At 35.5% G+C, this 70,955-nt stretch overlaps 8 protein-coding genes and 1 long non-coding RNA gene across 11 annotated transcripts; 5 read left to right on the top strand and 4 right to left on the bottom strand.

Moving 5' to 3' along the window:
- Positions 1-11,403: 11,403 nt before the first annotated feature.
- Positions 11,404-35,812, top strand: LOC116169542 (adenylyl cyclase 78C). The gene is made up of 23 exons (XM_031485656.1): positions 11,404-11,423; positions 12,386-12,461; positions 12,508-12,691; positions 12,747-12,916; positions 14,302-14,509; positions 14,560-14,753; positions 14,804-15,008; positions 15,058-15,210; positions 15,263-15,342; positions 15,393-15,542; positions 15,764-15,900; positions 27,208-27,378; positions 27,486-27,663; positions 27,709-27,951; positions 28,012-28,109; positions 29,148-29,909; positions 29,959-30,196; positions 30,246-30,372; positions 30,481-30,593; positions 34,403-34,669; positions 34,719-34,920; positions 34,973-35,135; positions 35,181-35,812. Exons 2-23 carry the CDS (start codon positions 12,417-12,419, stop codon positions 35,704-35,706), a joined length of 4,614 nt encoding a protein of 1,537 aa, XP_031341516.1. The 5' UTR covers positions 11,404-11,423; positions 12,386-12,416; the 3' UTR covers positions 35,707-35,812.
- Positions 35,813-38,715: 2,903 nt separating this feature from the next.
- LOC116167782 (zinc finger protein 226-like) lies at positions 38,716-45,703 on the top strand. Of its 2 annotated transcripts, XM_031483300.1 has the most exons (8): positions 38,716-38,776; positions 38,823-38,975; positions 39,029-39,989; positions 42,553-43,488; positions 44,721-44,814; positions 44,861-45,063; positions 45,112-45,372; positions 45,421-45,703. In XM_031483300.1, the coding sequence occupies exons 1-7, from the start codon at positions 38,774-38,776 to the stop codon at positions 45,369-45,371; spliced, it is 2,610 nt and encodes an 869-aa protein (XP_031339160.1). In that variant the 5' UTR covers positions 38,716-38,773; the 3' UTR covers position 45,372; positions 45,421-45,703. The 2 variants fall into 2 exon arrangements, with proteins under 2 accessions (XP_031339160.1, XP_031339161.1); XM_031483301.1 differs by having other exon boundaries at positions 38,727-38,975.
- Positions 43,320-44,149, bottom strand: LOC116167785. Its single transcript, XR_004144645.1, has 2 exons — positions 43,653-44,149; positions 43,320-43,595 (listed from the first exon to the last, which is right to left on the bottom strand). It is a non-coding gene; the product is annotated as an uncharacterized LOC116167785 (long non-coding RNA).
- Positions 45,704-47,602: 1,899 nt separating the features above from the next.
- On the bottom strand, positions 47,603-49,742 carry LOC116167783 (bifunctional peptidase and (3S)-lysyl hydroxylase Jmjd7-like). 2 transcript variants are annotated; one of them, XM_031483303.1, is made up of 5 exons: positions 49,608-49,742; positions 49,355-49,523; positions 48,539-48,691; positions 48,322-48,488; positions 47,603-48,115 (listed from the first exon to the last, which is right to left on the bottom strand). In XM_031483303.1, exons 1-5 carry the CDS (start codon positions 49,666-49,668, stop codon positions 47,622-47,624), a joined length of 1,044 nt encoding a protein of 347 aa, XP_031339163.1. In that variant the 5' UTR covers positions 49,669-49,742; the 3' UTR covers positions 47,603-47,621. The 2 variants fall into 2 exon arrangements, with proteins under 2 accessions (XP_031339163.1, XP_031339164.1); XM_031483304.1 differs by lacking the exon at positions 49,608-49,742 and having other exon boundaries at positions 49,330-49,491.
- LOC116167784 (5-demethoxyubiquinone hydroxylase, mitochondrial-like) lies at positions 49,675-50,369 on the top strand. Its single transcript, XM_031483305.1, has one exon. The coding sequence runs from the start codon at positions 49,699-49,701 to the stop codon at positions 50,278-50,280; it is 582 nt and encodes a 193-aa protein (XP_031339165.1). The 5' UTR covers positions 49,675-49,698; the 3' UTR covers positions 50,281-50,369.
- An 843-nt stretch (positions 50,370-51,212) lies between these two features.
- LOC116168981 (deubiquitinase OTUD6B-like) lies at positions 51,213-52,393 on the top strand. The gene has a single exon (XM_031485013.1). The coding sequence runs from the start codon at positions 51,312-51,314 to the stop codon at positions 52,206-52,208; it is 897 nt and encodes a 298-aa protein (XP_031340873.1). The 5' UTR covers positions 51,213-51,311; the 3' UTR covers positions 52,209-52,393.
- Positions 52,385-53,506, bottom strand: LOC116167946 (angio-associated migratory cell protein-like). The gene has a single exon (XM_031483569.1). It carries the CDS (start codon positions 53,504-53,506, stop codon positions 52,385-52,387), a length of 1,122 nt encoding a protein of 373 aa, XP_031339429.1.
- Positions 53,507-54,568: 1,062 nt separating this feature from the next.
- On the top strand, positions 54,569-58,839 carry LOC116168618 (endoplasmic reticulum-Golgi intermediate compartment protein 3-like). Its single transcript, XM_031484546.1, has 6 exons — positions 54,569-54,763; positions 54,821-54,979; positions 55,029-55,177; positions 55,225-55,280; positions 55,326-55,684; positions 58,063-58,839. Exons 1-6 carry the CDS (start codon positions 54,673-54,675, stop codon positions 58,395-58,397), a joined length of 1,149 nt encoding a protein of 382 aa, XP_031340406.1. The 5' UTR covers positions 54,569-54,672; the 3' UTR covers positions 58,398-58,839.
- A 2,596-nt stretch (positions 58,840-61,435) lies between these two features.
- LOC116168979 (sodium/potassium/calcium exchanger 3-like) lies at positions 61,436-66,997 on the bottom strand. Its single transcript, XM_031485011.1, has 9 exons — positions 66,802-66,997; positions 66,564-66,751; positions 66,313-66,511; positions 63,081-63,155; positions 62,714-62,946; positions 62,503-62,665; positions 62,354-62,455; positions 62,183-62,304; positions 61,436-62,137 (listed from the first exon to the last, which is right to left on the bottom strand). The coding sequence occupies exons 2-9, from the start codon at positions 66,741-66,743 to the stop codon at positions 61,925-61,927; spliced, it is 1,287 nt and encodes a 428-aa protein (XP_031340871.1). The 5' UTR covers positions 66,744-66,751; positions 66,802-66,997; the 3' UTR covers positions 61,436-61,924.
- Between the last annotated feature and the right edge of the window lie 3,958 nt (positions 66,998-70,955).

The following is a 70,955-nucleotide window of genomic DNA, read 5'->3' as shown; positions in this document are numbered from 1 at the left end:
TAGTTAAGCAGGTAAATAGTACAAATGAATTAGATTAGATTATTACGAAAGTTGAGAGATTGGTAAAAACAAACACTTCCTAATGAATAATGATGAAAGAGGTGCTTTAGGCCAATCAGAGCTCGTAAACATTCACTTTTACTTGTAATTACTATAAATAGATGACAGCCCTGCTGTCTTGAACTTCCAAAGGCAACTCGGCAGCAACTCATTTTTGATCGCCCGTTATATTATTGTGGTGAATTTGCGTTTTGTTTTACTTTTACCAATTACCACTGTTGACCCTTCCGATATCCCATTGAAAATTGTATTAAACGGATTCTCTTATAAGGCATTTTAGTCAGGACGGAACTTCATGGTCATACAAAAAGGAAGTTTCCAGTAAAGAATATACCAAGAATATTGCTTTTGTAAGAATGAAATAAAGGCCAAATTCATTGAAGCAATGAATAACTTTATAATTAACAAGCCAAATGGAACATCTAACTGTCTACCCTTTTCGAAACGGTAGGTATAAATGAGCTAACAATATCATTGACAACGTTTCTAAATTTTGTGTTGTCAGCGCGATAATAATAATTCGAAGAAGCTGTGCAACAAATTTACAAATGGCTTCAATTGTATAAAGGTGAGCAATAGTATTTTACATTATTAGCCAGGTAAGTGAGTTTTTACTGGCGATAGGAGAAGTTGACTAGCGAGCCGTTAGGCGAGCTTGTCATCTCCTAGAGCCAGTAAAAACTATTACCTGGCGTATAATGTACAATATTTTATTTGTTACTCAGTTGTAAACGTAAATAATTAGTTCTTAAATTAATCTTGAAGAAATGTCTAAAATATCATCTTATCCATGTAACAGAGACTTCGCATTAATTCTGGCCAATGAAATTACTAGATTACTAACTTGTAAAATTTTTACAGGTCTGCAGTCAGTTTTATAAGTCAGTAGCGTTTAAACATGACGTTTACCCGTTTGCGTTTTGTCTTGTTAATCAACGTTTACAACTGAGTAACAAATAAAAATAATTACATGCGAATGTATGTACTACAAATGTAAAAAGAATTTACTGCATTACTCCCAAATACAGGTTGAATATAACAGACAATTTTTGGGCTTTAGGGTTACGCATTATTGTAGCGAAGAGTGTATCGAGTTTCAACTAAAGGTTAGCAATCTAATTTTTGTTCTGCGTATTTAAATTCTATAGAGTGTTGTTCAGTCCAGCGCCAGCCACTCCTGCACACACAGACACCACTACCAATTTGGTGCGGCATGTCAATACTGTCAAATTTTTTATATAATCCCTCTTTTCATTTAAGTCACGATTGGTGTAAAGTGTAAAGCGTATATAAACTTAACATACTTATATGAAACGCTATACAGTATTTCTGTTTTAAAATAGAATAATTAAATAATCAATTTGGGGTAGGTGTTGTGGATACGGGTGAAAGAAAAATAAATACAACTAAAATATAATTTATTTTAGAATCAAAATGAATCTTAAGAATCGCTGAACCGAACTCGACTTATCTTAACCAGTGCTGTGTACCTACTGTTCGAAACTACCGATTGTGTAACACGTGCAACAAAGTACATTTCGGATGACTCCCAGGAAGTCATGAATTATATGAAAGCTTCTATTCCTTAACTCGTAAATAACACCCTTGTCGGTTAAAGAATAGACCCTTAATATTTAAACTACTTGTCGGTTCAGCGTGTTATGCACATTTGTGCAACGTAATTACTAGAAGTTAATTCCGGAAATTTCGTCCGCTACATCAATTTTTCTAATTTCAATAAAAATGTTTAACTGTAGGGGGCAGAATTCTTACCGACGCTACTGGTCCGGTTCGTCTTGCCTGATAGCTTTAAGTCACTTTTTCCACATTTCATCTTAAAGTAGTTATTTGTATCCATTTATAATAAGAAAATATTATTTTAGTGCTTGATTCCCTTCTTTCGCCATTGTCAATTATAAATTGGATAATCTAAATATGTAATATGCCTCTTCAACATTTTAAAGTCCTCGAAAATTAATTTCCCTGCTATCTGATGTTTTCAATTTTTCTTGTCCTCGCTAAGGTAAAATCCGAGTTTTTAGTAAGTAATAGCCGAAAGGATGAGTGCAGCGTATCAAAAGCTTTAAGTGTACCCGTTTGCTTTTGGCAAAAGTAGGACCCCTAACATCAAACCGACCATAAGAGCATATTACTAAATATATAGACGAGTTTCTCATTCAATAAGTTTCGTTCCTTATAAATGTAGATTTAGTCAGTAATGAGTTTTTCAAAAAGTAAATAACGATAACTGCCTTATAAAGCGGAAGAATAAGAGCCTTCCATTACAATAATTCAGTACGCGCTGGTCAATATTTGTCCAGTTCTGCGACGTCTTCCATCATCTGTTCAAATTATTAATTTCCTTGCATATATTTGTTTTGAATGTTATGTATACTAATGAAACGCAAATACATCTCGATTCTATATATTGATAGAGAATTGAGAGTACACGTATGCATGGATAAACAAGGAACAATTTGTTACCATAGGCAACGAATATGATTATCAACAAACTATATCAAATCGCAACATGTTACAAAGACATTTTAATTATTTTCACCCAAAAGTGTCTTGAAATCTTTATTTTCATGCATGCTTTATATCAGAAATTTTCGTTTCCATGGCAGAGGCAGGTCACTTTACCGCCCGGCTCATCTGTCACTTTACCGGCCGCACCTGCCATTTTTCCGACCGCACCTGTCACATTGCTAAATGCCTATAATGACTCCTGTCATCACTTGACAATGAAATGTTCTATATGAAAATTGAAATTTTATATTACAATACGATTTCGGGTAAAATTTAATACAAAACTCGTCAGTAAAATGACACTACTCGGTTCGGAAATTAAAGTACTCAGCCCCTCCCACTTCAATATTTCCTCGCCACTAATGTACCATTTTCCTGGCTTTTATGTATAATAACTATTATTTACCTTACTCATCAACTTGGCAGTTCAAAGTATAAATTAGAGCCAGCATCCCAGTAAAAATAAAAAATAAATCTAATTGTCAGTAAATGCGGCCTCCCTGTGATTTGTTGTCTTTCTACTCTCATCATTTTAAAATAAGGGTAGTATACTCACTTTGAAAAGCAAGGTTTTAGGGCGAAAATTTTGTTATGAAATCGTATGTCTGATGGTGATCTGCTTCTGTGACACTATGATTTGTAATACACGAATAAAAAACTTCCTACCAGTCAATAGCTGACGTCGGCCAATCATGGCCGTATGCACCGACAAATTTAAGCGGAGCTTAGTTTAAGCGTTGCTTAAAATCCATGGCAACCACTGTCGCAATAATTGTTGTCATGCATTATAAGCTACGATTAAGCTAAGCCTAAGCTCCTTCCTTATGGCCGTTTGCACCAAGAAATTTAAGCGGAGCTCCGGCCATTAGTCTTTTATTTCAATGGTTCTGGATAATAACTCAACAAGTAGGTAGGTATAGTAAGGTAAGTATTTGAGTTCTTAAATTCTGATAAGCAACAGCTCACACCAAATACCAAAGACATCACGAGATATCCTGAAATAACATTTCTAGAAATTGATTATCACTTTACATATTTATTCTTTAATAAAAGCTTATAATAAATTGCTATGTTGACAAACAAGGAAGAGTATAATTATAGATCGGGAGGGGCCCAAACAAGATTTCATACGGCCGTCATCCCTCGATTTTCGGTCATTTAATGAGTTTTTCTATTTTTTAGGCTGACCTTTTTGAGGACAGAGTGTCCATTATGTATGGAATATCGTATACTTATATCTCGGTAAATATCGAATGTATACAAAATTTTTCTATATGAAAGTTGCTTAACATTTTATTTCCAATAATAAGGCAACATTCAGTTGTTTTTATTTCAGAAAACAAATGAGTTACGAAAAACAATTGAACTCGAGAAACGTCCCTTGGTGACCGAACGGCCCAAATTTTGTTTGCACTATCATTTACCTGAAGCAGGTACCTACCCGCAAAAAACTATCGATATTGGGCCATTGTTCGTTTGACAATCAAAAATGGACACTGAACAGGTGTGAAATTGGAGTTGTTCTAAAAAGTTGAATAATTCAAAAATCATAAAATAAAAAAATGCTGCCTAGTAACGCAGAAATAGCTCAAAATGGTAGAAAAAAAAAGTTTAAACTAATTAGAGAACCTACTTATAGTATAGTAACGTACCAACTTTGAAATTGAATTACCCTAGCGTGTCCATCTGTGGTACCTATTCTGTGCACATTAGGTACTTGGAAATAAAATGAGAATAATTTTCTGTAAAATTTCATGTTATACCTACTAACTTTTGCATTAATTTTTAGTAACCCGTTGTGTTTAAATGTAACGAAATCCGGATTCGGTAGGATTTCATGCATATTACAAAACTCCTTCCAAAATAATTTTCTAACTCAATCAGCTTAAAATGGAGTTCTACTCATGTATTAAAAAAAATTCGAAATTATTAAGCAAAATGTGTTTGTAGATAGCATCAAATATCTACCGTAAAGCGAAAAGTCCAGCCATGCGAAACTCTACATCCCAACTTATTACTTCTTGTTCAGCAATTGCCCTTTTAATTTTTTATTCCATATTGATTGCGATTTTACTTATCCCTCGTATTTTTTAATTCAATTTTTTTTCTCTTCACTTAGCTCGCCAGGTAAATTAATTGCGCCGCGCCTAATGATTTCAGTTGTATTAGTTAATTAGGTTCCGATGAATTAAGGTGGCAATATCCTGCGAGTGATTTAATTTAATATCGAGAGACTTGTCGCAGGATTTTTATATATTTTCGCTGTGACGAATTACATTCGCAAACGCTGTTCTAATTGACGTTACTTAGTGTTAATTGGAGGTGACAAATCCAGCACACGATGCGAATGTGAAGCCCAAATACAGCGAGTTGGTAATTTCTAAAGTAATTGATTGATGCCATCTGTAAATTTAATAGCATGTGTCAATTTGAACAATTACGAATATTTCGGGCTGATAGAAAATGATCAAACAAGTTTATTTTGCTGTACAAGTGGTAGATGCTATTCATTTCACGAGGTTTCGCGAATGAGATCTGTTGTTAAATAAACAAAGAAGTCTTGCACGAATTAAATTAAATGATAAACAGTTGTAATTAATGGTTTATTTCGAAATTCGAAATGAATATCAGTTTATGACAACTGTTAATAATTTTTTTTTGTAAAATTTATTGACCGAGGACTGATATTCATTTCGAATTGAATAACGAATTTTTGATAAAATAATGAGAAATATAAAATGAACTAATTTGTATATCATTAAATGAGAAAAAAATCTTCTTTCGATTGGTGTCATTATAAACCCTCTAAGTTAACATGGGGAGCAACGATCTGCAAAAAACTTTTTTCCATGTTAATTGCCGATGTTAGTTTTTGAAATATTCACCCGGTATATAAGAACCAACTTTACAGATTTTTATTTTATACCCGTGTATAAACGGTGTCCATTTTTTGATTACCACTATGGGGATCGAGATAGAGAGTTGGTTAAATGGGGGCAAAGTTGCGAATTTTCGTGATGAATAATAATCTGAAAAGAACTTTAAAATACCTGCAGTAGTTTTTAAGATATCACAAAAAAACGAAAATTTCTGATTTTCGTGGTAAAGTAATCGTACTAAACATTTCTAATTAACAGATTATTCAGACACTTTTTAATGGAGATTTCGAATATGGCTCCCATTTTTAATAACTTTTAAGATGACGAAGAAACACGTAGCAACTTTAGTTTTTCTTATGTTCGCGGTTTTAAATTTCGTCATTTTGAGATTACGTCTTTTTTTCTCTTTACAACGATATATCACACATGGTGGTTCAGTATGGTTTGTAATCTTGTCGACACACTAATATACCGGTTATTCCGATAGAATTTGTGAACCATTAATTCTAACAGCGCTGTACATGTTAGAAAGCAGCCTACATTTGTCATTACTCTAAGGCTAAGGTGTGATAGCATAAATACAATGTAATTTATTAAGAAGTAGACATAGGGATTTATGTCTATTGTTTTCCCTATGTCTACTTTTACATGACAAAATCTCTTCTGAAGGGCGCCTAATTTTATGCAACCAAAATAACTTCTTAAAACAATTAATGATCTGGCTATCACTTTAATCAATTTGAATATTATTGCTTTGGCTTCCGTATTTTTATTTTTGTTCGTGTGCGATGTATTCAACTGAACAAAAAGTTGATATTGTCAATTGGTATAGGTAGTGCCGGTAAAGGTTTAAGGAGCATAAGAGATTTATTTTCTGTTAAGCCAAAGCAAAAATATTCAAACTAATAAATATGACAGCCAGATCTTTCTTTGTTTTGTCGTGTATAAGTAGACATAGAGAAAACAATAGACATAAATCCATATGTCTACTTCTTAATAAATCTTAATTACAAACCTAAACATGGCTACCTCATAAATAAATGAGCTCACAGCCAGATTATGTCAAAATTAATTGCGAATCTGAATCCGACTGAAAAACATACTGACCTATAGGAAAGCAAGAGCGTAAGTCTTTCAACTTTGACAAATGTGTAAAAATAGGGATATAAAAATTCAACAAGCTCAGCTCTTTTAAAAGATATCGTGAATTAGTGAGCAAGTCTAGAGAAAGTGATGAGAATGATTTATTTGCAAACATATCTATTGCAAATAGATTTCTGCAGATATCTTCACGTCATGATCATTTGTTACGCCAGCCCGCCGCCTTTAATGTTTGAATTATTTATTAAAAAGGTTAGCGAAATACTTCAAATGCACATATCTTTCAACAAATAATAGTTACAAGTTTGTAGGTGAGACAATTTCTTCTTTGTTTCGTACAAATGCTCATTCCTGAATTGCGTTTAAGCGCATAAAGCATAAGGTCCATTTTCTAAAGTGGTTTTTTCTGTCCCGTGTATTTCACGTGTAGTATACTTTTGGGGAAAGGTGTGAAGGTGTTTTTTATTGCAATTTATCTGTTAATTAATATATTTTTAAATTTATTTTGCAATTATATTAAATATTCAACATAAAAATATGAGTATATTAAATAATAAATGCATTTGCATCATTCGACGGAGAGGTTGCGATTAAGACATTATCAACATTTTAAATTTTTTCATTAATTAATGACCACAAACATCCCTTTCAAGTAATGTGCCACACGGACTCCTTTTCAATTTTAAATTTTTGAGGGGGTGCTGTAACAGGTGGTCGCTTTAGGCTTGCAAAGATTTGGTTTTGAATTTACAAATTTACCAGTATAGGACATTTTATACATGTATCGCTTCATAGTGATAGAAACCGGAGCTAAAATGCAATAAAATGAAGCACTTTCAGATAAGGCAAACAGATAAGACTCAACACTCCACGGTGTTGCCGGTTCTAAAGACCGTTCTAGCGGAGCATGTGGGACCTTCTGCTATGAATCAAAAAAGTAGCCGAAGTTGGGTTTGTGTTGGGTCCGTTTTGGGTTTTTGAATTGGCGGATATACCCGGTGATCCAAAATAATTGAGCACAGTTTGAATTTTCCGCAAAACTTAACATTTATAATGTTGGTAACATATCAAATATCATTTGATTAAAAGCAGTGGTGAATCAATTTCATGCGTCACTAAATAATCACAATAATCCAAATTCGACGTATTTAAAATATCAAAATTGATGGCTACTTCCGGTATTTGCGGAAGTGGCGCCATCTTGAAAATATTTTAGTTCAATTCATCATGTGCCAAAACCCTTAAGAGACTTATCAGTTTAGCTTTATTGTCAAAGGTTCTCCATATCTTTCTAACTGACGCTCGTCAAGAATGACCCTGTAAAGGATTTCGACAACCCAATCGAAACGTGGTGAATTGCCTGCCGCTATGAATACAGTACAGATAATAAACAATTATCGATAATCGACAATATCGATAATCGATAATGTCAGTAGCCGATAATATCGACAAATTTTTATTATTTATTTATTTTCTTTTGTTCTGGTCCTTCAACAGACTTGCGCCCAATTACAGAGTGACCCGTATAATACTTTTTAGAAATGTAGAGCCTTACGAAGTGGAAAAATTGCAGCAAAACCTAATTCAGAATAGCCGGCAGAATGCTCAAAACTGCTCTAAGGAAATTCCCATCTCTGTCACTGATGAAAAATTCTTACCTCAGGCTAGGTTTGAACACCCGACTTCCGGCTATGTAGCGGAAAAAAGTTTAAAGACCATTAATTAGCTTTTTTGTTAACTGTTAAAACCTTGAGTGTAGAAAGGTAAAATTAACATTTCCATATTGTGGAGCTTTAGTCAAATATTCCATTGAGTAAAGCAAATTTCCACTACCAAATTTCGAGAAACCTGAAGCCTATCAGTTTGTTCCCGATGCAGTTTAGCAAGCGAACTGTATTACATAAGGCGTTCCTATAGAAAAGAAACCCAACAATTTTGCGCATCGAAGTGGTAAGGAATCAACGGATTATTCATGTAAGGTATAACGTTAAAAAACGATTTCAAAATCGTTTCTGAGCGTTGCCCCGGAAAACTCGCCCTCGAAAAAAATCGTCCTCTGAAGATTTGCCTCCCGAAGATTACCGGGCGGAATTAATAGTCACCGCGCGAAAGATTTGGCTCCAAGAAAACTTGCCCTTGGAGTATTTGCTCTCAGAAAATTTACCTGCAGTATCTTCGCCAAGAAGTGCACAATGTCGTCTTCCGAAAAGTAACGTAACCACCATCGACGCTACGCCACCTCTCGTAAGGACTATTTTGCAAAATTGCTCAACTAATCACGAGACTACCCTGGGGGGTGAAAATCAATGTCTTATTATCGTATTTTTTTAAAAAGTTGAGTAGAAGCGAGTTCCTGGCGAAGGAGTATACCAGTATTGCCAGTAGAAAAGAGAAACATATAGGCGAAGTTTTCGGAGGCGAACTGTCCGGGGCGAATCTTTCGAGGGCCAATGTTCCGCATATTAGGTATAAAAGTAATTAAGAAGTTTATATGAAGTAGGTAATAGACACATGACAGAAAAGTACCCAATATTAACGTACCTAACTCAGCCAGTCAATAAAATATGAAGGAAAAAGTCGTTATTCCATAAAGTGATCGAAATAAGTACCTATACGTAAACCAATATCAAACTTCAATAACAGCAGTTTCCCGAGTTGACGAGTGTTCCTAAAGGGAAACCGCCTCTTACATTATTTTAAACGCATTTGTGTGCTTTAATAACCACTGTCGAGGTAGGGGTCGACATCAAAGTGCTATTTATGGATATGTTTTAAGAGTATTCAACCTTATGATTTATGAAGAATCATTTTTAAATGCTTCACGCCGGAAAAGTCGTGTTTTCCACTCCCCCACCTTGTTTCCACAAAGCGTATAATTTAAGGTTGCTTGCGTGAAAGTGGGAAATTCTTACAAATCGATGTTTCAATCTGTAGAAAACAGCACGTAGTGCACGTTTTTTTTTTAAATTCTATATATCCGTTATACACTTGAGTAGACATTTTAATATGCATAGCTTTAACTGAATGTACTCGTCATTAATAAATAATAAGCATATGCTCATTACTGATACTGATAGTAATTAGTATATATATATACTTATTGTATGAATTTAGCGCATCCCCTAGTGTCTTGATCACGTTTACACTTTAATAAAATAAAATAAAGGCAAAATAAAATAAAATTAAACAAAAGGTGATGAAACCCAAAAAAACTACGTATGAATGGTCACAACATAAATTGATTGTTCCCGTTGCTCCTATACGTGTTTAAGTTGTGCATGGTAGATATTATGTCTTTATTATACAGAATGTTTAAATGTAACGAACGCGATTGTACCTTTTGCGTAAACCTTTCTGGAAAAATTGACTCAATTATAATATAACATTTCGATATTCGTGAACTTGACATCTCCTTAGTTAGATCCATTCATCTCTCGATTCATCTTATTAGGTATGCATATACACCCACCCTCAATTACTTTGTTCTGTTGGGTAAAAAATGGTCTGTACTGTAGGCAACTACCAGTCGTTAAAGTAAATTGTTTAAAATACGCACCTACATATAATAAGAAACAAGGGATCAACCTTTTATAAAACCGACAGTTAACGCTTTATAAACAGCGTTTTATTGAAATGAAACAATGAAGAAAGTTTTAATTCCTTGTCTGGTCATGTCAGAAGTCTAAAATCTCAAATTGTCAAGTCCAGAAACACTCACGATTCCTGCTAATTTTAGTAAGGTTTAAAATTTGGAATTTAAGGCAAATTCAGTAATACAGCTGTTGTTATATTTTATACAAAGTTTTTGCATTGTATAGCATGCAAAGGAAAAGTGTTTCAATTTATTTCAAGCGCTCTTCGTCCTCCTTTTTTTGAACTTTTCATAGCACTTAATTAGTTTTTAACCGAAAATATTCTTCTTTTCCTATTACGTCAAGTTTAAGTGAAGACTGCAACAAAAACTTCTCAATGGATTATGCGAAATTTAAAAGAAAATTCTTATAACGATCGCACAACACAAACTGTAGTATAAGATAGACAGAAATTATTAAATCAGAGTCATCAATTTCATGTATGGTGAGCCACACATAACTTTTATTTTCTGATTAAGTGTTGCTTACCCCAAGGTGGACAATATACTGAAAATAACACTTTGTTTTATACTTTACGCTGGATATTTATTATTGAACAAGGAGTTCAAATTTACTACGTATACTGTTGAAAGAAAACTTAGTTTTCTCAAGGGGAATGCAAAAACTATAATTCTTATACCGTATACAATCCTGTAAGGTTCATCTGCAAGGTGTATGAGATTACTAAATTATACGGGAGTTTCCAAACTTTTCAACCTTAGCGCCAGATTAAGGGCCAGAATACTATATTTCCAGCCGTATTCTTGAATTACCTGCAGTCATTCCGGCATCAGACTCTTTAGCAGTCAAATGATGCGAAGTTATATTGAAATAGTATTGTTAGTGCCATCTCTTGTTTGTATCTATATGAACCTCTGATTATTTTTTGTATAAGTGCGACCGATTGATAAAGATACAGCTTTCTTGTACAGTGCAGGGCCAAACTGGTGATGCTAGCAACCCAGTTTTGACCCGTGAACCGTAGTTTGGGGACCCCTGTACTTATCGGTTTCAATGTTTGCCTACAGTCATTTTCCATCACGTTCGGTCGAGATGTGGAAGCACTTCTACCGCAAGTGATCCATTTATATTTTCATAGGAGCAACAGCCAATTCAGGGGTTATGGATGGATGTTGCACGCGGGTCAATATTACCATTCATTCCCAAACTAGGGGGCGCAAAGCGCTGTTAAGTGGAGCGCGAGATCCCTGAAGTGTTTGAGGTAAATATTTGCCTTTAAAATACTATTTATTTACTTTTATGTAAATTTATATTTGACTAATTGGAACACAAATAAAAAGGTATGTAGAATTCGGTAAATTCAGTGTGATGAAAGCACCGATGTTGCACAATGTTGCCTGTTCTCGAATGAACTAAAAACGACCTCAAAAGCCATTCATGATATGGTTGCAAATCCAATTTGATTGAAAAACATAATATTCTGCGAGCCCTAAAAATTTGGCACCGTCACAAAGCTGAGACAAAATCACTAAAGGTACGTTCAAATTATTTTTTGATCTTTTTGAAAATAAATCAATAATTAATTAATTTTAACCTATGTTGTTTGTAGTGAAAGCAGTTTTTATTTCTTAAATAGAGAAGAGGGGCGTGAGAGTGTTCAGAAAGAAAGGGGCGTCATGGAAAAAACAATCGCGTAGAGCAAACTTTCAACTTTCATTTCATCTAAGTTTGATTACAAAATGACGAGAAATTGAAATCAGATGCACTACTTTAAAAAGTCTGAAAGTCTGTCCGTGCGGCCGGCCGTTTGCACGTACATTAAAGAATGCTAATTTTTGGTATACACTGATAAGATAAGAAGCGATTAGATTTTGGGCTTCGGTGGTTAACGCCCTAAGCCAGGAGATACAAAACGCGTGTTCGCGCTACTTTTTCGTATACCTTTGCATGGATTTAGTTTATGCGTCCATTTTGTAAAAAAATTTAAATAAACGTGTAGCTCAATAATCTATCGTGTTTTACCATCAATGCGTTTTCCGAAACGAATTCAAAATACCTGAAAATCTCATTTACGCACTCACAATGCTTTTAAATTGGCACGCGTTTCTCATAGGCATATGGCGAAGATAAATGTCCCGATAACAACGAATGATGTTTTGATGTATTCCTCATTATCTGTGCGTTCTTGCATCATTTTTAATAATTACGGTTTGATTGTTGCAGAAATTGATTCGCACGTGCATGGGCGAGAAGAATGCTTAACAACAATACAAAACGCAATCACCTTCCAGATGGACAGGTAGGTTAAATCCTGTAAACCACTTTAATCTAAAGAATTTACTTAGGCACAGACGGATTCCAACGCCAGCCATCCATCACCTAACGCGGATCACTCTTTAACTCCTTCAAATAACAATGAATGGCAAGGAAGCAACGATGACGTGGTTCTTAGACGAAGACACTCTAGTTTTCAATATAGTAGCAGCGATTCAATTTCGAGAGATGAAGACTCCTTTAAAGAAATGCAAGGTAGGTGAAAATACGTGTACTCATTTTATGTAAAAAATAACATGGTCAATTTTAGCCGACCTCGACACTCTATTTAGGAGAGGACTTATGTATAAGGGAATATACTGGCCAACTTTGAATAATAACTTTCACAGTAAAAATTTGGAAATCGCGTACTTGCGATATTCCCATCGACAAAGACAGAAATCCCTCATTATTGTTAACATGGTCGATCTACTTCTAAAGGTAAGTTTAGGGTTCCACTAATAGTGAACACCACATTTTCAGTTACAAAAATTGCGCTATTATTGGTAGGCCGTTATATTAGATAGGCCAAACCTAGATAAAATTAATCCTAGTGGCGTGTCTCATTCAGACGAAATTCCTGTTTAAACCTTAGGGACATCCAAAATATTTCCTTTTTGAACTACCTCTCCAAAGGTCTCAAAATTTGTATGTCTTCTTTTTTTATGAGCGACCTATAACGTAGATATAGTAGCGGCTTTACATACATTTGTAGATACACCCTTTCATGCGTTATAAACATAAAGATGTAAAAAAATTCGGATCCCAAGAAATATTATTTGCCTTTTTGATTTTCGTACATGTTATCTTGGTATTGGGAACCACCAGCAATCGGCTTGTTTTCATAGGTTTGTGGGAACATCCTTTCCAATTTCTCAATTATTCGAAATACAACTACGAACAACTACAAGGTGCGTGAAAAGCAATATAATCTTGACGAAATTTGAAGATTAAGCTAGAACATGCCATTCTTGGACTGACAACTCACAACAGAAATGGTAAGAATCTCAAAAAAATTGTATTCAGTTGAGAATTTAATAACAGATATTGCCTACAACTTTTCTAAAAAGGTTATGCCCATTGCCCACGCGCTTGTATTACCTAAATGTGATTGTTCAAATTCTATTGGGCTACAAAAGTTTTTGAGTTGTAGAGGGTTTATTCAATATTGGGTGACACGCGGTCCTAATCTTTTTCTGTCTGTTGATTTAGTTGAGTGCAGGAGTCAAGCTTTAATTTAATGAGACAAGGATCGATTCGATTTATAAACCGACGATTTTTTGAAACCAGCTGATGAGGTTTTACTACAAAATCTATAATGATGGTAGCTAAAAAGATTTTGGTGAACTTTTTTTAAGTTGAAAATGTAACTGGTTGAAAGAAAGTTAATAGACCTATTACACAATATAATTTGTCAAAAGAAGTCCTACTAACTAATAACTGATAATGCATTAATTTCACCACGGCCTAAACTAAATATTTGTTTTATTATTTTAAAAAATTAATTAAAAAATTACTACGTAACACTTGACGATTGCCAAAAGAAGTGACCACTTCTTATCGTTGAAGTTAAAAGCTTCTCTCTCGCCTCAAATTCCGCTTACCGCTAAACGCGTCGATTTATACAAATTAAGTATCTCTTAGTATTTATTCCATTGTGACATTATAACTATCATCAACAATATTTATCTCCTAAACCCGCAGACATCTCCCTATAGTTTTGCTATGCGCCCACTTATATTTCATTGGCACTTACATCGATTCCGTAAATCAATGTTATTAGTTTTAATTCCACCACCTTAAAAAGTTACAATTTTATGTTACAGCTCGCACTATTTGTGGTATGGATAACATTGGCAAATAAATCCATACAAGAGGTTATGTCCGATCCAGCAGAATCGGATGCAATAATTTGGTCAATTTGCGGAATGGCAGCGAACATAGGCGTTTGCATTGTGGGCTGTTGGAGATGCTTCGCGAACAATTACCTACATTGGGCAGCGGTCTGCACGTGGTTACTACTTAACGTTCAAGGTACAGTATGTCAAAAACAAAAGCAATGCCATAAGCTTTTACGCATTTAGGATTCTTTGGGAAAGCGCTAGGGTTCAACGAGACGCAAGATTTGGTTTGGTACATATTATTTATAATTTTCGTACCTTACGCAATGCTACCGCTACCTTTACTTTGGTGCATGATAGCCGGTTGTATAACTTCCGTTGGGCACATAATCGTTACGGCAATAAAACTGTACGCGTATAAGAATGGCTTTGGAAGAGTAAGTAAATGTAGAGATACCTACCCTCAAACTAATAGACCCTTTTTGAGGATGGAGAACCACTTGAGAACTGCAGTACGACAAAAATAATAGTAAACATTTTCTTGTACATCGCCGTTAATTACGCCGGCATGTACACAAAGTACTTAACAGACCGCAGCCAGAGAAAAGCTTTTTTGGAAACACATCGTTCGATGGAAACGCGATTTCGTACGCAAAATGAAAACAATCGTCAAGAAAAGTTGTTACTTTCAGGTGATAAACGAATTTTCCTCGCGATGGACTCATTGAGTTTGTGTTGCAGTACTGCCTGACTTTGTTGCAAAAGAAATGATTAGGGATATAGCCAGGGAGGAAGAAAGGGGAGGTACATTTAAACCGCACCAGTTTCATAAGATTTACATTCACCATCACGAAAATGTCAGCATCTTATTTGCCGATATCAAGGGATTTACAGGTGAGGTGAATTAGTTTTCTCCTCTTAAACACTTCAGTGAGACAAATTGTAGCGCTGGCAACTCAGTGTAGTGCCCAAGAATTGGTAAGGATTTTGAACGATCTCTTCGCACGCTTTGACAGGTTAGCCGCTGTAAGTTTGTGAATGAATTTCAAAGCATTTTTTACATTGTGAGTTTCTAGGAAAATCACTGTTTAAGAATCAAGCTTTTGGGCGATTGCTATTACTGTGTTTCTGGCCTTCCAACGCCTAGAGCAGATCATGCACACTGCTGCGTGGAAATGGGTTTACACATGATTAAAGCTATAAAGGATATTCGACATAAAGCTCAGGTAAGGCAAAGCCTTTTAAATAGGCAAGTAGGTAGTTCAATTCCACATACGTTATGTGTGACCCATCACTGAAATGCCCTTTAACTTAATTTGAAAGAGGCATCTTCTGTATGAAGTTCTTTTGATATCCCCTAATCAGTAATTGCAAATTGCGCAACTTATTTTGACTTACAGTATTAGCCCGTTGCTGATGATTCAAAAGCAAAACTTAATATTTCCAGGTTAATCTGGATATGAGAATAGGGGTGCACTCTGGTTCTGTACTTTGCGGCGTATTGGGTTTGAGAAAATGGCAATTTGATATATGGTCGTATGATGTTCGCCTTGCCAACCACATGGAATCGGGAGGTATACCTGGGTAAATATATAGTTTACTACAATTAGTTAAAGCATCTGTACAGTGAATACATTAACCATCAGTCTTAATTAATTATCTAAGAAAGGTTCAGAACTTTCGGCACAAAAATTACACATAACGAGCGACCTTATATTTGCCTATAATATTATTCATTTCACAAGTACCCTAGATACTAATTAATATGAGGCAAACTGATTGATTCCGCGGAAAGAGGCGATTTAAAAAATCATTGCAGTTAAACGTACGTGACCAAAATTATTGACTGGGAAAATGGCATCAATTCACTTAAAAAATCAGCTAAAATGAATCGTTCATCTTCCACTTCCCCAAATATCATTGATAATATACGTGCGCACGGTATAAGAAGATAAAAATCCTACCTTTATAAGACGGCCCTTCTGGATCCTGAAACAAAGAAAAGATTTCCGTTAAAAAATGAAATAAAGGGCAACATGCGATTTCAATGAAATTAATTGATCGTCATACATCTTCTACATGCTATGCTTTATGGTGAAGGTTTCATTGTAAAAATTGCTTTGCAAATATGGGCGACAGTAGTGGACACAAGGGAGCCAAATGCATATAAGGGTCCGGTTTAGCACTTAAAAATTGAAATCAGCAAAAGCGCAATATAAAATTAGTGCTACAACTATTTACGGTACAAGTATAAAGACAGCAATGATAGTGATACGTCGCTCTTAATCGTCGAGGAGGTGCAGTACTTGCCTGTTTTGTGAGCACTTCGCTGCTCCAACTTAAGCTAAAGGAGAGCAAATCGGCAAAAGTATAGAATTTTGTTTTACCCGCATCAACGCCAAATTAGTGCCAAAACACTTTCCAACAAGGACACGTTCAAGTGTAATTCATGTATGCTAAAATCTCCTCCAACTTGGCAAATTATTTTTTAAAATAAACAACTCGAAGAGTGCGCTTCATTGGTCATAATTCTTGCTTTTTTGTATAAAAGCAGACTAAAAATGTATCTGATATGTCGAATTACAGCTAATGCAAATGATTAATTCCCTTTTGGTAACTATGGCGTATAAATTACCGCCTTATAAACCAACAAAAAAGTATCAACTTCTTTGCGCAAAAAAAGTAGGTGGATTATTTTTTACCGGCCTCGGTTCCTTACATTTTTTGAAGCACTCCCATTGCGTAAGATAGTTGTTTAAAAAAATCGGGTAACTTAAAATATGAACGTGTTTTTCAATAAAATTAAATTTGTCTTCAATTTTAGGAACATCTGTTAATGACTAATGCGTCCTTATCTTTAGCGACACATTTGGTGACTTGTTTGCATGTTTAATTCAAAGACTCTGGAAGAAAGTATAATGCTACGGTATACTTCCGATTAGGTTTTTGGTTTAATTATACTATCAATAATTACAAATTTTGAATTTACGTCACGTCATAGCTATCCAAAATTCTGCTTTGAGTGTTAAAGTTCCCAGAATAAAAAGCGTAGGTATAATTTCTACTGATTGAAATAGCGGTAGTAACCGTGGAAATTGTTCCTCGTATTCTAGCATTATTCCACAAATAGTGTAATTGAAAAACTGTTAAAATACACGCTAAGGACTTTAATATCATAATTAAAAACTCACCAAATTCGATTCGCCAAGCCGTAGGAAGTACCTACACAAAACACCTCACCTGTTCAAGTTTAGCGCGCAACTGCAACTTATAGATAACTTATGCGCAACAAATATTCGCTCCACTTCTTGTACCTTATCGCTTAAAACTGGAAAGTAAAATTTTCCCAAATTGTAGCGGCTTTAAACAAATGATTCGAGAACAACAAATTGTATCTTTTGCTCACTCAGTCCATTATAGGTCACTTATACTAAAAAGGCACGTTGCGCAAAAAAGTTATCTAAATCTTTTTTTAATTAAATTTGCAGTTGCTGTACAGATCTTTTTTTGAAATACACAATGTGCACATGTAAAAAAATTTTTTCCCCTACTTTTAAAAAACAAAATCCTTTTGAAGGAGGTCTCCAAACAAATATACATCTGTCTGTCATATTAATTAGTTTGAATATTGCTGCTTTGGCTTAAAAAAAATGTATCTCTTGCGCCTTACTGTTACCGGCACTATACCAATTGACAATATCAACTTTTTCTTTAGTTGAATACATCGCACACGAACGAAAATATAAATACGGAAGCCAAAGCAACAATATTCAAACTAATTAATGTGACAGCCAGATTTTCATTTTTTTTGGTTGCATAAAATTAGGCGCCTTTCAGAAGAGATTTTGTCATTCAAAAGTAGATATAGGGAAAAACAATACACATAAATCCTATTCCTACTTCTTAATGCACTGTATGTAATTATAGGTCTCAGGAAAGCGCAGTCACAATTATTTGTGAAATCAGAAAATCATAATTTTTAATTATTTGCGCACTCGCGATTTTGACAAAATGAATTTCAGTTCTTAATTTCTTAGTAAAGTGATTATAGAGCAAATGTACCAAATTTGGTTCAATTGGATGGGATTGTGTAGCCATGATTTGGAAAACGTTCAAAAATTAACAGTTATTTGTGACTGTGACACACTTTCGATGCGCGATTGTGACCAAAAGCTTTTCAGCTCTCAGAGAAACAGATCGACCGGCATCATTGAGATTTTGTTTGATTCCCTTTTCTGGTGCTTCAAAACGTGTATTTCCGTCATTTTGTACCCCAGTGCAATACCCCCCTTTACTAACGTGCGGGTAGTAAAAACGATTGGTAAATAAATGGAACCTTAGTAAACATGTAAACTTTTGACCAAAAGCGAAAACCCAAGATAAAGTTCCGTCTTTTCCCCTTTATATAACCCAAGTTTGTTGCTATTCTTACTAATTGCCTCTTGTATTATTAATAGTTATTATATTTGTTTGTTCTATCGATGAAGCGTTGTGCAATCTACACAAAACTAAAAGGGTCATTTGATAGATCCAGCATGATCATCTATTCTATGACATGGGATGATGTGACAGTATATTTTTAGTGAGGATAAGGTCTCCTCAATAAAATTAAATAAAACATGTATTACATAAGTCAAGTGCGCGCATGTACCCCTCGTTTTAGGTCGCTTGCAATGGGACATCGGGGTGTGTAAGTGGCACAACCTACAGGTTCCAGAACTGTCTGTGCAGCTGACGATCTGAACATAATGGGAAAGTCCATGTTTTGTAACTGTGACACAAAACAGGGCGGTCATTACCGGGGGTGCGCGGGCGCACTGTCAGGTGCATAGACAAATCGCTAGTAATACTACATTTTCATATTTGAAAAATGCGGAAATTACAATATTGTATGTTGTTGTGCGAGTATCCCAAACATCGGGGTGCCAGCAGCCGCCATCGAGTCGATAAAAAATATAAACCGATACAACGGAATATCGAAGAATCCTCAGTATTACCATCACTTTTTAAACGCCCATTTAGGTATATAAACCTTGTAAAATAAAATAGTAGGTACACAAAAAATGTATCAAATTCATGTCTTGGGCATTGAGAGAATACTCTTAGCCTTTTTTCCAACGATCTTGGGGGATGAATAACGATTTTGACATGTTTGATCAAAATATATGTGGTCTCAGAAACAGAATTTAACATATTTCAATCAAATTTATCAGATGAGCAAAAGTACATCACTCTTTCGCATCAAGATAAACGTACGTTTAATACGTTTGGAAGGTTTTACATCTCCAAATTCATGTATAAAGAATAATTTTGGGTACGTTTTGCTATAAAACTATTGATCTAAACTATAGAGAAGAGTTATATTGAATTGTTGCACATCTAAGAGTAATAGGGAATAATTTAAAGTCCAAACTCGGGGAATGAAATATGTTGATTTCTAATATACTGAGCCCTATAACTTTTGTTCCTGTTGTACCAGCTTCCTGAAAATCAATACCTTTATGTCCAAAGTACCCGTATGCCAAATTTCAACACGATCTGTTAAACAGAGTTATAGCGCACACGGGCGGACGAACGGACGGATGGACAACAATACAAACCTATAAAGGATCTGGGGATCCTTAATAATTATACATAATTGGCAGTAACGCTGACTCGGAATTATTTTTAGCAATATTCTGAAAGGGCGTTTTTCATACAAAAATTGTAGCTACCTAAAGGGCGATTTTCTGAGAATTAATTATGGAGAACATTGCATTATCTAACCCATTTCAGGAAAAATGTTCGAGGGACTGGACGCATATTTCACACCAAGACGACTCTCACCCTCCACTCAAGGTACCTACGCTCAAAATTGATACAATGAAATCAAATAGGAATGCGCGTGAGCTTAGTGCTAGCAAAGAGTAGGTACATATTACTCTTTGGTGCTAGCTTTAGTTGTGAACATCCCTATTTTATTTCATTGTATCAATTTTCAGCGTGGAGCGTTCGCCTTGAAGTGAATGAAGCTTAATCAGTTCCTCACCGAACGACTTCTATAGATTGAACAGATTTGGTGAAATTCGCTCGATTGGAAAAGCAAGGAAGGCTACTTTTCCCGACGCCGATGGATATAGAGAGCCAAAATGAAATGACTAATAAACAAAATACTGAAAACAGAATTGGAAAATTCGAAACCGTTCGGGAGTTATCTTGTCCACAGACGTACGGACGGACAGACGGACGGACAGACGGACGTAAAAATGTATCTTATATGTCGAATTACAGTTAAACAAATGATTAATTCTCTTTTGGTAACTATAGCGTATAAATTACCGCTTTACGAGTATAAACCAACAAAAAAATATCAACTTCTTTGCGCAAAAAAAGTAGGTGGATTATTTGTTAATTAAATTTGCAGTTGCTGTACAGAAATTTTTTTTTGAAATACACAATGTGCAAATGTAAAAAAAATTTTTCCCCTGTGTCTACTTTTAAAAAACAAAATCCTTTTGAAGGAGGTCTCCAAACAAATAAACATCTGGCTGTCATATTAATTAGTTTGAATATTGCTGCTTTGGCTTAACAGAAAATATATCTCTTGCGCCTCTGTTACCGGCACTATACCAATTGACAATATCAACTTTTTCTTCAGTTGAATACATCGCACACGAACGAAAATATAAATACGGAAGCCAAAGCAACAATATTCAAACTAATTAATGTGACAGCCAGATTTTCATTTTTTTGGTTGCATAAAATTGGGCGCCTTTCAGAAGAGATTTTGTCATTCAAAAGTAGATATAGGGAAAAACAATACACATAAATCCCATGTCTACTTCTTAATAAATAGTACTGTATGTAATTATAGGTCTTAGGATAGCGCATTTGTGAAATCAGAAAATCATAATTTTTAATTATTTGCGCACAAAAAAAGTAGGTAGATTATTTTTTACTGGCCTCGGTTCCTTATATTTTTTGAAGCACTCCCATTGCGATAGAGATAAGATATTTATTTAAAAAAATCAGGTAACTTAAATTGTGAACTTTTTTTCCATAAAATTAAATTTGTCTTCAATTTTAGGAACATCTGTTAATATACTTCCGATTAGGTTTTTAGTTTAATTATACTATCAATAATTGCAAATTTTGAATTTACGTCACGTCATACCTATCCAAAATTCTGTTTTGAGTGTTAAAGATACATGTATTCCCAGAATAAAAAGCGTAGGTATAATTTCTACTTATTGAAACAGCGGTAATAACTGTGGAAATTGTTCCTCGTATTCTAGTGTTATTCCACAAATAGTCTAATTGAAAAACTGTTAAAATACATGCTAAGGACCTTAATATCATAATTAAAAACTTGCCAAATTCGATTCGCCAAGCCGTAGCAGGTACTCGTACCTACACATACACACCTCACCTGATCAAGTTTAGCGCGCAACTGCAACTTATAGATAACTTATGCGCAACGATATTCGTTCCAAGTTCGTCGATCTTATCGATTAAAACTGGAAAGCAAAATTTTCCCAAATTCTAACGGCTTTAAACAAATGATTCGGAAACAACAAAATTGTATCTTTTTCTCACTTAGCCCATTATAGGTCACTAATACTAAAGAGGCACGTTGCGCAAAAAAGTTATCTAAATCTTTTTTAAATTAAATTTGCACTTGCTGTACTGATCTTTTTTTGAAATACACAATGTGCACGTATGAAAAAAATTACTGCACACCATTACATTACGTAATGTACTAGCAAATAAACCTGGGTACATTATACAGTAAGTAGACATAGGGTTTTACGAGGGGATATGTGTGTATTGTTTTTCCCTATGTCTACTTTTAAGACAAAATCTCTTCTGAAGGAGGTCTCCAAAATAACTTTTTCAAACAAATAAACATCTGGCTGTTATATTAATTAGTTTGAATATTGCTGTTTTTTCTCTTAACAGAAAATATATCACTCACGCCTTACTGTTACCGGCACTATATCAATTGACAATATCAACTTTTTCTTCAGTTGAATACATCGCACACGAACGAAAATAAAAATACGGAAGCCAAAGCAACAATATTCAAACTAATTAATATGACAGCCAGATTTTCATTTTTTTTGGTTGCATAAAATTGGGCGCCCTTCAGAAGAGATTTTGTCATTCAAAAGTAGATATAGGGAAAAACAATACACATAAATCCTATGTCTACTTCTTAATAAATAGCACTGTATGTAATTATAGGCCTTAGGATAGCACAGTAACTATTATTTGTGAAATCGGAAAATCATAATTTATAATTATTTGCGCAATCGCGATTTTGACTAAATGTATTTCAGTTCTCAATTTCTTAGTAAAGTGATTATAGAGCAAATGTACCAAATTTGCTTCAATTCGATGCGCGATTGTGCCCAAAAACTTTTCAGCTCTCAGAGAGACAGATCGACCGACATCATTGAGATTTTGTTTGATTCCCTTTTCTGGTGCTTCAAAACGTGTATTTCCGTCATTTTGTACCCCAGTGCAATACCCCCCTTTACTAACGTGCGGGTAGTAAAAACGCTTGGTAAATGGAACCTTAGTAAACATGTAAACTTTTTACCAAAAGCGAAAACCCAAGTTAAAGTTCCGTCTTTTCCCCTATATAACCCAAGTTTGTTGCTATTCTTACTAATTGCCTCTTGTATTATTAATAGTTATTATATTTGTCTGTTCTATCGATGAAGCGTTATGCAATCTACACAAGACTAAAAGGGTCATTTGATAGATCCAGACCATGATCATCTATGACATATGGGATAATGTGACAGTATATTAATTTTTAGTGAGGATAAGGTCTCCTCAATAAAATTAAATAAAACATGTAAGTATTACATAAGTCAAGTGCGCGCATGCACCCCTCGTTTTAGATCGCTTGCAATGGGACATCGGGGTGTGTAAGTGGCACAACTTACAGATTCCACAACTGTCTGTGCAGCTGACGATCTGAACATAATGGGAAAGTCCATGTTTGGTAACTGTGACACAAAACAGGGCGGTCTTTACCGGGGGTGCCCGGGCGCACTGTCAGGTGCATAGACAAAACGCTAATAATACTACATTTTCATATTTGAAAAATGCGGAAATTACAATATTGTAGCGAGTATCCCAAACATCGGGGTGCCAGCAGCCACCATCGAGTCGATAAAAGAAATAAACCTAACGGAATATCGAAGGATCCTCAGTATTACCATAACTTTTTAAACGACCATTTAGGTATAGAAACCGTGTAAAATAATATAGTACACAAAAAATGTATCAAATTCATGTCTTGGGCATTGAGAGAATACTCTTAGCCTTTTTTCCAACGATCTTGGGGGATGAATACCGATTTTGACTTGTTTGATCAAAATATATGTGGTCTCAGAAACAGAATTTAACATATTTGAATCAAATTTATCAGATGAGCAAAAGTACATCATAGCCTGATGATGGGTGATTAACCCGAAATCGATTGCTTTATAGAAACAATAAAACATTTGTGGTTCCTTTTAATATTTCAAAGAATCTCAACGAACCAAAAAATTGAGAACTTCATTACATACATTACATAAAAGTACATCACTCTTTCGGCATCAAGATAAACGTTTAATGCGTTTGGAAGGTTTTACAACTCCAAATTCATGTGTAAAGCATAAGAGACCACAGAGAAGAGTTATATTGAATTGGTACACATCTAAGAGTAATAGGGAGTAATTTAGTGAAAGTCCGAACTAGGGGAATGAAATATGTTGATTTCTAATATACTGAGCCCTATAACTTTTGTTCCTGTTGAACCAGCTTCCTGAAAATCAATACCTTAATGTCCAAAGTACCCGTATGCCACATTTTAACACGATCTATTATAAAAAGAGTTATATAGGGCACACAGGCGAACGAACGGACGGACGGACAATACAAACCTATAAAGGATCGTGGGATCCTTAACAATTATACATAATTGGCAGTAACGTTGACTTGAAATTATTTTTTTTGCCTTATTCTGAAAGGGCGTTTTTCTTTAAAAAAAATGGTAGCTACCTAAGGGACGAGAATTAATTATGTAGAACATTTCGTTTCGTTATAAAATGCATTTCAGGAAAAATGTTCGAGGGACGAATTTACCTGGCGACTAACTTTAGTGGTATTAGCAGACTGCAGAGACCCACGATACGATACAGCATATTTCACACCAAGACGACGCTCACCCTCCAAAATTGATACAATGAAATCAAATAGGAATGCGCGTGAGCTTAGTGCTAGCAAAGGGTACATATTACTCTTTGGTGCTACTTTAGTGTGAACATTCCTATTTTATTTCATTGTATCAATTTTCAGCGTATGTTAGTGGAGCGTTCGCCTTTTGGAGTGAATGAAGCTTAATCAGTTCCTCACCGACCGACTTCTATAGATTCAACAGATTTGGTGAAAATCACTCGATTTGGAAAATCAAAGAAGGCTACCTTTCCCGCCGCCGACGGATTTAGAGAGCCAAAATAAAATGACTAATAGACAAAATACTGAAAACAGAACTGCAAAATTCGAAAGCGTTCGGGAGTTATCTTGTCCACAGACGTATGGACGTACAGACGGACGTACGGACAGAAAGTCCCAAATTATGAACTCGTTAATAAGTATTTATTTGATAATTAGTGCCAAAACACTCCCCAACAAGGATACTTTCAAGTGTAATTCATGTATGCTAAAAGCTCCTCAAAACTGGCAAATTATTATTTAAAATATCAAACAACGCATCGAGTGCGCTTTATCGGTCATAATTCGTGCTTTTTTGTATAAAAGCAGACTAAAAATGTATCTTATGTGTCGAATTACAGCTAATGTAAATGATTAATTCTCTTTTGATAACTATGGCTCTAAATTACCGCTTTATAAACCAACAAAAAAATGTCAATTTCTTTGCGCAAGAAAAGTAAGTGGATTCGAGGGTGGATTATTTTTTACTAGCCTCGGTTCCTTATATTTTTTGAAGCACTCCCATTGCGTAAGATAGTTGTTTTAAAAAAATCAGGTAACTTAAAATGTGAACGTGTTTCTAATAAAAAGAAATTTGTCTTCAATTTTAGGAACATCTGTTAATGACTAATGCGTCCTTATCATTAGAGACACATTTGGTGACTTGTTTTCAAGTTTAATTCAAAGACTCTGGAAGAAAGTATAAACGCTACGATATACTTCCGACTAGGTTTTTGGTTTAATTATACTATCAATAATTACTTATTTTGAATTTACGTCACGTCATACTTATCCAAAATTCTGTTTTGAGTATTAAAGTTACATGTATTTCTAGAATAAAAAGCGTATAATTTCTCCTGATTGAAACAGCGGTATAGTAACCGTGGAAATTGTTCCTCGTATTCTAGCGTTATTCCGCAAATAGTGTAATTGAAAAACTGTTAAAATACACGCTAAGGACCTTAATATCATAATTAAAAACTTACCAAATTCGATTCGCCAAGCCGTAGCAGGTACTCGTACCTACACATACACACCTCACCTGATCAAGTTTAGCGCGCAATTGCAACTTATAGATAACTTATGCGCAACGATATTCGCCCCAAATTCGTCTATCTTATCGCTTAAAACTGGAAAGTAAAATTTTCCCAAATTGTAGCGGATTTAAAGGAAGGATTCGTGAACAACAAAATCGTATCATTTTTCACACTGGGCCTAGGTCCCTTATGCCACAAAGGCACGTTCCGCAAAAAAGTTATATTTTTTTAAAATTAAATTTGCACTTGCCGTACAGATCTTTTTTTGAAATAGACAATGTGCACAGGCAAAAAAAATTACTGTGTCTAGCACAGATACCACCCGCACCGGATTGCAGTTAAAAATTATTTGGTATTGTATAGAATAAAGCTGAGCTAATTGGGAAAATGCAGTCGCCATTATTTGTGAAATCAAAAAATCATAATTTTTATTTATTTGCGCAATCGCGATTTTGACTGAATGTATTTCGGTTTTTAGTAAAATGTCTACACAACATATGTACCAAATTTGTTTCAATTCGATGGAATTGTTTAACCATGATATGGCAAAACGTTCAAAAATTGACAGTTTTTTTGTTAATTTGACACACTTTCGATGCGCGATTGTGCCCAGAAGCTTTTCAGCCCTCTCTTTTATGTCTAAAAATATGTGTAACAAATTTGTGTCCAATCGGTTAAGCCGTTTAATCGGAAATGAGAGTACACACACAGACAGAGAGACAGATCGACCGACATTGACCTTCTGCAGAGGCACCTCTAAAAAAGCATTATGCGGGTCACTCTGTAATTGGGCGCAATCCTGTTGAGGGCCCAGAACAAGAGAGGGATAATAAATAAATAAATCATTGAGATTTTGTTTGATTCCCTTTTCTGGTGCTTCAAAACGTGTATTTCCGTCATTTTTTACTAAAAAGCGAAGTTTGATATACTTTCTTCGCTATTTTGTTCAGTATTTGCGCCAAAGAAGGAATTTTTCGAGACCACTTTTCCATGGCTTCTTCTTCTCCACTGTTGTATATCCTTTCCTAGATTATTGCAACCAGGCTAGTTTTTATACGAAAAACAGACATTTTTGGATTTTTGTACCTCCCAAATTTTGCGACTCTATAGTTAAAATTTGAATGTATTGAATGTGTTTACGGGTAAGTAGGTATGCGCTAGAAAAATAGTCTGTACAGTATAACTTGATTCCTGATCCTCATAGTCAGTTCGGCCAAGCGCAATTATATATTGTACCATCTTTGTTGGAAAAAGGAATTTTATTTTCGAAAGGTGTTTGTTAAATACAATTCCACTGCAGCCTCTATGTTAATCTACCGCAAGACTTTTTTTCTAAAACTTTCTCAACACAACAATTTGCATTAACCCCCCTTTATTCTTACAGTCGAGTTCACATTTCGGAAGCAACATATCAGTGCTTAAATGGTGTGTATGACGTGGATCCAGGAAACGGTCAAGAACGCGACGCCTACTTAAAAGAACATAACGTACAGACGTATCTCATCAGGCAGTTGGAACCAATGAGGTCGAGAAAAAGACTGGCTTCACGTCCAAGGTAAGACACCTTGAAGCCAAGATTTTACTCACAAAAAGGTCCACGTCTGCTTCCATGAATCAACTATGTCGAGGGAGGGGTAATGCTAATGATATCAATTATTTCAGTATATTCTCCAATAAGATATGGCCTGAAGACGAAATAACTTCCAGCTTCCCAACTAGTCCGGTGTCACCAGTTTCTCCACCGCCATCGCTCTGTGAAAGGAGCGACAGTGGCATCGAGCACAACACCGTCGACGATGAAAACACGACGGATTGGACGCCTGAAATCCCTTTCGAAAACGTATACGTTAAACTTCACAATGAGATCTATAAAACATGTTTGTAGCTACACCATAGCGTGTCTTTAGACTTGGACGAAGACTTGGAGTCGATTAATTTCTCCATTGGTAAACAGAAGTACGATATGCGTACCGATAGCAAGATAGGTTCGGCTTTTGCGCTTTCCTCAACCGACAAGACACCAGAGATACTCGATCATTCGATGGAAATTGAAAGTAATAAGAAGATGCGGAATGCGAACGTTAATCCGTGGACGTTGCGATTTAAGGATAAAGAAATCGAAAGTCAGGTACTGATGCATACCGCTTATTTTGAAAGTAATATCTTCAAACGTGTATCTTTGTTTTAGTTCAGTCAGCTTCGCGAAGATATGTTCAAATCCAACATGTTGTGCTGTTTTATAATTTGGATATTCATTCTAATTTGCCAAACAGTTATTATGCCTTTGTAAGTACAGTTACATATCAATTCTTTATAGTTATGTATATTCTTACGTTAAATTTTGAAATCGAAATCAGTTTTGGTAGGGTTTGCAAAGGTGAACTTCTTTGGGTCCTTCCCATTTATCCTTAAACATGGTAAAAAAGAAGTCTTCTTCCCAATGTTTATCAAAATGGTAGCTTTTGGTCGCTTGGGTGCATTCATTTTAAGTTAAGGCGATCGACTCAGCACTGACCAGTAGATCGCGATCAACGGTTTGGCCATCTCTGGTGTAGGGTATTGTCTTGCCCGAGAGGTAAATAGTTCGCAAAGTAAATGTGTTTATACACTAATAAAGAAATCATGATGGAAATCATAAGAAAATCACAGGTTACCATGGAAAATTAGGGGAATTCAAAAATCGCATTTTTAACAACCCTAATTAATAGGTAAATGAAAATTAATTACAATCAACCTTAGCAACTTGTGAACTAGATTTACTCTTATGTTTTAGGATGGAAAATGATTGAAAACCTTTTTTCGTCCCATACTATAACATTTACCAGTTGCAGTGTTGTATCATTAAATATTTTAATTTTTTATTCAATGGTTGTATGGGCTTCATAAAGCAAACTACTAAATTCAGAAATTCATGAGAAATTAGGTTCTACCCATTTAATAAGGAAGCCACTTCTAGTACAAATTAAACTAGAATTACTAGGGCATTGTATTGCTTTAGGAAGGTCTGCACAAAATTACCCGATGGGTTCCATTTGTAGAACTTTCCCAGTTATGAATTTTGTTGATTACCTATTGAATCTGACATATTCTCAAGTAAATTTTTGAATATTTTTCAGTTTTCTAATCAGCAGAAATCTTTTCCATTCTTACTAAGCATTTCATTACTTATAACTTTCATATTCCGGTAATTCCGAAAAAATTTCTAGCTCCTGGACTAGTGCAGTGTCTAAACAATCTTGAAATTAGTACATAATTCCAAAATTCCTCCAAACATTTGCTTGTATTTGCATTTCCGCGCGGATGATACTTTTCTTTTCGCTTTAGCAATTTGGCTGCAACTATCTGCGTGGCCGTTGCTACGATCTTGCTTACATCTACTACAATTCTTGTAATGGCGGAAGAGTTTGAGCAGTTGCCAGAAACACTGAAGCACATCTCTTCAACTTTAGTTCACAATCATAGAAGCCGGAATGCCTTTATTTGTGGCGTCATCCTTCTAATGGCTATAGCAAGTTCGGTGGGATTATTTATTAAAATGGACCTATTTAACAGCTTACATTACGAGTTAAGGCAAGAGAACTTTCTTTCAACGTACAGTCACTTTAAAGAAGGCACTAGCAGCAAAACAAATAGATCTACTCAAGAGATCTTCATTAACCTTAACGTAATGGCAACCATTCACAATGTCACCATACACCAAGACAGTATATGTAACAAATCTTGCTTTGAACGCTTACAAAAAGTTCTTGGTATGAAAGACGATATGGCTAACGGTAATGACACGATATCACCAAACTATACTATGCCTAGAATTACAAAACGTTCGATAACGTTTGTAACAGACATTGTTAACGTTAGCAACAGCGGAAATACTAAAGTTGTAACCTACGACGCCTATGCTTGCTCCTATCCAGAATACATCGTATTTAGCTGGGTCCTGTGCCTAATCGCACTTGCAACTGCGCTAAAATTGTATTACTTAATCAAGATCATGCTGGCTATGCTAATGTTGACTTGCTATACTGTATTAATACTAGTACCGTTTAACGAATTATTTAATTATCAGATTGGAACCGCAGATGTCAGGTGAGCCAAACGTACCAGACAAAGCGTAAATCTTATGTCAGGTTTTTAGCCACTTCGTTCCACTGTCTGGGAAAATGTTGATTCTGTTGATTATATTCTTCCTAATGGTGGCGCATCACGCGAGGTTAGTTGAAGTTACATCGAGATTGGATTTCTTATGGAAGCAACAGGCCGAAAGGGAGCTCGCCGATATGCAAGAAATACGGCACAACAACACACAGTTACTGAAAAACATACTACCGGATCACGTAGCGAAACATTTTCTTAGAAATGAGCGGCTGAGTGATGTAATTGCATATCTTAATCACTCCCAAATTAACTGTATAACTGTTTCAGGAGTTGTATTCGCAAAATAGGGACGAAGTTGGTGTACTGTTCGCCAGTATACCAAACTTTATTGATTTCTTCTCTGAAGATATGAACAAGGGTATGGAATGCATAAGACTTCTTAATGAGATTATAGGTAAGCTTTCTTAATCACTATTAGGTACTAATTCCTGCTGAATCTTGTTGATTTTGAGTTAATTTTCCAAATGTTCGCCATTAATTTTCATCATGTGTTCCTTTTAAGCCGATTTCGATGAATTGCTAGATGAACCGAGGTTTAGCACCATAGAGAAAATTAAAACAATATGCGCAACTGCAACGTATATGGCAGCATCGGGACTAAATCCGAAACATAAGGTAAATAGTACACTCCATTTTTGTACCTTAGAGGGTCCATAACGGAAAATTTGTACGGTAGTTTTGATTTCTTACATTAATGTTTTTTGAGTAGCTGAATCCAAACGCAAATATCTTGTCGATTTTTGCGTATAACTCGGAAACTTTTCAATGTTTAAGTTTATATGAAGTTTCTTACAAACTTTATCATATAAGTTCGAACTCGAACGATGGTATTTCCGAAAGTAAAACATGCATAACTTTTACATCGGACGACCAGTCTAGGGTTTTGTTTACTCATGCCTCTAATAAAACTATGGGGGGGGGGGGTACTTATCATTCAACGCTTGTAGTAAAAAACTGTTTATTTCTCCCAGGGACATTCCTCTCCTCCTTGTTTCAAAATCAATACAAATAAATCACCCTATGAAGCTATCGGTCACTAAGTACGCAATTTAACTATTATAACCATTTGTTACGGGGGCTAAATGTAGCCCAGGGCGTTGATGTAAATATTGCACACAATTTGCGCTACCCTTGAATGCATTACATTTTACAAGGATTAAAACATTATCACTGCAGAAGATCGGTTTTGAGATTGTTCTAGCACTAAGGGACAACTTATACTGCATTGAATCTACTTGGCTTTGGTATATTGTGTAGTAGCTACATCTGGGGATATTTTAGTAAGTATTGTAGATGGAAACTTCAGGAATATATAATTAGTATGATTTATAAAGAAAAAAAGACCACTTGCTTTTTACCCTAGGGAATGTCAAGTATTGATATTCAATAAAGTACTATACCATTATAGTCCAGGCTAAATATATAGCTCTAAAATAATTTATTTTCAAAAAAATTAGCTACCGGGCGAAACCGGGTTTTTCAGGCAGGTGAAATGAAACAGCTGATTTTTTCCAAAAACTGTTTTTTTCGTTTTTTATTCTTATTTTTGCGAAAAAAAGTCGTAGGGGTTTGAAATTTGGAGGAAACATAGCTTGTTTTATGATAAAAAAAGAAGATAATTTTTTGGTCCTGTAAAGTTGAACCGTTTCCAAGATCTCACGATTTCTGAAAAAAAACCACCTCTTCTTCAAGGGGATGAAAAATCTATTCTTTTTCATCGTACAGAGGTGCGCGGGTAGCAAAATTTTCGTAAAGATAAATAAAATATTATTCCAATAGAAAAATTTTTAGAAAAGCGGCAAAAACGGGAGGAACAGTTTTAAGATATACCTACCGTTTTTGACATTAGGTAAATAGCTTTTGTTGCAACTAAATTAACGTATTGGATCCGCGCTAATAAAAAGTTTTTGAAATCTGTCTTCTCTCTCCTCTTTAATGTTGCTAAAATATTTTCTTTTGTTACCTAGTGCCCAACTGCCTTAATTAAAACATCTTTATTATTTCTTTTTTCTGCATTTTTATCGCAATAAAAGCAATTCGAAGTAAAATCGAATTCCTTTGCTTCCTGAACAACTTGTTTTTGTTTACTAACTCTTCTTCCTGCCTGTTTTGCAGCTGATGGGATTAAGCTGGGCCTGTTGATCGTTAATTTACAGGAATTATGTATAAAATCCTCATAAAGTTTATTCCAGGTTTTACATCTCAAATCATTTGCTTTGGCCGGTAAAACTAACGTTCTTATTGCAGATTTTGCAAGTTTAGCAACAGGCCCAACGCAATTGCACCAGCTATAAAACAGGCAGGAAGAAGAGTCAGTGAACAAAAAGAAATTGTTGAGGGATCAAGATAATCCGATTTTATTTCAAATTGCTTTTATTGCGGTAAAAATGCAGAAAAAAGAAATAATAAAGATGTTTTAACTAAAACAGTTGAGCATAAGATAACAAAAGAGAATATTTAAGCAAACATTAAAGAGAAGCAAGAAGACAGATTTCGAAAAAATCTTTATTAGGTAACATCCAACATGTTGATTTATCACGTCAAAAACAGTGTATATTTTAAAAATGTTTTTCCAGTTTTTGGCGATTTTTTTATCATAAAACAAGCTATGTTTCCTCAAAATTTCAAACCCCTACGACTTTTTTTCGCAAAAATAAGAATAAAAAACGAAAAAAACAGTTTTTCCAGTTTTTCTAGGAAAATTGGAGGTTATGTGAAAATAGTGCAGATACAAAAGTTGCTCATTTTCTATCATTTCTATAACTTTTACATTGAACATTTTCGTCTAAAATTAATAGTTTTGCCACAATTTGCAAACCACTTTCCACCCCTTTCAACTCCCATGATTTCACCCGCGGAAAAATTCAGCTGTTTTAATTATTTTTTGCGAATTTGTATTCATTTCACCTGATGCCTGAAAAACCCGGTTTCGCCCGGTAACTAATTTTTTTTGTAAAAAAATATTATATAGCCTGGACTATTATTCATAGAGTCGTGAATCGAATCTATGTAGTTAATTAACTTCTACGCATTTGTGCCCAATTCTGATAATCTTGCTGCTAGTAAATAATTTTTCTTCCCATCTCTGGTTCTTATTCTCTTGTTTCTGAAGTACTGATTACCTATTACTTTTGCTAGTATAAGAAACAATAAGTAGGTACAGCTACTTTTCAGATCACCCTACCCCCGCCCGAAACTACAGAAAGGAAAGATCCCTATAAACAACGTCTTTTCTTTTTATACACTTCGGCAATTTGATAGAGGGACCGACAGTTTTCCTGCCATACTAGGTGCTCAAAAAATGAAAGCTTTATTTAATTACTAGGCTGCTAAAAATCGCGGATAAAGTGCTATTGTCTGAATAAATGAGCCCACTTCCGGCGATACCAACCACGACCCAATCTGATAACATTTACTGCAACCCATTTCATTAGTTAATTAAGTCCCCTTAATAGATCGAGTTGAAATTCCGGAATTCCGTAGTTTCGTTACCGCCGATCGCGTAAGGTTACGTTTATCAGGTTTATTTACGTGTAAGCGAGCGACCTTGTCGGTTTGTATCCTAGTTTTAAATTAACATGCGGAAACTGAAACCGGCTAATGCTTAATTGACTCAACTGAAATCCTAAAATACTATTTCCCCTGCTCTCTACTTTACTATGCCGAGGGCTATCTGTTGCTATATAAGTAATTTACATATCTATACTGGAGTAATTAAAAACTTTACAGCTATGTTTAGAAGCTGGTAAAATAAAATAAATCTGAAAGCTACGTTTCTTTGTAATGGATCACCAAATTAGTCTTCCCTTCAGTATCCTAATCCTAATTCAATCTCTTCCATTTTCGTCCGAAACCTTATCCATTCTCATACATTCGCATCTTATGGATAAAGGGACTTTGAAAAGCTTACAGTGCCTATTTTTTTATAGTTCAAAATGTACTTGTAGTCAAGGAATGAAGTATTTTTGCACAAAATCTAATTTAATGCTAGAGGTGGAACAACAGTTGAAACTTTAAATTGAGAGTTATTCACTAAATCATAGCTTTTAATAATAAAGTGTGATTTTGACATGGAAGAGCAGGACATGGACAGGATATAGCATAAATACGCAAATTAACAAACATAACAATTCGCTCAATACGAGAAAAGGAAATTTCGTGTAAATAGGTACCTGTGAACTTTAAAAAGGAGTCAATTACCAAAACTGCCCATTTTCAGAGCTAAAAATTTGAAAAAGTTGGTCGTGTTTACATTTTTCAATGTTGGAGTGTCTCATTTTGTTAATAAACTTGTGACTCATATTCACTATTAAAAAAATGGAAAAAAGCAAAACTACCTACATCACAAATTTCCTGGGTTAAAATATCACCAAATTGGCTTGAATTTAAAAAAAAATGGGAAAATATAATATGTTGTTTTTCAGGATTGTATAAACATGGAAGGCCCAGAACATTTATGTACCTTAATAGATTTTGCAATTATGATGAAACAAAGATTAGATGACGTCAACGAACATTCGTTTAACAACTTTGGCTTACGAGTCGGGGTGTCTTGCGGGCCGTTGGTTTGTGGGGTAATAGGCGCGCGTAAGCCCGTTTTTGACATTTGGGGCAATACGGTTAATGAGGCGTCCCGCATGGATTCTACCGGTGTGGTTGGAACGATTCAAGTTCCAAAGTATACCGCGCAGGTGAGTAAGTGGTATAATGAAATGCTCTAGTGTTTGACTGAAATTGTAGTTGCTGGGAATGCGAGGGTATGAACTAAAATTGCGAGGATTAATTGATGTGAAAGGTAAGGGAAAGATGGAAACGTACTTCGTTATTGGCCGACAAGCAAGTAAACCTCCAGGATTTCAACGTCAGCCAAGCCAGTATAGCAGTTTGGCAGCGGTTGTTTACGCCATGGCCCAGGCGAGACGCAAACAGACTGTTAACATACGTAAATATTATTTACTGTAAAAATAACACTATTAACGTAATATTACAACTAGCTGGTGGCACAGTGATAACAAGGCCAAAATCTCAACAGAAAGACGAATCATCAAGGAAGAAAATATTTCCAAACTATAGCTCCATGCGAATTTCTCATCGGGCACCTACTAATCCAGTCCGTAGAAATACTACGCGAACTCATCGGAGCAATCTTCACGCTAGGTGAGAATTTCTCAAACAGTTTCCAATCAATCAGTATGAATTTAGGTCGCAACCAAACATGAGGCAATTAGGATCCGGAAGCAATCTAGAAAATTCGAAGTTATACAATAAATCCATCGACCAAGGTACACCAGTGAACTCAATGCACCGAATGACCATATCCCAATCAGCGCCGCACACTCCACTATGCGCGTGCCATTGCGATGGTCAAACAGCCAGATCAGTGCCAAGGTTACTATCAGAACCGACGGTTAACCAACAGACCAGTTTATCTCCCACGATGAACGCATACCACCATATAAATAAATCGAATCGTAACTCACCATGTTTGCAAGATAGGCTGTTCGAAACGGTGGCGGGAGATGCATCCGATGGTACCAAGATTTTAAAAGTGCCAGGCTACATTGTGCCAATTCATTCTCCTAGTAAAACGCAAAATAAAAGGGACTCCAAGTTTAATTTAAGGTCACCGTTAACGAAACGGGATGCAAAATGTAAACTAGATACTGTTAATAATATATCAGCTAACCCCAATGGAACTGATTTTACTTCAGACTTGACCAATGTATAAGGGATGTACTGACAAAAAAGGGAACAATCCTAGATTGATTTCGTTCCGAATTATAAGTATTATTTATTTTTAATTTTTATATCTTTTTATGTAATAAAGAGCAACTGTATAGGTATTTAAATTATTAAATGATGTATGTATATTTTCGAAGCTGTATGTTTTTAATGTCTTTTACGAAATGGGCCATTGGAGATACTCCGTTCGTCCGCCCGTTCCTAATTACTTTTTAGTCGAGAGTGCTATTAATCCGGAATGTTTTATAAATAATAGAAGACACTTACAGTCCGACAGGGCATCATCATTTACCCGCATTGTTATCTGTTGTTTTTATGTAAAGCCAGTAATATCACCGTGACCAGTGCTTAACATGTATGTAGGTATAGGTACACAATAATATCAGATTTTGGACATTTTTTCTACGTTTATGTTAGTTGAGGCACCGCGAACCGCCTCGGTTATTGCCCAATTGATCCCGCGAGTCGGTCGATCCAAGCGAATCGACATTTTATTGAAAAATTTATTATACAATCGTTAATTTTATAGAAACAAGGTTTAAATGCTAACGTTTGATGTAGATTCACACCGCCTCTTTAAATAAAAGGGAAAGAGGGTGAGAAATATTTTTGGAAATTATTCCCCTGTCTACTACAGTTATGAAAGAAAAAGGTCACTTAAAATACAACCATTTTCTAGAAAGAAATTCAATCTCTAGTTACGGCCACAGGTGCGATGACTAATTCCTTATCTCGCAACATGTGGCGGCAGTGCAGTTGAAAATTTACTTCGAACACAATAATATTACACTTTCAAATTATTCTTTGCAAAATGGTATGATCAATTTTGACTTTTTTGAAGTTTTACGGCACATCGTACGAAGTCAAAATTCTTTACATGAAATCTATAATACCTACTAACGAACCACGTTCTCCAAAAAAAGGTTTTGAATGTATTTCAAAGACCATTTTGCTGAATAGCGCCGAATGTTTCTTACAGCAAATGAGGTTCTTTTTTTTGTCCAAATTTACCTACTAACGATTTAGTATACGAACCAATAACACACAAATTACAAATCAAAAACTCACCATTTTCCGTTTTGGTTCGATCTCTGGTCGATGCACGAAACAAACACACCACACGTTTAGAGCGCGCAACGCGAAATGAAACGTATTAATTATAGTATTGGAATGCGTGTTACCTATAATAGGCGCTAATACCTAGGACGTAGAGGTTAGTTTGGCCTGTAGCGTCTAATCTCAAAACTGGCCTAATTGCGGCATGCAAAAAGTTTTCAATCGCAATCGCGTTTAAAATATTGTCGACTCAGTGGCGTGTATATGTTTAGGGATCTACTTGCAACCCTCCCCGTTTTCAAATAACGCAATTCCTAACAACTTTCCGTATTATTTTTTTTGTTGACGGGAGTCAAAATTTTCTATTTTTCTGACTGATTTTTTCTAAAAGGTTCACTGATGCGGTAGAAGCAAATCGATTTTTTATTTTAAAAGTTGCGTACTTTTTTAATTTGCCCTTACTTAGCACAGTTTATTTGTAGGGCTGCTCAACATCTACCTTACTTTTAATTATATGTTATACTTATTGGAAGGGGTGTTCATTTTTGGAAGAATCATTTCTTGTATAAAGGGATGCGAGGTGGAAATCGAAGACGGAAAGGGACTAATACAAAAATATGTAGGAAAAATTTCACCACAAATGAAGAAGTTTGGGTCGCGCATGTGCTTGCATCCCTTTCATTTTAATCTCGCGCGCACTTTCAACTTTTGGATTGTTTCCGTATGAAACCGTTGAATAATGTCATTTTGGAGTACCAGCTCAACCAATTAGAGTGCATGATAGGAAAAGCGAATGCAATAGTCAATGGTTTCGTGCCATTTCCCAAATAGTTCAGTCAAATTAGCTTTAGAAGTAATATAAACTGGGATGTTGTAATTTCACTCAACGAAACCAAGCGCAGAATCGGAAAATAATAGTCCCCCTAGCCGGAAACGGCCGGAACATATTGTTATTAACAAAAAACGAAGAAAAAATGAGAAAATGTCGTGTTTTTTCGCATTTACTTCGAATATCTCGTTAACTATTGTCTTACACTATGCTATTGTTCTGAGGGAAAGAATGAATAGAAATGAACTTGTTTAGAATAAAATTTTCTATAAGATACAGTTGGACCGGAAAGCTCATTTTCAATTGTTATTGTTTTTTTATGAAAAAATGTAAAAAATTAATCTCTAAAATTAAGAGTTTGTTATTACCAAGTAAAATTCTTCCGATTTTTTTGAAAATCCGTGTTTAGTAACTTCTTTTGATAACAAAACATTATGACAAACCCGATCACCGTAGGTCTCATAGTAATTGATTAATTAAATAAACAAAGTCAAAATGGGACGCTTTGTCTTTCAAACTGGGGGACTACAGGAGCGTTCCCAATTTTTTTATACATAGTTTATCCCTAAAACAATCTTTTCCAATAATTACGATGATTCTTGCAAATCGACGGACTGTAGAATTTTTTTAGTTAACTAACAAAAGGAATAGCTTCCGAGATATTACAAAGTTAACTTTATAATCGGACCTTGGCACTCGAATTAATAAAAATCATTCATTTTGGTGAAATAGAAGCATAAAAAATGTTCAAATCGATTTCCAAAAATCTATTTTCTCATTCAAATTTTCATGAATTGCATATATCTCGGGTGTAGATTAAATCGGCAACAATACACATATTATAATTAATTACATAGGTGCAAAAAATATGCGCTGTATGAGCCGCCACTGCCGTTGCTATTGTTTGCTAGTTGACGTTGCTAGAATTATTCGTCCTCGAACTTTGGGATGATATCTGCTTTTGTTTCTATGGCAGAGAATTGTGAGACACGTTACTTGCCATTATCTCTAGTTTTGAGCGATTTCAAAATGCAAAACGTTGCCTTGCCATCGACATTTTAAATTTCCCACCAAAATTGCCATGGCGCCTAAAGCAACCTCATTGGCTAATGTCTGTTGGGAAATGGCCGTTCCAGTGGAGTGTATTGTAGGAGCTTAATTTGTGGATATGGTAGAATTTTGTTTGATATCGTTCGATATTTCATAATTTTGCATAGAAAATCATGGAAAATGTGGAATACGATTTAAGTAAAATATGTCGAGTATGCAAATCGGAGGCCGCTTGTATGGCGTACGTATTTGTAAATGAAGAAAATGATGATGGTGGTCCCCGAATTGACGAGATGCTAATGGCATGTACGTCTGTTGAGGTAAAAAGTAAACACCCCTAAACTTAACATTTCATTACAAGACATTTTTTTAGGTCAATTACGGTGACGGTTTACCCCATGTGATATGTCGAGAATGCAAGGAGCAATTAACCAGTGCTTACTGTTTCAAGAAACTATGCGAAGATACAGACACAACATTAAGGGAATATTTGAGGGCGACTAAGGGCAGTGGTGGAGTGAAAGAAGAGTATTATCAGAGTCCGATTCCAGTACCTGTAACAGAACACGATATAACTTATGTACAAGACGAATTAGATGCTGATGATGTTGAGTTTACTACTAGTGATAACGTAAAACTTGACCCCGATGAAGAGCTACAATTAGACGATGATTACATCCGCTTCTTAGAAAACAGTCAAGTTCTACTGACCTGCCGGACATGTTCCAAGTGTTTCACGACACTTGACGGCTTGAAATGTCATAAAAGGCTTCACAACGGAAGCTTGTTCAAATGCAAGCAATGCGGGAAGCAATACACTCGTCAGAATCATCTGCAACGCCACGAACAACTTCACGGCCCTAGAAAAGTGCACGTTTGCAAGATTTGCAATAAAACGTTGACACGATTCGAGCACCTAAAGCGACATTTAGTAACGCATCTCAAAGAAAAGCCCTTCGCTTGCAACAAATGCAATCGAGGCTTCACCAGATCCGAACATCTGATGAACCACGTACATAAATGTAAAGGAGATCGTGTGCACATCTGCGACATTTGTAATAAGGGTTTCAATCGTGAGGATAGCCTTGCCGTACACAGGCATTTACATGACAATAAGCAACCCGTTTTGCCTACATTAGACAATCTAGATAACATCGACGAGCATTACCTCGAAATAGAGTATGCTGAACCGAATGAGCCGTCCGCTTACTCGGAGTCGTCGCAGAGCGATGCGGAGCCAGAAGCTCCGGCGGAATCTATAGAACCGCAAGTTGATATTGCTGAGAATAGTGATCAAATCAAGTTGGCAGTTATTAAAGATGTTCCCAATATCGGTAAGTTTCGTGTTTTCTACACGGTAGGTAGGTTTTATGCCATGTCCTATTATTTTGATTAAGCTGTAGAATTTCGAGGTGGTGTGTAGGCAACACATCATACATGTTAGATAACAGGTGTGCTTTAAAGGAGTTATAATAATCGCGCAGAGTTACTGTGAAACACACACAAGGAAAGCATATTATCAATGATATATTAAAAATAGTAATATGTAACTACTGTGAAATTTCTTACAGAAATTATTAGAATAATTACAAATGACAATTCACCATAGGTACGCTACACTACTTTTTATACTCCTCTTTAATTTACAAATTCTGTTTGTTTTGTCTTCAAAACCCTTTGGCTGTTGGATATACACTTTCTTCTCAAGTTTTCCATGTAGAATGATGCTGTTTTTCATATGCCCGATACCTACATGAAGCAGCTTTCAAGGATCCTCTCATTCTGTTACACAACACACTTTCCGAAACCAGCACAATGAACAGCAATTATTGTACTTATCAAACACAACGATGCCATACTTAACACCGACAAACACCAAATTACTGTAATGTTTTGAATGTATTGATTAATCATTGACGATCTCTTTTAAAGTCACATTCTCTTTATACAACTTTTTCTTAGGAAATTCTAAATAATTGTATTGCAAAAGAAAAACTGTCAAGATATTTTGAATGAAATATTTTTATTTTATAGCAGATGTTAAATTGACATTTTAATAGGTTTGATGAGTAGGCTAAGTCGCTTTTTAGCCGCGAGGGTAGATAAAGTGAAACAGATGACTGTGCATTCTAATGACATCTGTCATTCTTATTTCAAATAGGCCGCGATGCACGATATAAAATGACTTTCATAAGATATGAGAATGGGTACGTTCAGCCGACGCAACTGTTGACTAATACCGTAAACGTGTTTCCGTGTATTTATTAGCAAACGTCAATATATACCTGAACGGTTCTGTTGACACCATGTTTCATCATAACGCTCTCTCGTTAGAAAATATAGGAATTAGCATACACAGAAGTGCCAAATTCAGATTATATATATCATGAATATTTATGTATGTTATGTATGTATTTATACCATCCAAAGAAAAAAAAATATTGCTTCTGTAATTTTGAAAAAATGGCCGCCTTTTAATGACTGCATCTTTGTTTTATGTTCAATATAATTTAAAATATTGTTTAAACAAAATTAAAAATTTCTTCAGGCATTTTTTAAAATTTATTGGTATATTCCATTTGCCATGAATGCAACGTTTACTTTGAATCTTATGACATACTAACTACGACAAAATGTGAATTTATAAACATCTAATAGCCCAGGTAGTTAACTTTAATATTCTTAGTTTCTAATTGTTTATTAGTTAATGAACGATCACCCTGCATACATATAGTCTTTTCTTTAGAGCTTAATATACTAAGTTTTTGTTTTGTTTCTATATAGTATTAGGTTATCTATTTATCTGGTGGCAAACTATCATTTTTGTACTTACTCACAAATAGTATTTATATTGTACTTGATGGATCTCAGTAAAGTAGGTCACTGATTACAAAATTCGATTGTTAATTTGAATTTGAGTTTCAAAGTAATTATCACCTTTTTACACAATTTCAAACTGTGTTTTAACTCAATTCCAGGGCATTAGAGGCTTCTTTTTTTCCACCATATGTTAGATACAAAACATAAGTATAGGCTGTATCTAGGGACACTGAAACAAATGTATCTGTATCAAGATACCTAAATAAAAGTATCTGCCACAACACTGTACCTAACTACATTTAATAATTACTTTCTCATAAATTTGTTTTTTTTTGTTTAGTTGAATACTTTTTTTTTCTGCTCTAGTAATACATGTAGTAATGGGGTTAAGTGGAAGAGCTGAACTTCGCCCTTAATGTACTGCAATAAATCTTTGTTTTCTTTTTTTGGAATAATAAAGGCAATATTATTATTAAATGTTGCATAGGAGAATTAAACCCCATACCTGCTCCAACACAGCTACAGTGACACCACGCTCAGAAAGTCCCTGACAGGGCGGGTCCGAAGGCGCTAGAAATTTAGACCGAACATTCTGATGCAAAATTTAAAAACACTTTAAGGGATTTAAATGCCTTATCAGATCGTAGATCCAAGCTTTATGCGTCTTGAAAAAGACGAGTTTGTATAAAACTGGAGACTGAAAACGTAAAAAAAAGCAAATACAAGAACCAAAGTGTAGGTAAACTAAAATAACGTGAAGCGTCAACTGTCAAAACGGAATAATTAATAATTATGGCGCGGAATGTATCGCGTCGTTTTGCAGACTTTCTATTGGCCAGCCTGAATTATTTCAAAATTAGTTCGCATATTTTCCGGGGCTTTTCTGAGCATGGTAGCACTGTATAAGAAATAGCTCGGAGATATACAAAATTATTTTGGAGAGGATGAGTATGTGTCACTATACTGGATTATATGCAATATTTAATCCAGTTTGAAATAGTATCCTACCAACCAAGATGAATTTCTTAATACGAAGATAGAACCATACAAATTTCTATCACAGTTTTCGTTTTTCAGAAACCGACACAGAAATTTACGGCGAGCTAGATCCAGAAGAGTTACTTGAAGCGAAAAGTAAAATAGTGGCGGAAATGTTAGAAGGCGACGTACTATACGACGTAATGAAGCAGGAGAGAGAAAATTCCGACAGCGGACATTCAGAATATTTACCGACCAAGTCAATTACTAGAATGAAACGTAGGAGAGGGCGACCTCGTAAGTCGTTCAGTCCCAAATCCAGTCGTCCTAGGGGGCGTCCATCTCTACCGAAAGTTAAGGTCGAGATTACTGACGACAACTCTGATATAGATGGCGAATTTGCGTGCCCCAATTGTGACAAAGTGTTTAGTACAATGCACATGCTTGAAAAGCACGCCGAGAAACATGAGGGATTAAAAATTCACACGTGTACTGTGTGCGAGAAAAAGTTCACTCGTGCGAATCACTTAAAAAGGCACATGTTGTGCCACTTGGAAGAAAAGCCTTACGGATGTGACGTCTGTAGCAAACGCTTTAACAGACGTGACCATTTGCTACAGCACACAAAATTGCATAGCAGAGCGCAAGAATTTGAGTGTGAAGTATGTAAACGACTTTTTAGTCGACATGACCATCTGACTAAGCACATGGCCACCAAGCATAGTGTAGGTGAGAAGATTGTTACGGAGAAGAAGTTTCAATGCTCTGTGTGCTTGAAAGCTTTCACGACAGAGAAATATCGTGACGTACACATGAAGGGCCATACAGGTGACAAGAAGTATCAATGTCGTACTTGTGATAAAACGTTTTTGTCTAAGTCGCATCTGACCGAACACATTAAATTTCATAATGAAAACTCAAAGAAATTTCTGTGCTCCGAGTGTGGCCAGCGGTTTATTCGTAACGACTATCTCGTAATACATATGCGAAGACATCGTGGTGAAAAACCATTCAAATGCAAATATTGTGGCAAAGGTGAGTCGGTAAAAAAAATTGGTAATCAAACTGTCAAAATAAGGGGCATATATCGTGTCGTAGATCTTTTACACTCAACAATTTTAGGCTTGCCATCTTGTGTGTATCTGCAAATCAGACTGTTTGTGGAAACACATCAATTAAAACTTTTCACAGAACATTACAGCTTGAAACTTCTTAAATGGCAACTTTAATTAAGGATGGGTATTCTATGCTAACCGTATAGTCCATCTCACTCCTGAAAAGAGGATTTTCCCTCTTACCCCTCTTTTCCCAAGTGTTCATTTTATCTCATCTAAATTTTGCCATTTCTAAAAGTCCTATAACTGACAGGGCCGCTAAGTGCCAAATGCAGATTTTCACAAATTATCACAATTTATATTTTTTAGCCTACTTTTTATGAAAAATACTGCTAATTTAGAACGTCTGCGTGAATTTCGTGCGTCAGAAAAAATTTAAATTCGGTTTATGTGCCCGCGCTAAGTTGACTAGAATTCATATGCTTCAGCCATTCGCGCGAGTGCAAAAGTGTTACCGCTTGTTTCATTTTCGGTGAGCTTTTGCAACCATAAGGAACTGCATCTTTGAACCAAACACGAACCGCAAAAGTTCAAATTAAAGAAATGAAAAGTGTATCCATAAATAATGAGCAAATGACCAAAAATTAGTTGACAAAGCAATTTAAAAAAAAGTGCTATCACTAGACTTCAGCGCATTTTTAAGGGTGCAGATCAGTAGCTTTCAGGCCGTACATACTCTTCTTTTGCTGCTTGTTGGAATTGGTGCATACACGTCAACAGGCGTTTCTTTTACTATGTGCTTAAACAGATCTTCATGCTCCAAATATGCGTGTATAGTAAATTTCCAATCAGCAAAGTTCTCTTGACCGTTCAATTTTTTCATTCTGGCCTTCAGACTAATCAATGCAGGAATAACACGATAGTCCGGCTGAAAACCCAAAAGTTCGTCAATATTCCATTGCCGAGATTTATAAAAGGCATCTCAACAGCCAACAGTCAGTGAAACAATAAGCTCCTTTTTGAGAATCAAAAATGCGCTAAATACAGTTAAATCTTTCTGTATACATTTGATATAACTAAATGTAAGATATAATAGTTCAAAATGTGTATGACTGTTTGTTTGTGTGTAATGATACTATATAGGACAAACGCTAGTTGTTTTGGCAGTTCTTCTATTAATCATTCAGTACCTAAATAGACAGAACCTTTTAGGTTTTCCACGTACTACTGATCTGACAGTCCATGAACGATATCACACAGGTGAAAAGACCCATTTATGTACAATTTGTGGACGAGGATTTGGAAGGTAGTAAAAGAAGTAATTATAGTTCTCTTTTAATCAGTATTTTTAGGGCATACAATCTAACAGTGCACATGCGTACTCACACTGGAGAAAAACCCTACAGGTGCACTTATTGTGATGCCGCATTTGCTCAAGGGAACGACTTGAAAGCGCACGTGCGCCGACATACTGGTGAACGATTTCATTGTGATCTTTGCAGCGAAAGTTTTCTAATGGGCTATCTATTAACGCAACACAAAAGGACCGTACACGGTAAGTGCGCCACGTCCTCGATCACTTTCATAAACAATTTTTATTTAGGTTTAAATGTCGTTAGTCACATAAGAAGATTACAACCAGTGTCCCTGAATCGCGATCAACAAGCAGATTTTGAGCCAATTACGATCCCTCTACCTCCTGCTGTGGTGTCAGTTTCTGCATTCAATAATCACATAAAACAGGATTTGGACGATATAGACGATCCGTCCGTAATACCAAATGCCGCACCCAATGCTAATTTTGATCCACAGATTCAATCACAATTGACAGTAGCTCAACTTCAACAAATGGCACCACTTTAAAGTAAAGATAAAGTTTTCAAATTTTATTTCATACAGCCTTTTATTTCAGACATCTTTAAATTGTCTTCTCTAAACCAAAAATTGTAAATTAATGTACCATGGATTGATGCGCGTTAAACACTATTGGAGCATAAGAAACTAGTTACATTAAAAGGTAGCTTCCATATGTTTTCCCGATTTTTTTCGATATGGGGGTTAAGTGTACTAATTTGGAAAATGTGAAAGTTTTTGTACACTAACTTACTGTATGTGAACGTATATTGTTTTGATACAACTGTGTACATAAAACGATAGTAGTCTTAAATAAAAAGAATTGCTATTTAAACGATAATTGAATTTTGTTGTTAAGTTGCAATATTGGCACGTAGACAGCTTACGGTTAGTATAACTTTTTCTTTTTCACAAGGGTTTTGGAAAGGTGTTTTCGTAATACGTTTATTCCTCTACTTCCATCTTTAATCATTTTTGATTCTTTTTAACAATTAGTAACTTTGTGCTTGTGGCTACTGTGATTAATTTTACTGCATTTCTTTTCAGGACCGATTTAATATTGTGCCTGCCACTATTCTAATCGCAAGCACCTTAAAACACTTTTGTCCTTACCGAACATCATCAAAATATATACAGTGTGTTCCAGGTAGAACACACCATACGTGGGTGATTGGGTACTGTGGGCACAAGGACCATTATCGCGTAATGATACCGGAGGGATCTGAAGTCGTTAGACGTATTCGTTTCTGGGGATTTATAAATTACAATCAGTTACACTAAAATCAGTTCAGTTAAATTTGAAGTGTTCGTTATTACATTACCTAAAAAGTAATGGGCTGTTTTACTAGCGGTAATATTGTTTAAATTTTGCTCATACAATTCATCATCGCTCATATTAAAAGAATTCTTGTTAATATTTAATGTCGAACTTTGTACAAGGAGATTTCCGTAAATCAATCAATCAAGTAGTATACGCAGTATGTTGAACCAAATAGTACGAGTTTTATTGGTATAGGAAACTGATTCAGAGGATATTCGACAGGGACACTACTGATAACAGTTGTTAAATGTCCGATAGAAAATTAAACAAACAGCCTGGGGGCTGGGAAGTTATGATCACAGTTTTCTGAGGTTATGTTAATTGAACGGTACCAACTTTTCCCGCAATTAGATAATAGTGATTTCTATTCACTTGGTCAGTAGTGGGGGCGAACTCATTGTAAATGAAAAAAACATTGCAATCACTTCAACTGATTTAACTTAGTTAAATCACCTGAAACAAATACAGCTATTGTGTCTAAGGATGTGATTTTCAAAACGGAAACGCAGTCGACAGCTCTTTGATTACTGTAGCAGTAAAATCCAGTAGTGAGTGTGACGTCACTAACTCAGAAGAAGGAGCATTATGCGGAGCACTCTGTAATTGGGCGAAAGCCTGTTGACGGCCCAGAACAAGAGAGGGACAATAAATAAAATAAATAAATAAATGATAGCTTATGAAGCTGAACCGTCTACGTACACCGAATCCATTGAAAGTTCTCAAGGCAAAAATTGGAAAGTGGCATATGATTTAGGAGGTAAATGCGCTCAATGAAAATCACACTTGGGATCTAATTTCTAGGCCGCGCTGATAAGACGATGATTGACTGTCATCAGTGGGTGTATAAGGTCAAGTACAATGGTGATGATTCAGTGGAGGGTTACAAGGCGCGTCTGGTTAGCCAAAGGCTATCTGCAACGTGAAGGGATTTTTTTCACTGAAACCTTCAACCCTACCGTAAGATGGGACTGCATTCTCTGTCGAGTGTGCGCGCGTGAAGGACAATAATTCAATTTTACGTCAAAAGTGCTTTCCTTTATGGAGAGTTGGACTTATGGACTACACCAAGCTTTTAGATGCTGAAATAAGACGTTCACCAGTTTTTTGAGTGAACTTTAGAACAACATTGACTTGGATGATGGCCTGGTAGTTAGCAGGGATGAAAAATACTTGCAAAAATATATTCCTGTTCTCAATGAAACTTTCCAGTAATGCAAAATTTTAGCTAGGATTGAAAATTCAAAGGATGGGTGATGGTTCAATTTGTATTTCCCAGGAAGACTACATTCATAGCGGTTCCAGTTTAATTAATGTTAAGCTAGCCCCCCCCCCCCCTCCATACGTGCTCTTGTTATACCTTTTCGGCATCCATTTGTGTGAAATGCAGACTGTATATTTAAGGAAGTTATAAGAAATAAAAAACTACACAGTATGTAGGTTTATGTAGATAAACATTCCAACATTTTATAATAGCAATACTTTAAATCAAAATCCATATCGTACCAATAATTTACAGCGATGCAACCATGGCTTTGTTGTACATGGTGAAACCACAAACTAGGCAAGTATAAACAATCCCCTTCATTTATTCTAACTTTATAAACGTTCGCATTTCTAAACTGTGGGTATAAGTCTGTGTCTGGTCTTGAAGGATCGATGGATACCCAATTTAACATTTCATATTTGGAATTTTCCAATTTGGTTTCTATTTCTTGACAACCTCTAATTTGTGGTTTTGGTATGAAATGGTCACAATCGCCGCCACCATTTCTTAATTTTGGTTCAATTTCGTAGTGGTCCGTACTAACATTTTTAAACGTCCCAACTGGATAATATTTGTAAGGTACGTGAGGCAAGTCTGTCGGTGGAATTAGTATAAAATCCTTATATCCACTAATTACACAGTAGATATTCTCATAGGGATCTTTGTGCACTGAAAAACCAAGTGTGAATAACCTGCTAGTGAAGTAAAAACTTTAGTTCTCAAATGTTATTATAATTCCAATTGCAAATCAAATATTTAAGATCCAAAATTGATGGTATCTATAGAAATTCACTCATACAGTGTTATAAAATAAGCCTTCAAAGGAAGGGGACTATAACTTTTTACTCTGATAGGAGCTGCATTTTGATACTCACTGCTTGTAACTGCTCTTTCATCTCCCATCCAGAAGTTCACGGCGTCTGGACTTTTAGCAAAAATGTCCTTGGCCCACTTTAATTCGATGTCTACATCATTAATTAGCTCTTTGAAGTCCTCCAAGAGATTTGAATTCTGCTTTTGAATGTAACATACAAAGTTTTTCCTGCAAAACGAATATTCTAGAATTCATACATCTGTGCACACTCATCTTACTTAGGGGCGGTCATATTGCTCAAGAACTCGGACATTCTCATTGTTCTTTCTTCGGGCATCGCGAAGAAATCGGTGTTATTTTCAGCAATCACACCATCCGCGTATCCATTGGGAGTTATCGCTACCGTTACATCCTTGTCTGGTATTTTTTGCCTGTAATATTTTAATTTGTTTAAATGTTTTATAAAAGCAAAATGTTTCTACACTGGCTCTGCTTTCTTTGTCTTTATAGAATGTTAGGATTATCTTATTATTATAAGATATCTTATAATTTGAGAAAAAATTTAAAAAAGAAACACTGCATAGTGATTGGGAGTACATTTAGTAATTTAGTCTGTAAACAAAAGCCTTGACTTGAGGTGGTAGACGGTCGATTTTAGCATACTCGGGGTAGGCCATAGTGGAACTCCCATCGGTTAAAATTTTGATCACTCTCGTTCAGTGGATTTAGAGCTAGCTCCCCTAATATATAAATACCTAATTAAAGCACTATATTGTAATAGGTAGGTATATACACAGAAAATGTTAATTTTTTACACAGATTAACTCTGAAAGGTTTGAAAGTAATTACACCTTGAATTACACTATAAGTACTCACGAAGAGGTACTAATACAAACCGCCCGTACTCTTAAACGAGCTATCTAGCTAAACCACAAAAACTTTTTCCTAGGAGCGAAACAGTACCTAGATGCCCTGTTTAAAAATCATTCAAGTGAAGTGCTACTTAATCGAAACAAATGTGCTGAAGAAAGTACTTAAACAGTGTTAGTTGAACAACACCAAGACTTACACACAAATCACAGACTTGCACTCACAAAAAATAATCGATATTCCACAGCTTCCTTGCTCTCCAATCTCTGCAAGCATTTTTTATCACTACCGGCATATTTTTTGCAACATATTTTCTGTAAATACTCCATGACCATTGCGGATTATTTGCCTCTATATCAACACAGGGTACTTTCGTATGAAAATGCAGCAACTCTAAAAACGCGCCATAAATAAACAAATTTTTAGGTTAGGTTTCCCATTGATTGAATGTAAGAAGAGAAAATTATGTGATTTTACCTTTAGTTTCTTCTTGAAGAACATTTAAGCAGTTTTTCAACGTTTTTTCGTAATAACACATTTGCGTTTTTACAGAGAAAATTGTCAATAAATGTTGAGCCAGTTGAGAACATCCACCCTAAAGGGTTGGCATAGGGTTATAAGAAATTGTTCTACAAATGCCGATTTGCACTCGATAGTACGTGTTGATCATGCAGGCGAATTGGGAGCTGATCGAATTTATGCGGGGCAAATGTTTGTGCTCGGACATACCGAAAAAGGTCCGTTGATACAGCATATGTGGGATCAAGAAAAGGCGCACCGTGCGAAGTTTGAGGAACTTATAGTGAAATATAGAGTACGTCCCACCGTCATGGTGCCCATATGGAACATTGCCGGGTTTGCTTTGGGAGCAGGTTCTGCACTTTTAGGGGATAAAGCTGCCATGGCGTGTACAGTTGCTGTCGAAACTGTCATCGTAGAGCATTACAATGATCAGTTAAGACAGCTTATGGAGGATCCAAATACGAATAAAGAAATTTTGGAAACTATAAGGCAGTTTAGGGACGAGGAACAGGAACATCACGATATTGGAATTGATCACGGTGCTGAACAAGCACCATTCTATAAAGCGTTTTCAGAATTGGTCAAAATGGGATGCAAAGCTGCCATAAGTATATCTAAAGTTATTTAATGTATTGCCATTTATATTTGTTAATTATTAAACCCTGTTTTGTCAGTAGGTATTTAATCAAATTTTGCAATAAAATTCTTAAAACAATCCTTTACTATGTACCTATTCCTTAGATACACTATACTTATACATAATGTAAATGTAACGGGCGATCAAAAAAGAATTGACGTCGAGTTCAAGTTAAATACGGCGATTTCCCATGCAAACAAAAATTCCAAAGGTGACTCCACAGCATCTCTTTTGATCGCATAGTATCTGTAGTATACATACTGTATAGTCTAAAGACAGGTTCTAAGGTGTTTTTTTCTCTGTACAAAAAGTAATGCCAAAGTAACTAAATATGATAAGGATTATCTAAGACAATAAAACTCCAGATCGAAAAACTAACATTTTCGCCTTGAAGAGACGGTCACGGGGGTGGCAAAAACTGTATAACCAAAAATGGATTACGGCATTCAACGCCGCGGTGCTGATCTCGACATTCAACTGTCAACTCTGAAACCCCGAACGAGGGGCGAATTACATATCTCGTGGGGGCGAGATTTTGCTAATAAAAACTCTTCGGTTTAGGATCTATGTGTGATATATGAGTTACGATTCACTAATTTTCACATATTTTGTCGTAACATTGAATTTGCCTTACAAAAGTAATTATTATCCATCTTGCTCTTAAGAGAAGGATTTTATTTCACCAAAGTTGAGTCACATTTTGTGTATTTCACCCTCATAGAATCTTGGTACCTACTTGCCTGACCCATTGTTCCCAAAACATGTTTTTAACCTATATAATGTTTCTGACAGCAATGCTCTCATGTATCTTGTAAAAAATTCGTTAGGAGATGCGTCTTTTACTGCACAGCGGCAACGGTGCCGAAATTCGTTATAACATGTGTCTCGATGACCGTAGAGCTTCTGCTTCTACACATATATATACTTCTCTTATATATATGCTTCTACAGGTCTTTAACCTAAAGAGTGTCCTTAAATTTCAATCCTTTTTTTAAACTAGTAACTTTTTTATTAATTAAATTATGGAGGTAGTCGAAGATGTAATTGAAAAATCACCTTTAAACGAAGAAGAATTGCTCAAAAAACATCGACAAGAACGAAAAGACCTACAAGCCCAGATACAATCTTTAAAAAAAGGTGTAGTTAAAGGCGATAAAAAGAAAAAAAAGGAAGTTACAGAAATGATATCGAAATTAGAACAAGAACTGGATGCAGAGCAAGCGCTGGAGTTGAACAACGTAGCTGCCAATGATACAGTTTCATCCGAGCTTTCATCAATTAATGAGGTAGTCAATGGAGATGTACCCACTAAGATCTCCAGAGCACAAAAAAGGAGAACGAAAAAAGAAACCGAAAACAAGGAGCGTGAGAAGAGAATAGCAGAGGAAGAAGTCAATCATCGGCAAGGGCCACGTGTCGTCGAGTTAAATACCATTAAAGAACTGCTACAAAATGAAGGACTGCAAATTTTTAATATACCCGCGGATGGTAATTGCTTGTATTGCGCCATTAATCACCAACTGGAGGTGACGGGCCGAGTCAGCTCGAATGTTTCGAAGCTACGTAAACTTACTGCTTCATTTATACGCGACAATAAAGAGGAGTTTCTTCCATTCATGTATAACGATGACGACGATGAACTTATAGGAGAAGACAAGTTTGAGAAGTATTGCAAAGATGTAGCTAATACTAAATTGTGGGGAGGACAGTTGGAACTTACTGCCCTGTCGAGCGTTTTAAAGTGCCCCATTAAAGTTATTCAAGCTTCGGGCCCTTTAACTATCCAAGCCGAACAGTACGAAGGTCCACCCTTAATTCTGACGTATCACAAGCATTTATATCGATTGGGGGAGCATTACAACTCGACCATTACTTCAGTAGACGATAATATGCAAGAAAGTGAAGATACTTTTGCCTAAAGCATGTCAATTTTTTTTTAAACATTTTTTTTTTAAATGGTTCTGTTTTGACCATTTTTTTAATTTATGTATGTATTAAAGAACTTGAAATTGATTAAGCCGATAGTATTTATTAAAAAATAATTACATATGTACACAAATGGTTACTTCCATTGAATTATCGCTAATAAAAATATTTAACTACTTTTTGTTTTAAAAATTTTAGCAGTTCCATCATCGGATGTACTAAGAAGATCAGTACAATCCTTCGTTAATGATAAACTTAAAATGTTTGCATTATGACCTGTTAAAACTTCAACTAAAGTACCAGATCGTGTATCACAAACATAAATACAACCATCTGTACAACCAACAAACATTTTATCATCGACTCCCCATTTAATTGTGGTTATAGAAGTATCAAACTTTGTTTCGTGTCTTAGATTATTTTTTTTATAGTCCCAAACGCACAGTTTGCCTGATATTGCACCAGTGGCTAGCAATCCTGACTCAGTGTTAAAAGCAACCACCTCCACTTCGGTTTCGTCAGCAGTAAGATACGACGCAGTTTGGGTACCATCTGCTACTTTAAACAGTTGTGCAGAAGGGGCCACGATACACAAGTTTGCATCATCCGTAATGTCTAGAGATGTAATTGCCAACAAAGGAATATTCGCAGTTAATTGCCATGACATTTCGCCACTTTTTAAATCCCACAAACGTAATTGGCCATCGCCATAACCGGCTAACAATCGTTTGCCATCTGCTAGTATTTTGCCACTATGTGTAGATGTCCCGTGTGATGGCAGCACCTTACAATTTCCCTGCGGAATTTGCCACACGTAGATATCTCCAGACTGACAGCCTGCTATAAGAACATTAGCCATGTGATGCCATAGTAGCCACTCCATGTCATCTCCTTCGTAGCACCAAACCAGTTTCTTATTATGAACATCCCAAACTTGTATTAATCCACTCATGTCACCAGTGGCGACAAATTGGTCATTAAAATTAAAACTAGCTTCAACTACTGAATCCTTATGCCCGGTGCATTCCAAAAGGACTTCGCCGGTTTCTGTGGACCAAACGTAACCCATGTCATCTTCACCACCGGTAACCGCTAATGTCCCGCTTCTGCTAAACGCTCCTGTAAAGACTGAGGTTGGATGCTTCGAAAACGTTAAGTGCGCTAAATCAATTGCTTGTGCATAATCCCCTTCATCCTGAGCATCCTCATTTAGATCAATATCATCAATTTCTTCGAGTTCATCTAAATAGACCACTTCTATGTCGTCAAAAGTTTCGTTAGGTTCTTCCATCGTATTAAATTCCAAATGATTTAAAATTAATTAAGACTATAAAATGAGTAAAAAATGAATTAATTGCTAATTAACCAAAAACAACGTGCTTGAGGAGGTTCATATCAAACAGTAGAGCTACTTTGTTACAGTCAAACTACTAAGTTGATAGTATTAGAACTACAACAGGTATTATGAACTATCTTGTATTTTGTAGTTTGATTTTACTAAACTGTGGCAAATACCTTATTATATTAAAGTATTTGACTGTAGCTACTGGTGTACTTCACCGCATAACAAAAACGTATATAATTAAAAGCATATTGTCGAATGAAACAACACCTGCACAAAATGGGCCTTTAAGTATACCTTCCTTCTGCGTGTAGGATACACATGTGGAGAGGAAGCAGTACTGCACTTCTGCCAATACTGTCGTTAGGCGTTAGAGGATTCTGGGGAGAACGAATAACATTCTGAACTTTTTCAAAGAAACAGACATCTCAAGGTCCATATAGTACAGAGACAAAATTAGGATACCACTTCAGTTTTAAATGAATTAAAAATAATAACACTTCATCGTATTTTATTGCAATGATATATACTTCTGGTACACCTACTGACCTACAGCTTATAGATATATAAGCAAATCCCATACGTAGGTTTTATTTTGCAATAATAAATATTAGGGAAGTTGTTACATTTGTATAGCTGTTAGCTGTGTACCCGAACCCGGACTTCATAGGTTTTTTAGGCGAGCCAAGAAAGGTTTTTTAGGCGAGCCAAGAAAGGTTCACCTAAAAAGGCCTGGCGACAGCCCTATAGGATAAGCCTATGGTTGGTTCGTTCTAGAGCTTTCGATAACTTTCATGTTCCTAATTTGTTTTTAATTGTTTGTGTTCTACAAATTTTATTTAATTAGTTAGATTACAAATATTAGAATAGAATAAACAATGATATTTGATATTAGTTAAAAGTGGGCATTTTACCTCAGAGTAAGAAATAAATCTTACTCTGAGGCATTTTACCTATTCATTTTCAAGGTCGTGTCTATTATTTATTTTGTTGTTCTTTGCTTTGCCACGATTCGCCACTGCCCTGCCACTTGTCTGCATTAGTGCATTTGCATACTTAACGTCGGTGTTGCCGGGTGTGCAGTGATTCGAAAATTTTTGTTATAATCGTCCAAAATGAATAAAATTGTTGGACATTTACGTTCCCTTGATGCATACCCTAAAACTACTGAAGATTTCAGCGTGAAAACCTTCCAGGGTGCAGCAAGTTTGTTTACATTTATTTAACCTTAAATCTTTGTGTTTTTACCACTTTTAATTGCAGTCACCTTTATATCTTTGGGAATTATGTCCATGCTATTTTGGATCGAATTGTTTGATTACTTATCACCAAACGTAACAGAGGAACTGTTCGTAGATACTTCACGGAATCCAAATATCCAAATTAATTTAGATATTATCGTGCCGACTATATCTTGCGATTGTTAGCTACTTCCTCTACTTTAATTCCATTTAAGACACTGCACTTTCAGTTTTATCACTTGACGCAATGGATTCCTCTGGCGAACAACACCTACAAATTGATCACAATATTTACAAACGTCGTTTAGATTTAGACGGTAAGCCCATTGAGGAACCTAAAAGAGAAGATATCACTATACCAACTAAAAAACCTAATGAGGTAGGGGTCGTGTCATTATTGGTAATTATTACTACTGATTACTTTAGGCGGAAAACTCGACAGAATGTGGAAGTTGCTACGGAGCCGCACTTGATCCGAAAAGGTAGTTTGGTGCAATGTAAACATTGGTTTTGGAATTATTTTGTAGATGTTGCAACACTTGCGAAGATGTACGTGAAGCATACAGAGAAAGACGGTGGGCCTTTCCTGATAATCCCGAAAATATCAGTCAGTGCAAGGATGAGCATTTTAATGAGAAGCTTAACACGGCTTTCTCGCAAGGCTGCCAGATTTACGGATCACTTGTTGTCAATCGAGTTAGTGGTAGTTTTCATATAGCTCCAGGTCGAAGTTTTAGCGTAAATCATGTACACGTACATGACGTGCAACCGTTTTCTTCTACGTCCTTTAATACGTCCCACCGAATACGGCACATTACATTTGGTACAAATATTGACAGCAAATCGCACAATCCACTAAAAAATACAGTAGCAATCGCCGCACAAGGTACGAAATCTTTATTTACTAACGTTCTACATTCCTACAGTTTACAAATAGTAACTAAATTTATCTTAAGTAAAAAATTTACACCTCCCTAATTAAAAATGCAGGTATGTTTAGCATCGCAAACCAGATCCGATTGCTAGAAAGGTTCCAAACGATCCACCTCCTTGTAACATAACCTTTCCCACTGTATTGACAAGTTCCCTTCCTCGTAAACCGCCCCTAAGGAGTGAAATGGTAAAACTTAATACTAGAGCTTCCTATCGTTACCTTAAGGCAGAAAATCCGCCAAATATTGCTCCACTTGCCATACCCACACAGCATCCCAACATGAAGCCCATTTTCATTCTATCGAAACATGAGGGGCCCTGTTGATAAACTCCACCGGGTACAGCGGGCATTGTGCTAAAAATATTTATAACCTCAAATTTTCTGTGGAATTTGAAAATATGTCGTTTTTTTAGTAATAATTTTGAAAACTGGTTAATTCTACTGTAATTTGTTAAAAAATTGGGATTTTAACTTTTGTCAAAATGACGTAATTTACCTTTTTTAATTTTTTTGTTGCCCTTTTGATTAGTGTGGTCAGATTTCATACAGGTGCAATATTTATACAGGGATCACAATTATCTGCGATGTATACAGGGTGCTTATAATGAATATGCGCAATAGGCATTTTTTTGCTGGCCACAGTTTTAAAGTTGTGCTTTATTAGAAGTTAAACAGGTACCACACAATAGTGGTTAGAGTATTACCATTGTTTATTCTTAGTAGTTAAACCACCGACCGTTAGTACGTTGGGTAAAGTCCAGAGAGCATGTTGGGTAAATTGTCGCTTTAAATAATTCTTGTATTAGTTCCAAACAATAGGGCAATAGGGTTACAATTTACTGACGACAGATGGCGTAATCGTTGCATTCATATTGTGGTATGTGATAACGGAGCGTATCACATTACTATCGCATCAGCACAAAAGACGTATTTATGCATCCACGCTGAAGAATGTACCATGCTGTCCGATCGAGTAATTTTTAAAGTAAAAAATCTATAATTGGTTCAATATTGAACATTTTACTAGTGTAACTTTGTACTACAATAGATAGGTACTGCTTCTACAAATGCAGAATGCTGAATTTTGTCCGCAAAAGAAATAGTATGTATTACAAGCACAATATTATTTATTAGAACAATGGGCTTTTGTGTTATGTGTTTGTCTACGGCCTTGTGTTGGCGTAATCTGTGACTGTTCTTTCTCGCCTTTAAAATTTAAATTAATATTCCCAAACAGTTTCTAAAAAATGTTTTGAAGTGCCATATTTTTTTATAGGGAATCAGTCTACTTTTTCCTTAAGAAATTTTACAATTCGTTTATCGGCTAATATAAATTTAAAGTGTTTAAAACATAATCGGAGTACTATGAAATATGTAGTTTTAGTATGAAAAAAATTCTTAGACTTTATGGATTCGCAATTATATAAAAGAGCACTCACTGATCTCGAACGGTTTAAGAATTTTAGAATGGAGCCTTGCATCTCCAAATATTTAGAGAAAAATTGACGTATGTCAAAAACCATGACAGATAGGTACGCAAATCTTAAATACGTTGAATTCGAAATAAAATGGCGTATTTACCATTAAACATTCCATCCCTCATAACAGTGCATAATATTCGCTGAACATAGGTAATTTAAATTCTCATAGACCCCTGTAGGATATATCATTGCCAGTTGCATATCCCTTTAAATGTAATTTGATCTATGTAAATAAGTAAAGGTGAGTGGGTCATTGCAGAGATTCTTTAAATTAGAGAATACGCAAATCAATTGAATAATCAGATAGTACCACAATTCGACAGGATGTGGCAGCACTTATTAGTAACTTCGGTGGAACAACTATAAATCAATAAACAAAGGTATTCCTTGACCAGGTGTCGTCCACAGAAAATTTATTGTATGGTATTGTTTAAATATTTATAGTTGAACAGAGTCATCATTATAAAAAAACACTTATCGATACTTTCATTTTGATAGAAGTTGCACTTTGAACATGCATGATGCAGTGCACTCTATTAATACGAAACAAAAGCATATCTTTTCACCTTAAGGGTCGTGTCTAAGTATGTTTAATTGAACAAGGACAGAGTATAAAATATTCCTGCAGTTAAGTAAAGGCTTAGTTTAGACTGTACAGCTTGTAATGGGTATTTACAAAGTAATACTTTAACTTTCAACACTGGTCCATTTCGTGAATTGCTTTGAACTGTGAACACTAACCCCAATTGGTAGGTAAGTACATAAGGAATTAAATTCGGTTATAACTTGTAGGGTTGTTTTGCAACATATTAACTTGCGTAAGCTAATTCGCATTTCATTTTTTCTTAGGTGCTACAATGTTTCAATATCACATTAAGTTGGTTCCGACGATGTATGTGAAACTAGATGGCTCAGTTATAACTTCCAGTCAATATTCTGTCACGAAGCACCAGAAAGTGGTCTCGATTATAAGCGGCGAATCGGGAATGCCGGGCGCGTTCTTTCAATATGAACTATCGCCTTTGATGGTGAAGCGTACGGAGCGAAGAAAATCGTTTGGACATTTTGCTACCAATGTTTGTGCAATTATAGGAGGAGTTTTTACTGTTGCCGGCCTTATTGACTCCATGCTGTATAATTCTGTAAAGTTTGTGCAAAAAATTGAAATTGGGAAAGCCCAATGATACTGGCGGATTTTAAAATTTATTTACATAATTGTGCACAAATACTATCTTCAGTTGGTTTAAAAATTCTGTGATTTAGATTACCTACTTGTAGTTTGCAAGGGACTTGTAATCATTGTGTTATTTATTTGTAATATGTATATATAGTCAAGGTGGTGGATCTATACTGTAAGCATAATAGCACACAAGGTGTTAAATAAATAACGCGCGTGGTTTAAATAGAGCTCCCTTTCGCATAGTATTTCTTGTTTAATGCCGTTTTTTTTAACGTCACTGTTCTTGCTATGGGGAATTTCAAATTTTTAGGCAACTTTAATTAGTTCACTTTAGACTAAGGAAATCTATACCGGGTGGTGCACAGTAAGTACGAACATAGGGATTTAACATGGGAAATTAGTTTTATGCAATATCCTGCTCTCCTGTACATTTTGCAGAAAAAACTGTAAAGTTTAAGTTGTTCAGAATTAAAAGGTGCATACAATAGTATATTGAAAGACAAGTGTTACAATGCGACCTATTGTAATACGACTATCTTGTGGCACGAGTGGCGACGCGAAGCGTAGCCACGAGTGTTCGCAAGATAGGAGTATTACAATAAAGCATTGTAACACGCGTTTTTCATACTATTTTTTCTATTTCGGTGCTTTAATTTATTTAAAAAAATCATTATCAGAAACTAGAGGGAACATTAGAACTAACATGTTTTATGTTGGGAACACTTTTTATGCCGTTAAGTTTTAGGTTGGCAGCGTAGTAAAGACTGACATTTTGAAGTTCAAACATGGAAGTACCCAACGAAGTACCTACTTGTACTAACTAGTAACTGCCAACTTAAGAGATGAGTTACCAAAAAAAACGACTATAATCACTGTCTTTGTACATTGTACAAAATCATCATTGTGACACCGAAATAGAAAAAATTGTTTTTACATGTTTTATTAAGCTTTTGGTATACCCGCGAATTTAAAAATAAATTTCAACATTTCTGTTATTAGTAGCAATAGCCATGACTTTTGTTGTTTTATGAATTGCTACTATAGCACGTTTGCACCCCCAGATGCAGTATGGGGTCTTATGGACTAATTGCCTCTCTTACTCGTTTGCGTCATTCTTCGATAATAGTATCCTCGTTCCTCACCGCAATGATGTCAAATTGACATATGATTATAGTGAAGTATTAAAACAAAACATAATCTCCTTGTGCTGACATTGGAGGTGCGAACCCGCTTTGCGGATATACCAAAAGCTTAAAAACATGTAAAAACAGTTTTGTATGCACCTTTTAATTCTGAACAACTTTAAACTCCACAATTTTTTTCTGTAAAATGTACAGAAGGGCAGGATATTGCATAAAACTAATTTCCCATGTTAAATCCCTATGTTCCTACTTACCATGCACCATCCGGTATGAAAGCTAAAAGTATGGAAATATTAAACAAGTTTAACTGATTATTATTAGAGGCAACCTGATATTCAAATAGAGTATAATTTGCATTTATAACTTAATTCAGTTAATGATACTATGATAAGTAGTGCATTAAAATTTGAGTTTAAGTTCACCTTAAGCACCATTCCAAAAGTGTGGGTTTATTTTACACCTTTTATGTTTTTGTTTTTTACTTTTAAGCATAATCATTACTATATTTTTTAATTAAATAAGCCAAGTCAGTCTAGTTTTATGTAAATGTGATACTTTGATCTGCCACCTGAATGTTTAAAAGAACTGAAGGTACTAACCGCAAAATCTGAATAAATGTGTTAATAAATTTTGCTAGCTTGCCGTTTTTGAATACATAATATTGTATTGATTGTGTGTATAAGTTCTAGCAATCAGTTTGAAACATGTTTTTGTATTAGGCAATATTTTCGGGTGTAATTAAATTTTTACTTTTATTAGTAGGTATTCAACTCATTGTAAAATGTAGATCTTTATAATGTTTGTATCTATACTTTGTGACTGCCTTTTTTACCTGCGTTTTTGAAATGTATCTTGACCCGCTCTTGGATCTTCTCCACAATGGTTTTAATTATTGGCGATAATGAATATTATAGTTGCGTTCTGAAAGCGTTCCATTTGTGAACTCATGTTTTTTGAAGAAATAAACTGAATAAGTATTTTATTCAACTGTGTATGAGGATTTCTTTATTGCATATATACCTACATTAAATCATTATCAGGAGTTCAAGGGATAGACCATTTTTAGATTTTTTAATATTGTCATAGTAGGAGAGACACTTTTGAGTACCTGCAAACACAGTGCTTGAGCCACTTGGAACAAGGATATTTTGAGAATGTATACAAGCCCCTTCTCACTGCAAGTACTGTGCCTCAAGGATATTATATGCGATCAAGCTCCAACCAGTTGAGTTGAGTCGAATGTATTACGTTCTTGATTTGTGTTGCGTTTAAAAAGTAAGAGAATGTTCGCACCCAGATTAGAGCTCAATTTAGGAGCGGAGGGATCAGATATTTACCCACAGTGTTTGCGGTTTTGTGTGTGGTGGTTTGTGTATTGATTGTTTTAAGTTGGTAACTGAAACTGAAAGAGTTAGTTTAAACTTTATCTACATATCATACTGATATCCCTAAATTGAGCAGCGTTTATTCCCAGTTCAGTCGACATTTTGCATATTAATAAAATAACAGAAATCTTCTATACATTGAGAAATATTGCAAATTTCAATGTGCTTCCAGGTTTCAAAATATTTGAAAGCACTTTAAAAGGTACCTTTGGAGTAAGTGCTTGAGAGCCTTGCTGCAAATGATGCAAATATACATTTTATCTGAGACCAGACGCAAGCAACTCCCTGTCTCGTAGTTTTAGTAAAGGTATGGGTTCCTAGTTTGTTTGTTTGTTATATAATATAATAACCAAACTAACTAGGAATTAGCAGTTATAATTTACTAAGGACTCTGTTCTATTTTTTTAGTTGTTATAATTCTCAGTTGTAATTTAAACCATGGTTTAACGCCAACAACATTTTTTTCGACACATCTTCGTTCTGACATCTTTTGATGCATAAACTACTATTAATCATCTATTTAAACTTCGCCATAAGTTTTATTTGTATACTTTTTTTCTTAAATATAATCATAATGAATTAAATCTACAGTATTCCTACATTATAATGTCATAGGAAATGGTAACAATATTAAATAACATAATTCTAAGTATGTACACAATATTTCTTATAGGTTTCATCTTTTCGCTTCGGTGGTTTACTCCATTTCACGAACGTAGCTTCAGTTTGTCTTTAAATAATAATGGATTTGTCTAGCAACCGATAATTAAGTTATGGCGCTCTGCTATATGAGTATTTTCTTTTCTATACGATAGAATGTTATTGTAGGTAACATAGTTGATAGAAACTTGGTGCATAATTTACAAATTACTACTTATAAATCTATAATAGTACAAAACAGATACCCTAGCCGATTCAAACGTTTTCATTCATGTTGAATCTATACGTTTATGTATAAATCACAAACTAAATTTTGTGTAAAAATTTAAAAAAAGTGTATAAGTTCATCGTCCACATGTTGGCAAATTAACTCTAAAGAATACATTTAATTCTATCAAACTAGCTAATATTAAAAACGCCGCATACATCAATAAGCAAGCTCGTCCGACTCTCTTGTCTAATTTGAATTTATTCAAAGAAAATGCGATATACAGCATCAATAATGTCGAGAGTAACGATATTGCGCTGTACTCAATGCCCGCAGAGTTAATGCCAACCTAAAAGTATACGTAAAAATTAGTCATTTGACGCGAAATACTCACCCAAAGCTTTCCTGGTATGGTTGGCATGAAAGTTGCTTTTATGAACCAGGGTAATCCTAAGCAAAGTAGTATATCAAAAGTATTCGATCCGATCGAATTACTGATACCCATTGATCCATGACCTACAAAATATTATACCAATCATCTTTATGAAGAAGATGACTAACTCACCCTGTTTAGCTACAATCACACTGGAAACTGCTTCGGGTACACTTGTACCAGCCGCCAAAAATGTTATACCCATCACGGAATCTGGAATTTTCAGTGTATCCCCTAAAATGGGTGTGTAATTGAGGCATGTACTTGTAACGCATATTTACCGATTATCGTAATCATCCAAGCTACCACATATGATAAGGAACCTATCCATATGATGCACATCATAAAAGTTAAAGGAAACCATTTTTTGAAGCGAGGTTTTTCACAGTCCGGTATTGTGAATAAAAACACAAAGTAAATCGGCCATGTAATGATCCACGTGAACTAAAATTACAAATTCTAAAGTTAGTTTTTGATAGAGCGTCTTGGTACCTTTGTAAATTTCCCTTGTTTCGACGGCCACTTCCAAAGAGAATGCTGATTGCTGGTGTCGTGACTTTCCTCGACGTTAGGCAGCTCGCTGCTTTTAATGGTGCCGTTTAACTGCGCGACGGCACCCGGACCGATTTGCGTGCAATTGCCCGACTCGTCCGAGTTAACGTGTGTCCCATCACACACCTGTTTTTCTTTTTCTATTTTGAGAGGTATTTGCGCCTCTGCCGCCTCTGGTGATAAATTTAAGTAAGTGTTTATCAAGATATGTGCGATTAAAATTAGATCAATCAATGTATAATTCGTTACTGGCGTTTTGTTGTTAATTTCAACTTTTTTGTGTTGTGAGTGGAAGGAATAAACTTACCTAAAGAGTGTGCACGTGATTTTGAAATGGAAGACTGATAGGATTGCCGCCGTTTTTGTGCACTTCTGAGTCCACCTAGGAAAAGAGGTGTCGTGAATGTATAAGTCCTATTCTACATTAAAAAGGAATAATAACAAAAAGTGTCGAGCGAATTATTCTGTAGATACCTAATAGGTGCTCATTATGGCAACTATTGTTAATGACACTCTTTTAGAAAGAGAAACTATAGACGGATTTCAGCAGCAGAGGTAACGTTTCGAGTAGGTACGAAGGGGGTACAAAATAATTGTTCACGTATTTCTACCATGTGTTTTGATATTGCCAAAGAAAAAAATTACAAACTAAACGACAGAAAAATATAGTAGATACAAACTGGTTAAATAACGGACGATCAAAAATGAGTTGCTGTCGAGTCGCCTTTGGAAGTTCAAGTTAAGTACGATTTCCCATGTAAACAAAAATTCCAAAGGTGACTCGACAGCAACTCATTTTTGATCGCATTGTATATGTAAATTAAATGTACCTATAATCCAGATTAATTGAAAAAGTTGAGGGTATCAAGAGATGCCTGCGTGATGAATATATTACCCTAGGCAAGGTCAGCATTCTGTGGTAATTGCAGCTTCTTTTCGAAATAATGAACACTCCTACAGTATTAACAATGGAAAAAAATACTACTCTTCCCCAATTAAATGGGCTTCCGTTCATATTTGTACAAACATATCAACCCAGATCTTTGACCTGGCGAAGAATATGATCATTCTTCGCGAGGCCAAAGATCTGGGTTGATATGTTTGTACACACGATGTTAATTGAAGTTTATAAATAAATGCGCGGTGATTCGGAAAGCGTACTACAAGCCCATTTTACCCGGTTATCTTAATGCTATTAATTCCGCACTTTACCTATGCTTACGTTCACCAGACGAAGCGCTTCATGAGCGCTACCTAGCTAAAGGCGTAAATACTCTAGCAAGATTTCTCGCGCGATTTACTATCGAGGTGTACCACTTCGACAGTGCTATCAGACAGACAGTATTCCCACCTTTAGGTAGTGATACTGATTGCAGCAAACTTCTTACGCTCTTTTTTCTCACTTGTCGAAAGGATTGTTTCACGGCAATTCAGAATTCTTTAAATTATAAACATGGTCGTCATCGAACTTGGAGGCAGGCTTGGTAATGCGATTTAGATAATAAATCGGAACGCTTCACCTGGTTGTCTATATCGAAATGTGCATTATGAGCAAATAACCTCCCTTTATATTTTCGAAATTGTACGGCAGTCGTGGGGTTGAGGGTAAACTGTTTACTACTGCAAGCAGGTCCACGACAGGCATGACTATGTCACTTGTCAGGCAAGCTCATGGCGGCAGGTTGTCCCCCAACCGTTAGAAGCATCCCACCAACGACGTTGCTTGGCAATTTTTGAGCAGCGATACCCTGGAGATTCAATGTAGTTGATGCGGAAAGATATCCGGCTTCTGTGTCTCCAGGCCGTTTGTCTTCTGTTTCTTATCAACATGTGTTGACTCCATGGGATCGGCAGAGGCGTTCTGATAGGCTTCAGAACTTGAGTCTGCGGACTATGACAATTGTTGCCTGCGACGTTGTTCCTCTTCTTCGAGGATTCTTGCTTCTTCCAGTTTAAGTCATAACAAAACTGACGCGTAAAATCAGTGAAATTAAGAATTGTTTAAACATGTGGTTGGTTTGTTGTACTTTTATAATGATTTTTTCTTTAAACATGATTGAAATTCCCGCGTTGAATATGAATGTAAATTTCCAGTAAAATGTAGCCCTAGATTCCCTGGCTGAGTAAAACTAAGTTCATACGCTACGCATGGCCAAATTAATAAGGTGCAATTCATTCATTCATTGCACCCACAATTTTTGTCTTCAAAATTTTACATAATTTGTTAAACTCTTCGGAATTACTTCAAGAAATTAAGCTTAAGGTTTATTTGTTAAGCTAAGAAAAAATAATACTATTTTTGCAGTTAGCAACACAACTTCCCCACTTATTGAGATCTTGATCACTTTAAACAAGTTCTCTTTAGTAAATGATATCGACTTTTTTCACGATCCCCTAAATGTAATAATAAATCAAATTAGATCTGAAGCCATAATGGGCCTACTGTATGTTCAGAGCCCCTGTGCCATGTACCTAATTGGAATTTTTTATTCTGCATGGTGTCTGGTTAAACAAATTAACAGAAAAGTGGCAAGCAATTAATGTTTAATATTGGGTGCACGCAATCGATAATTCTTTTCAAATCAAAACACCCAAACAATAATTATGACACCTTGGTAACTTAACTTGTGGCGCCAACAATGATGTTAAAACACATGGCACAACTACGTCAATTGTTTCAAATTTTGCGAACAATTTGAAATTGCGTGATGGATGAGTTAACAATCACAAGCACGTTAAAACTATTAGAAATGCGTCTATTGATGTTCTTAAAATGTTGCTCATATCATATCTACCAGCCTAAAATTGTAGGTAATGCGCGGTATTTGAAAATTGGGCAAGGTAGATTCTCTAAACTCTATAAATCAAATGCTGTAGTCATAGTTTTGAGAAGAATTTATTAAGAGTTTTTAGTCCAGAAAAAAGTAGTGACGAATTTTTAGTTTCGTGATATTTGTGTGAGAAAGAGATTACAAAGTTCTACTTCTACCACTGTCTCTATGACGTGTGTGAATAAGTTGTTGCATCAGGAAGTTCATTAGAAAAAAGCGTTTATTTGGTAATGTTGTATATATAACATGCCGACCCATGTGGCGCAGTTCAGTTGAAGCTGGATTGTGGTACTAAGGGTCCCTGGTTCGAATCCGGGTTCGGCAATGGATATTTGTAAACTGTATAGTAGATTGGGTTGGTAGAGCAGCCTTGGCTGAAACCCCGCCCACCCAAAAATAAAGGCAAAAATAATAATTTAAAAATAAATAAATATAAAAAAATTACGATATCAGGAAATCGATTATTTAAATGGAGAGGTTAATTTCCTGAAATTCTGCATAGTTGTACTGTTTAATCCATTAGGAACCAAAGTTCCAAAAAGAGAATTGTATTGATAAGACTGAATAAAATTATGAAAATTTGTAATACAGTGTTACCACGTTTCTCAGGAATAGGTACAATAAGAGATGCCTTTAGTTCTAGTACATACGGTACATCAACGAAGAGGCGGCTTCAGATAATATGAAAAAAAAACATTCAAGTCTTACCACGAGCGCACCGTTGAATTGACTTGTCGAAATACATAATGAGGATGTACACTATGTAGAGAAGAACTAGCGACAGTGCTTCATACCATTCCACGCGCTCGTCGTGGATTATGCAGATTAAAATTGAAACTGTAATGCCGTAAGCCAAACAATCTCTGGTTAAAGGCCACCAATCCAACGGCACAACTTGAACACCTGACTAAAAACTCATTGCCATTATACATTCTAAGAATTACAAATGTGATAATTACCATTCCAGCTCCTAATCCACAGCAAGCCGCCACGGCTAAAATATTAAATACTGCTGACCCAACTATCGTTCCGACACCAATATCACCTTCTGTAATGAACGTTCCAATAACGTTCACGAAAAGTTCAGGTGCAGAAGTTGCTGCTGCCATAAACGTTGCACCGGCAACGTCGTTTGACATATTTAAAGCTGCAAATAATAACAAAACTTGTAGAGAGGTACTGAAGAAAATACATTACCTTGACATATTTTTTCTACAGCAGGTACGAAGTATTTGTCGCATACAACCGCAAGGGCTACAAATAGATATAAGGATATGATTATGTGTAGTACTACTGCGCCATCCTGTCTTTGTTCCTCAGTAAATATATCCTTTGGAAAATCATCAATCGCCGGTGGAGTGCAATTTAGTCCTGCAAGTAAATAATGGAATTTAGTTTTTTGCTAAATGTAATATAACAAAATAAAGAATAACCGAAAAGTGCGCGACTGGCTACAGCGCTAATAAAATTGTTGTACTCCGTGGACTAAATCCACATGTTTTGTCATTCATTTAAGGGACTAAAGCATGATATAATTGTATCATAGGACTAAAGAAGTATCGCTTTTTCTCGCGGAGGGAGAAAAACGCGACGCGGGACAAAAAGTGACAGTACACACTGAATTGTCAAACATAATTTAATGATTAATGGTTACCTACCTTTATATGTACATTTTTATTCTTGCACCATATTTTACACTTATTATACCGTTATCCATATATCTTTTTGAATTTGGGAGGCAGTAGGTTTCCTTATAGCTTTTTCTTCAAAGTTTTACACGATATTTCTACGCCGTAGTATTAAACTAGAATCCTTACTTGTTGCCCTCAACAACAATATGCACCCTCGGGATTCAAACACACACTTTAGTCCCTTGGTATATAATATACTATTCTCTCTGTCTTATCTTCATCTTCATCGGTTTAACGTCAAAAAGTATTGAGCTGATTAAAAATCAGAAAATTTGTTAGGACTATTGGATTAATTTTAACTGGCTTGAGTTTAAGCTAATTTAGTGAGTACTATCGTATTGTTCACCAATCCCATTTTTATACATATATATCACGAGGTCATAATACTTTATACAATGCTTATCCACATTATATTTCACAAATAAATGCCTATAATGGTATTTTAAATCAATTACAATTACATAATTAGTGCAGGTAATGAGTGTTGTGTAACGGTTTTATCTCTTTGCTACTCTACGTACGTTTCATGCTCAACGTAACGGTCTGTCCCCAAAGATTATTATGTAGGTACCTATAGGTACCTATACGCACTTTAATCTAATTCCGTACAAACCAATTCGCTTTTTCCAATCCAAATCGAAAAGCAAAATTCATCTGGAAAGTGTCCTTATAGAAACTTGCCTTCGAAATAGCTGTTAGATAGAGTTAGTTAGTCAAAATGCAAATATTAAAAGTGATGATAATTTTGACGAGAAAATGACCAAATTGCAGAAGCAGTAAGTAAAATAATTAACGAATAACTTTAAAAAACATTTGCGATCAAATTATACCAAAAATTAAACAGTAATAAATATAATAGGTGATGGAATATACATTTAACAAATAAAAGAAAAGATGAAACTTAACAAAAAAAAAGCAAGAAACAACATTCAGAAAAAAGGGAAAATTTAAAACAAAAATATAAAGAAGAAAGAAATAAATACACAAAATTGATCGGCCAAACACGAAATCCTGTGAAATTCCTGTGAAACAAATAAAAAAATTAATATTTCAAGATCACGCAAACCTTTTGCGGAATGAGTGGAGAAATTCGATTAAGGGAAATGAAACATACAAATACATTCCGGACATAAAGGAAAAGCGGTAAAGTGGAAATTGAAGCGCCAGGAATCCGAATAACAATCTCAATGATGTCGGTCGGTCTGTCTGCACTCTCATTGTCGACTAAATGTTTGAAGCGATTGGAACCAAGTTTGCGGTAATCATATTCTTAAACATAAAAGAATGCTTTTGGATAGGATTCAAAATTAAAAGAAATATTATGCTAGATTTTGCAGGGACCTCCAGGCTGTTTTAGGGACGGGCAATGAACTCTGGATCTAGATTATAACCTCTGGTCACGAATGCATCAGTCGTGTGATTCAAAGTGAGTAAAATGTTTTGAAAAGTTCGGGTTTTTGCTGTGGTTCAAGTTCAACGCGTTGTTTAAGTAAGGGTAGTTAATAAACAACGTGGCCACGAGACAATTTTTTGACCAGAATTAAGGGTAACAAGTTAAAAAGTAATCGTAAACGATTTACATAAAGCGCATTTCCACTTGCATTCATTTCCCATTTGTAAGATGCAACTTCTGTTAAAATCGTTAAAATCCGGCCACAAATATAAAAGATAGCGTGCACATGGGCAATCCATTTTTGACGTGTTACTTCAATTTCAGTTTATGAGAAGAATTTCATTTCAATGTTTTTCTAAATAAGAAAGTTGGAACTGCGCATGCGCAAACCTAAATTTTAAAACTAATGTTAGATTTTCCTTTGTTCCAAGCGCCTAAGTATCAAATTTTACTTAAATGGTTCCATAGATAAAAAGTTGGCACTGCGCATGCGCAAAATAAAATTTTGAAACTGGCGCTAGATTTTCCTTTATTCCATGTGCCTATGTATCAAATTTCATTTAAATTATTCCATAAATAAAAAAGTTGGCACTGCGCATGCGCAAAACCAAATTTTGAAATTGGCGTTTGATTTTCCTTTATTCCAAGTACCTATGTATCAAATTTCGTTTAAATTCTTCCATAAATAAAAAAGTTGGCACTGCGCATGCGCAAAACCAAATTTTGAAATTGGTGTTTGATTTTCCTTTATTTCAAGTGCCTATGTATCAAATTTCATTCAAATACTTTTATAAGTAAAAAAGTTTGCAATTCGGTTTATAAATGGTCGAGATGCGGAAAGGGCACTGTGAATTTTGAATCGATTCGATTCAACTTTTGGCATTGCGTATTATATGGCTAAAGCTATGCCCATATTGAATTTCATGGAATTCAGTTCATAACTAACGGAGATGTAAAAGCGATCGAACATTTCTAAACAAAGTTATCGTTCACACGGACAGATAGATGGACAGGCAGACAAAGGAACAGACGGACAGACCAACAGGCAGACGACAGATAGCAATGCAAAATTATAAACGATCTCTAGGATCGTTAATAAACGGAAAAAGTGTAAAATTATGGAACATGTAAAAAACGGTTTTTTGTTTTTTTTACAATAACTTTTTTTGTAAGCGGTACAGAAAAAATTCCTTCCTTGGTACAAGACTCGAAACCATAACGAACCAAATAGCGAAAAAAGTAGAACAATAGCTCTTAAGATAAAGAACTAGTAGCGTCGCAAAACGAGCGGACGGACGGACGGACGGACAAAGTGGCCACAATGCGCATTTTTTTTTATTTTTGTGGAAATGCGCTAAAAAGGGGCAGTGTGGTAGATGTAAAGGAAACTTGATGATAGGTCGAAAAAGGCGACTTGAAGCAGACGTGAAAGAGGCATAAAAGAAACGTGAAAAGAAGGGAAAGATGCTTGAACAAGGTATACAATAGACGTGAAGAACACATGTCAGGTTAAATCAGGCGTAATACGGTGAATGTAAAAGGTTTGAAGGAGAACCACTAGATCGTATCCACAAAGTGATCTGAGGTGTGAATAAAACGAGTCCTCAGTTGGTAAAAAGCCTAATTAGTGCTTGAAGCGAAATTAATACGCGAATGAGCCGTGAAAGGGTTTCGGTAAAGCGGAAAAGAGAATTATTATGTGCTAAGAAGTCGAAGTTTCATCGCGTCTTTTTCAAGCACAAAGGGGGTGCAGAAGAAGCGTAAGAATGGCGCAAAAGAGGTGCGCAGGAGATGAATAGTGCGTATACAACGAAGCACCCGTTTTCAACCTTGATGTTTACCAGTTTTAGTGATCATTCTGTAGATAAACACCCAGTATCTAGAACAGTTTTTAATTTGGGCGCTTCATTAAAAAGATTGTCGCTCCGAAAATATTTATTTCTGTCTAGGAGTGAGGGAGTTTAGGGGGAAATATAAGGTACAAATTGCTGCTTTAATTTGTAGACCCGCCCGTTACGGAAAATAAGAGGCCATATTTAATTTGCCGTTTGCAACCATTCCCGTCGGATTATTTAAACTATTTTCCAGCCGCCGAAAGCTCTCTTGCCAGGGTAGAAAAAAGAGAATCAATCTTGTTAAATTGTAGGTCCGTTAATTACCCATTAATCGACTTTAATTTCTAATGGTATACGAAAACCAGCCGCTTTACCTTACATTCCAAGGAACAAAACGGCATTGCTGGACTGCTGAATTTGGTGATTGCATTC

Source organism: Photinus pyralis, unplaced genomic scaffold (assembly GCF_008802855.1).
Source record: "Photinus pyralis isolate 1611_PpyrPB1 unplaced genomic scaffold, Ppyr1.3 Ppyr1.4_LG4, whole genome shotgun sequence".
NCBI classification, from domain to species: domain Eukaryota; kingdom Metazoa; phylum Arthropoda; class Insecta; order Coleoptera; family Lampyridae; genus Photinus; species Photinus pyralis.
The sequence above is the reverse complement of the archived record's forward strand: the minus strand, read 5'-3'. Positions and strand labels throughout refer to the sequence as shown.

Bases quoted from the DNA above. Each gene is read 5' to 3' on its own strand.
- LOC116169542 (XM_031485656.1), top strand. From the start codon at position 12,417: ATGCTTAACAACAATACAAAACGCAATCACCTTCCAGATGGACAG. The intron at 12,692-12,746 runs GTAGGTGAAAAT...GGTCAATTTTAG, and splicing joins CTCCTTTAAAGAAATGCAAG to CCGACCTCGACACTCTATTT. The intron at 34,670-34,718 runs GTGAGTAAGTGG...CTGAAATTGTAG, and splicing joins TTCCAAAGTATACCGCGCAG to TTGCTGGGAATGCGAGGGTA.
- LOC116167782 (XM_031483300.1), top strand. The intron at 38,976-39,028 runs GTAAAAAGTAAA...ACATTTTTTTAG, and splicing joins TGGCATGTACGTCTGTTGAG to GTCAATTACGGTGACGGTTT. The intron at 44,815-44,860 runs GTAGTAAAAGAA...CAGTATTTTTAG, and splicing joins TGTGGACGAGGATTTGGAAG to GGCATACAATCTAACAGTGC.
- LOC116167783 (XM_031483303.1), bottom strand. From the start codon at position 49,668: ATGTGTTATTACGAAAAAACGTTGAAAAACTGCTTAAATGTTCTTCAA. The intron at 48,692-49,354 runs GTGAGTGCAAGT...AAAATATTACAG, and splicing joins TGGAATATCGATTATTTTTT to GCAAAAAATACCAGACAAGG. The intron at 48,116-48,321 runs GTGAGTATCAAA...TTGGTTTTTCAG, and splicing joins TGAAAGAGCAGTTACAAGCA to TGCACAAAGATCCCTATGAG.
- LOC116167784 (XM_031483305.1), top strand. From the start codon at position 49,699: ATGTTGAGCCAGTTGAGAACATCCACCCTAAAGGGTTGGCATAGGGTT.
- LOC116168981 (XM_031485013.1), top strand. From the start codon at position 51,312: ATGGAGGTAGTCGAAGATGTAATTGAAAAATCACCTTTAAACGAAGAA.
- LOC116167946 (XM_031483569.1), bottom strand. From the start codon at position 53,506: ATGGAAGAACCTAACGAAACTTTTGACGACATAGAAGTGGTCTATTTA.
- LOC116168618 (XM_031484546.1), top strand. From the start codon at position 54,673: ATGAATAAAATTGTTGGACATTTACGTTCCCTTGATGCATACCCTAAA. The intron at 55,178-55,224 runs GTAGGGGTCGTG...TGATTACTTTAG, and splicing joins CAACTAAAAAACCTAATGAG to GCGGAAAACTCGACAGAATG. The intron at 55,281-55,325 runs GTAGTTTGGTGC...ATTATTTTGTAG, and splicing joins GCCGCACTTGATCCGAAAAG to ATGTTGCAACACTTGCGAAG.
- LOC116168979 (XM_031485011.1), bottom strand. From the start codon at position 66,743: ATGTCAAACGACGTTGCCGGTGCAACGTTTATGGCAGCAGCAACTTCT. The intron at 62,456-62,502 runs GTAAATATGCGT...CACCCATTTTAG, and splicing joins TTGGATGATTACGATAATCG to GGGATACACTGAAAATTCCA. The intron at 62,305-62,353 runs GTGAGTTAGTCA...AATATTTTGTAG, and splicing joins TGTGATTGTAGCTAAACAGG to GTCATGGATCAATGGGTATC.